The following is a 60,948-nucleotide window of genomic DNA, read 5'->3' as shown; positions in this document are numbered from 1 at the left end:
TCTCTGAACCCGTACAGATTCACTTGACAATGAAGCCCAACCTTGGGAAGTGAGCAGTGCTTAACAAAGGGTGACTGCAGCTGGGTAATGGCTCAGCTCCGCATCGGCCTGTGTTGCCTGAGACCAACATTGCTTTCAGCACTGAAGTTCATATTTCTGACACACAAAAAAATCCAGCAACCAAATCTTAGTTTGTGAAAATATAATTGCCTCAGGTAAAATCAAGTTACATAATTAGAACAACAAAGAAAAATTCTACCACACATGGTACATCTGTTGCCACGTGCATAAATTCTCTATGACTTGCCAAAGTAATTTATCCACCCAGAACACACATCCAAGCTGGCCAATATCTAGTACTGAGCAGAAAGCAAATTTAAAGAAAGGCACATCATTTATCATTACAGACAGCTCAGCAATATTGCGAACAGGGAGCACAATTGCAATGCAGGGAGAAGAGGGAGTGGGAGAAGGAAGATTGGAAATGCTTGCCGAGCTCAGAGCCTGCACTCACAGCAGCCTGACATCAGGATCTCAAGGGCTACTTCCTCTGAGAGAAGAGAGGAATACAGAAAGCCACGTCTTAACCATTCAGCCCTGTCGTAACACATATTGTGATTTAATGAATTGCTATTTTGTGATGGAAAAATTCGCTGTCAAAATTTTTTTAACCGCTGTTGTATAACTTGCAATAGAATTTAATTTGAAGAATGAACCATCTCACCACTCTAGAGTGGCCTTATACTGAGGCTGAAACCTTCCAGAATTAACTTCACAAAAAGCCCATTTTGATATGCTACATGTAAAATTCTCCTCCTCCCTCTCTGCACTTAGAGTTCTTGGCAACTGTTTCAGTGTAAGTTATTCAGTACAAAAGACTGTCTGCTGAATTTTTTAGCAGACTGCTGTGCTCTCTAGGCTATAAGGTGCTAGGGCAAGGCAAGAGTACATTATTAGTGGTACATTTTGCTCTTTGACACCCCCCATTTTTATCCACAGATCAAGTTTAGATAAGAAAACATACTGACATGTGAGTGCCTCATCCAAGAGACTTTCATTTTTAATTACAATTAAGGTGGATTTTAGCTTCTAGCATCCCGAAGCAGCCCTAAATCCATGAGCAGGCTGTAAACAGCATCTTGGTTTCAGGCTCTCCAGAGCTTATACACAACACCGTGTTCTGTTGTTCTTGATGATGCATCAGTGGTGCTGCCCAGTGAGATATTTGCAGGCAAGGAGAACTTTACACAGCTCCAGGTAGAAGAGATGATAGCAGCTGCAGGGAGTAAATTTTACTGGAGGCAGATTTTAAACAAGTAATTTGGGAGATGTCTGTATTTTCAGCAGCTAGTTCAACTGAACTGCCTCCAGCACAGTCTTGGATGAAAGTGCAATTGCAAGCTGCTGAATGTAAGCCCCAATTAGTCTGTTTCTACTGCACATTACAAATCTTACTCAAGTTAGTAAGAGAGCCTAGGCCCTCTGCTTCCCTCTAATTTTGGAGATGCCATGGCTCCCCTTACTTAAGTAGTCAACCTTGTTTCTAAAATGAGACATTTTCATCTTTCCAGGAAGAGGAAAAGAGAAGCAATCATTTCAGCTGTGCTCACAGCCAACGACACAGCAAAGAGTTTCCATTCCACTCCTGCACATACTCAAGTCTGTTCTTAATTTCTGGGAGGTCCCTGATTTTCACGCTTTGTTTTCTGAGTCTGTCATTTCCTTGCCAAAGTGTCAAGTGCAGGTAAGTCAGCTGGCTGTGCAGAAAACCAGTTTATTAAAGCACATCTCCTTTTCACTCATGCTAGGAAACGTAAAAACCTATACAGTAAATAGTTTAGCTGTCATTAGACCTTGGAAGTTTTTCGGACCGCTCTCTGAAATACAGAACAAATGAAAGAACAGTGAAGAACTGTAGTGAAGAAAGAAATAATCAGAATCCACGGATATTCCAGCAAAAGAAGAATAAAGAACAGAGTGCCATTTTTCAATAATGGGTAAACAAAAAAAGCAAAGACTAAGAACAAGCCTTATCATTCATGAACAAGAAGGATATCTATCATCACTGAAGGATGAATGTAAATTGACGTTCACTCCCCACTTCAGTTCCTCTGACACACCAGAAGTTCCAAATGCGCCAACAAATGCATCAACAAAGCAATCACTGGAGGTTAACCTGCCTTCCACCAGCAGTTACATCCGGCAGGGGAATAACCTGCTGTGAGCTGTGAATCCTTCTGATAACACGCACGTTGGTAATGAGTATTATCCATCTAAGTGAGCCATAAAGAGTGAGAGTAAGATGAGGAAAAGGAGTTAATAACGAATTGCAAAATATTTGGTGTATTCATTTAGCAACTCATTTACGAGCTAATTGTGATTTTCCTAGGAGGTGCACACTTCATAAATATTTGCAATCTAAATGAGATGACATAAGTTCAAACTTAAGTTGTTTGTGAATTGTTACCTCTGAAAACAGACTATTTTCCTCTCCAGTACACAGTATGTGACACATGTCATATGGTGACTGATCAGTGATGAGAAAAAGTAATTTGATAGCGGGAAGACCAATCAATGAAAATTAATAAAGGAAAACAAAAGAAGAAAGGTGATTTTTGTAAGCAAAGATCATTTGCTATAAAATTTGGAGGACATGCTGAACAGTATGTATCTCACTAATTGTACTGTTTAAACTAGATGGAATACTAAGCAGCATATTTTTTAATTCACGTTTTCAAACAGACAAAAAAAATGTCTCTTTCTCTCTGACTTCGAAAGTACAGAAGATGAAATTATAGTCTTCTCCTCATTTTTCTGAGTGGCTAGTAAAGATTACATCTGTTCAGCAATAGTGATCACTGAAACATAAGACTCATTGCTATCTCTATAAAACTGGAATCACAGCTACTCATTTTCCGTCATCCTGCATCAAGTGAAACAGAACACTCCTACATAGCACTGATGAAGCAGCCAAATTAACAAGTTTCCTGTCTGTAGCAGGGGAAATTCCACTCTTATAACCAGAAAGATACATTTCTACTGAAAATGTTTTACCCTTACTGAATAAGAAAAGCATTTTATGGGTATTCAATTGAGCGACAAGAACTGAGTCAGATAATCTAATTTTAAAAAAGAAGCAAAAAAAAGCAAAAACAAAAAAAGATGGTCCTTTTTTATTGCACCTTAATTTCTCTTTCAATGGAAAGTTCACAAAGCTCGTTAATCTAGATTGTTCGTGGTATAAACAAAAGTCAGGATAAAAATGAAACTCAGAACGCTACCATTGGCAAAGAACAAAAGGGTCTGAAGTTAAACACGGCAAAGGTAAAAATAGTATATGAAAGAATACAGAACCAAAGAATCACAGAATGGTTAGGGTTGGAGCAGGCCTTAAAGCTCACCCACTGGGCTGGTTACCACCCACCAGCTCAGGCTGCCCATCCAAGCTGGCCTTTCCTTATACGAATGGAGAAAGTCTATTTTGTTTTTCCGTGGCTTTCACATGCCTGGGTTTGCCTGAAATAGGACATAAGTTTTCACACCGCTGTCAGTTTGTTAAAGAACACATTGAAAGGTTCAAAATGAAATAGCGCCTGAAACCAGACAGTTTGACACTGTATCTGGACTGTGTTTTAAATAGTTTGCATAGTTCTACTTAAATTCTTTCAGCCATATTTGCTGTGTGACAAGTCAGTAAATGACATGTTTCTAAAACATGAAGCATTGGCCATTTTCTGTTTCTAGTCCTGTTACATCCTTGAAATCTGCACAGGTTGTGTTTGAAATTCCTATCATTGACTGGTCTGCAGTTACCCAACGTGTAATGTTTATTCATGTCATACTTACATATGATAATGCTTATAGGAGTAAGTTGAAAAACAGTCAGAGAACCATAATTTTAGTGAAACTGGCAAGGAGGGAGCACGTAGCAATCACATTCACTGTGTTTTAATTTCCCTGTCCTGCTCTTCTCCTGACAGGCCTAAGTGATCCAGCTGTGCTACTTAAAACACACACCCACTTATCCTCAGGGAGAAGGATGGTTTCACAGAGCAGGCAAATGTGTGGCCACATGGAACAGCCCTGCAAAGGCTGAATATGCACAGTGAGATCACATCCGCTGTGAGAGGGGATGGGTTGAAACAGTTCAGAGGTAAAGCTCCTGTTCTGAGCCCAATTTACTGCTGAAAGAATCACACGGTGGGAGTGCAGGCTAAACCCACATTAGTGCTTGTTACAGGCAGATCTCTCCCACAAATACCTTCTGCAGGATGCCATTCCCACCATCCGTTATTAAACTTAACTGAATTATTATCTGCAAATCACAGCAGGGCTCACCCTTTTGTTCCTTATCAATAGTACAACTTACATTATGCTATCCAAGAGCCACAAGGAGCAAGCATCCTTTCCATGCTATTAAAAGAGAAGTAGTGCCAATCAGCCTAGGACAGGGCAAAGGCTGAGCCCTATCTCAAGAAATTCTCAGATGCTGACATTCTTACGGCAAAATTAATTACTACCCTATATAGCTCGATTGACAGGAACCTTAGGCCCTTTCAAAGTGACATGTCAAAATACAATGGAACTTGGATGCAGAAAGCATACTGACACTGGCATCGTTCCATAAGTAGTACCAAATATCAACTGCAAAAACTCCTTTCTAGGAGGTGGAGTCACATTTTAATTTTCATTAAAGAAAAGGTTATTGAATTACACCTAAAAAATACTTATATTGGTGGAACAAGGCATCAAACTACCCTAATGTAAAATGCACAGCTTTATTTTAAAGAATATTTGTAATGAAGAAAGAGTGAAGTTCAATTATTTCCACTACCTACAGACGTTGCAGGCAGTCAAAAGCTCAGTTTAGTCATCTTACAAAATGCAAAGCCATACATCAGCTTCCCTGGGAAGTTAATTTTTATTTATTTTTTTTAACTCTAGCATATTTGAGCACATTCTTTTCATTGGATAAACGTAACTGCAGAAGCAGATATTCCTTTGTTCTGTGTAAGATAAAAAGGAATTTAACAAGCTGTTCTGGGGGAGACTCAGACCCCTGACAAGATCAGCTCCTGCAAAATAATCAAGTTTACATGCTAGGAAATGAAGGAAGGACATTAGTTTTAACACATTTTCAGAACGCATTCCTTCTATAATTTAGGATTGCTGCAGTTATCTGATCCAAACTTTTGGCAGATTTTTAGCAGTCCAGATGTCCTTAATAAAATGTTTTTCAATGTATCTGTGAACAGTTACTAATATGCAAATAACTCAGTTTCTGCAAGCATCTGATAGACAAGTGCCAAAACGAGTGGTGTTCATTTTAATATAGTGCAAGCAGTTATAAAGATTCTTTGTTCTGTGATAAAAGCACTATTTAAAATATTTCTTTATTTGTTTTATAACTGCATAAAGAGCATGTTTGATTCTAGTAAATAGTCTGAAAACATAATAAAGTTACAATAAACTTGGGAATAAAAAAAATCAAGAATGCCTTCAGCTTTGCAAAAATATGGAAGAAAAAAAGCAAATTATTCAAAGATGCTTAGCAACTGTTTTCCACATATATTGTATGAAATGACTCCACGTGGCTGCTGCATTTCCATGCACAGTTGTAACTTACATCTCTTGGTTTTAATGCTTTAAAGCTACTTTGTATCATCCCCTGACACCAACAGGTACAATAATATAGGCCAATAGACAGATGCAGACAGCTGGTTTAATGACAAACTTGTCTTAAGATAAAAGAAAACATCGTGATGTATTGCATCCCCTGGACAGAGTACACCTCAATATTAGCACAACGAGGTAGATGTGAAATAATTCCCTCTACAGCCTCCAAAAGCCCAACAAGCACCCTGTCCTCCCCAAAGCACAAAGATGGCTTTGATACTTGAGTAGAGAACAAGGATTTACAGCTCCATCACTCTTCCAGAAATAGATATTTATGCCTTTTGCTCTGAAAAAAGCATCCAACTGATGCTAATGTTTGCCAGTGGCTGGTGCATGAATAATATTCATGCAGTAATATATCCTTACCGAGAGAAACAGTCTCAGCTCCCAAAACACAGTTTAATAGACCAAATATGCTTCATGTTAGATATTGTCTCGTTTTCCTAAATAATCAAAAAATCTCACCCAGCTGATAGGTTTCTTCAGCCTGCTGTAATTTAATTCTTAACCACCTCATTGACATCCCAAATTGTCTGCAGATTATTTTATTAATCTTATAAGAACATTGACTAAACCAGTTAGGTATGGTATTTACTGCTGTAAATCAGTAGTATGTTCTAATTTATAAGAAAGCCCCTTTCTCTCTAACTCCAAAGGAAACATAATTGACCCTGACACAGTTATGTGCTCCAGAGGAGAGACGGTCTGTCACGTTCAATCATTTCTTGATCAAATCCAAAATGGCAAGTTAATTGTTTAATTAAGGGAACGAGGCCCTTAGAAACTTGCATGTTCTACATAATTTTATAATGGGCCTACATAAATAAAATAAATAAGATCTGATTGAATGGGGAGGAATTTCATAAGCAAGAACAGTGCTAAATATACACGATATTAACCAAAAGCAATCAGCAGTTATCCTCTAGTGGCAGAGCCCAACAAAATGAGTTTGAGGTAAGTAGTTCATATGAAAAGCCATAAGCACATCTGAATGCAGTTGCTCCTCTTTTGGGCTGTACCATTGTTAAGAAAAAAAACAATGGACCACAAAAACAAAACTCCTGAGAAACAGGACTCACAAAAAGCAAAGCAATCTGCAGTAAACTGCAAGTGACACTGCAACCTTTAGCAACCTATAGTGTGCCTTTTGCAGCTTAGTGGATTTTTGCCATCAAAATTGCTGCTGCCTACATCTAGAGGTCACTTTTTCCAGTGAATAGAAGTTCATTTTTATAATACAAAACTATCCACCTGGAACCCTGCATGAAATACTTAGCCATGCACTGATTTATTTATCCAAAGATGGGCCTCGTATGATTCCTCCCATTATTTATACAGCAATGTGGAACACACTGATTCTTTTTGATACGTTATTCATTGAGTACAGTGTGCCTGCAATTCCTGTTAGCAGAATTTCTTCCAGCATTACATGTTCTGAATAGTTTCCAAACGTCTCCTCTCTCCCAAAACTGCCACACCATCTTCTTTTCAGTACCTTAAACTGTCATGATTTGATCCAAGCTCCAAACAAAAATAAAGTTCAGCAATAACTCTGGAATCAAAATCATTAAAATTTTAACTTCAACATAACAAAAATGGTTGTATAGCACTTGGGCAGCATTATGCATTTCAGGTTTCTAATGATAATAAGTATTTTGTAGCAAAATCAAGTAGGTTAAAGCTGGCTTTCCAACAGGATTTAAACCTCCCTGTTTTGTCCAGTGCTCGCTCAGGGCTAGGGTTACATATGCATTGTCTCTAAAATTTAGGTCAGTTGATGTGTATTAAGCTGCAGGAGCTCCTTAAGACTCCTAATTGTTCAAAGTTAGCTGAGAAAGTCCATACAGCATATCAGTGAATTAGAAAAGACAAGTCAGACACGGATGTTGTTATGCTGGGGTACTGTTTTTTCACTGTTTTGTTTTAAATAACAGCCAATATTTTGCACCCAATATTCTCACGAAATGTAAAAGATAAGGCTTTTTTTCTTGTTTGTTTCCCCTCCCCCCAACATTTAAACATACCTGGGAAGGAGAACAGGTTGCTTTTTTTCCCCTCATTTTAGTCCCACAGTTATTTCAGAAAAATAACTCACAGACAGCAACTGTGAGCCCCAGAGAGCAAAAGGAAGGCAGCTCTCTGCCAGATATAAAAGAGCACTTCTATTTTGTGGTAAAATCTGGTCTGCAATACCCACTCAAAAGCCTTAAATTGTATATCAGACCCTTCAATGTTCACATTTAAAACTTCTGAAACAATAACAATTAGGTTTTTTTTTGTTTTGTTTTGTTTTTTATTTCAATCCCATTTTTTTCTTCCTTTTGGTTAAAAGTTATGCATACTTTCATGTTCTCCTCATCTTGATTACGTGCAATTTTCCACATTTAGAATAGTAAGTTGGTTCCACAAAGGAGAGAACTTGAAAAACCACATGAAAATGCTGAAAATTCATGACAAAAAAAGAAACTGAGAAACTCCACTGAACCCAGATTCCCCACTTCTTTATCCTTGCCACTCTTTTCAGAAACACACAAATAAAATACCCCAATGTACAGTGGACCGGATTTTCTGAGAAACTGGCAAAAACAGAATTGGTGCTTCTGTACCAATGCCAGCTCATATAGGAGCAGAGGGAAAACAAATAACCCTGCCCAGTTTCATCAGTGTTTAATCAAAATCTGACTTCTTCCCCTCACCAATTAAAAGATTTGCAAAAGGCAGAGGAGAGGGAAAGGTAATAAGGCGAAAAGTGATGAGGGAGAAAGAGGCCACATCAGTAAAGACAGATTTTTCTAACAGTTGTCTTCTCTCCAGAACAAAGAAGTGCTAAGAATCTCCCTTCTCCAACCACACAGAGGAGCCGTGCTAAATCTCTGATTAGACACAGATTTTCTTTAAACTTTTATAGGAATGAGAAGCTCTCCACTAATGAGAGTTTAAGGGAATTTCTTAAATCTAAAGTGAAGGATATCAGGAGTTGAACATAACCTGAGGGTTTTCCTGTACATGTTCACTAATATTACAAAGAGATTTCTGAAAATCCTCTGAAGATCCTGTTTCCTGCAGGAAGAAAAAGAAGCAGGGCAGATAAGACTTCAGGGAACTGAAAAGGAAAAAAATGCAGCTATAAAGTTACCTATACATTCTGTTGTTAGAGGAGTATGAGTGTTCCAAATGTTATAATATAATTTCTGTATCTAGGAGGTAACTTGAAATGAAAAATGCAGAACAAAAATCCTCTCCTCAACTTTTCATACAACTAACCATCCTAGCATACAAACCAGTGCAACCTGAACCAGAATACTGAAACTGGCTAAAGAACTGAGCTCCCTGACTGCACCTGTGGGAATGAAGCACCAAGGCTCCCACCTGGGTTTTTCTAGATTACATCTATAGAAAGACCATGTCAGAGGAAGAGCTGAAGAAGCACAAGAGGATTTTTTTTCCCCTTCCGGGGATGTCAGTCAGAATCTCCTGCCCTGCCTGCAGTGATGAGTAACTCTCCCCATTCACATCCAGATACAAACGAGCCATCTGATGTCGCTCTCCGGGATAATTAAAATGGAGAGCTTCCCACCCCCACTTTTTTGAGGGGGGCACAACTTCAGACACAGGTGACTTGTGCCACATCCTCTCACTCCGCAATGAGCTCCTCCTGTCACCTCCCCATTATGGTGCCAATTGTGGCTTCTCTCCTGGGATTTCTCAGAAGTGAGAAAGGCTTTAAGCTGCATCAACTCAAAGGTCTACTGTCTAGGAAAAACAAAAAAAAAAACTATGCCAGATTCACCTGTCTTAGTGTTCAATAGAATCACTGTTTTCTAAACAGTGCATTGCTATAAAGCACAGATGGAGGGGGAGAGTTAACCTTTGTATAAATGGAGAGCAGTCAAGGGCAATAACAGCTTATGTCAGGTAAGGGAGTATTATCAATGCTGACAGGGGTAGGAATGGAGAAATCAGAGCACTTGCTCCAGAGCATGAAGTGTCAGGCTCATGGAGACCTTTATAAATCTTTTCTTGGTTTCTGTTTGCTATGGAGAGTTCCTTTCATGTTGGAAGACCTGTCAGGGATGAGAGGCACCTTCCAAACTCTGAGAAAAGGCAGCAGCTTGCCCTTCCAAAACAAGGTAACTGGGTGTAACAATCAGAAAGATCAATACGATGGAATGGAATAAAGGGAATAGTGCAGATGGAAAGACTTCACAAAGGAAAAAGCGCTCACCTGTCTCTGAAGATGGAGACTCCTAAGGAAAACTCCACAAGGGAGGGATCTCCAACCAGAGACCTTTCCCCAGGGGCAGTCAGCCCCCTAAACGAGGTCTAAGAGAGGTGCAGCCAGGCTCCACCCCTTCTGGTTACATAGAATTGCCTTCACCTGTGCACCCAGGGCTGACCGGGTCCTTTCCCCAGGTGCTCAATCAGTGGTTCAGGCCAGGACTTGACAGTTACCACACACTGGGGTAAGAAATCCAGCCACGACATCTGCTATAGCTAAGGACACAAAGAGGCACAACTTTGAAGTTTTCCTTGGAAGACAGGGCATATCACAAAGCAGTCCTTCAGCTCCTGGGGACCACGGAGTGCTCAGCACGGCCTGTATAACATCCACAAGGCCACCATGGTGGGTCTAAAAGAGAGGTGGGATCACAGACACAGATGCAAGAAGTCCTCGCAGAGAACATGAACTGGAATGAACAGAAACAAATGGCAGCTGGGTCAAGAGCTACCAAAACTAAGGCTTAAAAAGATGCTGTGACCAATTTGCTCTGATAACACCATAAATTGCCCCAAATAAATATTTTTAAGCTTATTGTGGAAAGTTTAAACTCAGAAAAAAAGATGATCAGAAGGATATAATTGGAATAGAGTAAAACAAACAGATAAGAAATCGTATGGAGTGTGATGAGGGATGAAGTAGGAGAACGAAAAAGGTCGGACGTTGGAGAAAGTAAATGAATACCTGCAGACATTTTTAAACATTACCTGAGAGAAAATTAAGGAGAACGTGCCTTTAGAAATTACAGTGAAGTGGTCGTAAAGAATCTGCTTGAGCATCCTGAATCTATGATGGGAACCTACAGCACACTGCAGCAGAGGAACCACCTGTTTGTGCAATGATGTTATCACTGAAGGCAGCACACCTACTGGCCCTTATCATTCACTCAGCCACACCCAAGCAGCCTGTTGTGCTGAGACTAAACCACACCACCCCTTGGCTTAGACTTCTTTCTATGGCATGAGACTATCTTTCAAACTTATGTTACACATTCATTTCCTCAACAGAAGTTATTTTCACACAGGTTTCAGGTAAAATATTCAAAAGAGATTTTATCATTTCATACAGACAAGAAAAAAAAAGGAATACAAACTCTTAAACATGATACTTTAGCCTGGCATGCAGAACTATTTGCTCCTAATCATCCATCCTGTCTTCCTTCCTTTCCTGGCTGTTATTCAGAACCTCTCCACAAAAGCCCAGAAGCATCAGCTGAGCAAGAGACTGCCCAGAGCTCCTTGCAGGGCCATCACCACAAACCACAGAACCAATCTCCCTGCAGTGATTCTCATGCATATACACACAAAACACCATATAACATTTCCAGTTTGAATCACCAACCCTCACACATTCAGCATCTAGTAAAGTACTATATTACATATTACACACAAAAAAGCAACCTTGTAATTGGAAGGGTTGGGGATTATTGAACTGATGGCCTGTACAAATTAGTTCGAGATTCAATAGATTAGGAAGCTTTCACAGGAAAACATGTCAGTGATCTTCCTGAGGTTAACTTCCGATAATAATCCTGCCTGCAGTGCTTTTCTTTCATACCTGTTTGACACTGCTGTTGTCTCTTCAGTCCAAGTCTTAAACTCATTTCTGAAATGAAAGAGAAACCCTGTTCTCTAGAATCAAAGAAAAACTGAGCACTACACCTCCTTAGCATCTGCTATATTGTTACAGTGATTCTGAATAATATTTCATGATTTCAGTTTCTGCTTAATAGAAGTTCTCTTTTCTTGTCACAAAATGTAGGAATAAAATTTTGTTCAGTATTCTAATAGCAGCACAAGTGTTCTAGATAAAAATACAAAATACTTGGAATAATAGTAGTAGCTAGGGGGATTGCATTTATGGGCTATTTGTTATTATGTTATGTGAATTGCAGGAAGCAACTCAAGTGAATATTTGTATTTGTGCAATGTTATTTGCTTTGTATATAGTGGCTCTGTAATGTCGGCATTTGTTCAGTCTTGGTATTTTACATGGCTTCCCAAGAGGAGAAGCAGTAGTGAAACCAATAAAGCTGGCAATAAAGTTGTATTAATAATGTATGCAGAGCTATAGATGTCTAGTTATATGACACAGTATTAAAGTGCAAATGCATTGCTTCTTTTCTTTTGTTTTTTTTTCAGATGAGCATGGATGACCAAAACAATGTTCTTATTTTTTTTTCAGTGAGAAGACATCTTCATAGCACTACATGCTAAGCTACTCTTGAAACATTTCCTAGTGCGCACACGCACACAAAAGCTGGTATTTGCAAAACTAAATTCAATCTAACAACATCTGTAAATTTGAAAGTGTATTACTTCTATTTATTATTTTTTAAGTTATGATGTTTGCTCTTCAGAGCAAACAGTAAAGACTGACACATTGCCATTTGAAACAGCAACACGGATACAAAACCTTGCAGAGATGGTAGCCAATTTTAGCTTCTTTTTTTGTGGGTGTGCGTGACATTGGTAAATGCTATTTTTTAGGCTCTTGTTCACAATAATCTGATCACCTGTTAGAGTGCTTTTAGGTCACTGCAGTGGATTACTGAAACACATTATATTCAGAGTTTACCTATCAAGGCAGTATGTGACTCGCAAGTAAACAAGAAGGAGGCAGTGTGGCCACTGTCAGGGGAGAAGTGGAATTTCACTTCAGGATTTTAAATTTCATCTTTCCGAGAGCATCTCTGGAATACATATTTGGTTAACTGGTACTTCTGAATTATTACTAACAGAGATAATAAGTATTTTAATTCTAAAGAGTAGTTATCATTCTTACCATTTGTTATTTAAACCATGGAGATCCCAAATCTTTTAGCAACCTTTTGAGTTTCTGGACTCAAAGGCAAAAAAAAGAAACGGAACAAGCAAAGCTTTCTTCTTTTCCTCTAGTGACGAAGGTACAGAGCAGAGGCACACGATAACCACGGACCCAAAGCAGCTGTGTGAAAATCAGATTAATTTTACAACTACAGATACCCCGTGCTTGCACGCTCCACTGAATTCCCAAAGTTGTTCTGACACTCACTACCCTGTGTTCCACCAGCTTGGAGAAACAGGTACCCAACTGAACACGTCCGTGGCATCAGAGAGCAGTGCTGAGACAAAGTAGTATTTTCCCAGCTTTTTCAAATTGAATTTTAATCGTGCATTGGAGGAGATAAAGGAAAAAAATAATGTTCCTGCTGCATTGATTCACGCCCTAGCATGCTTCCATTTTTCCAGAAAAGTTGTAAACAACACTGTCAGTATTCCAAGTCAAAGAGCCCTGTCCCAAATGAAGGGTGTGCTTTTGCTGTACTAAGTCTTAGTGCTTGGGTGGGCTTTGAATCACACCAGAACTGAAAACTCTGTAATTGCGTTGTCTTTGTCATCTTCCAAGAAAAAACAAAGTCATCTTGTCCTCCCTCATCTCTTCCACTTTCTACACCTGTCTCAATTCTCATTCACAAATCTTCACAAATCTTTTCATACTGGAACGTGTACTCCTTCCTACAAGAAAGTCTCATGCCTGTTTTGACTTCTATAAGTAATACCCAAATCTGTGTATTGGCTTAGGCTCAGTGTTACAGAAGTAGTTATTCTGTTGTGCTAGATGGAACAGTTTCTAAGTGAGGATATCAAACGTGATACATAGTCATTTAACTTCGCTGCTGAAATGAATGTGATGAATAGCAGGTTTCCTTTCTTCAGGCATTAGAAGTGTTCGTTGTTTATTCCACCAAGTAAGATTGAAATTACTGTATTCATACTGTCCTCCAAAAATTTAGCATGTATTAGACATCCCCCTCCCACCCTTGTTATGAAGCACAAGGAATGACAACTCCCCCTACACCCTCTGCATGATTGCTGTGCAGTATAATTTTTGAGAGGTTAGAATCTTTACCTGCTGCTGTCAAACAGGAGAACTGGGGAGCATGCAGATAAAAAGAATACAGGAAATCAAAGTGACTGTGATTTAAAATATATTCTTCAAAAAAAAAAAAAAAAAAAAAAAAAAAAGAAAGAATGAAAGAAAGAAAGAAAAAGATCTGACTTCATCTTTGGGAATGACAGAGTGTGATTTTCTTATTTTTGCAGAAAGAACTACATACATCAAGGGAGAGCAATACTCACCTGAGAATTTTGTATAGATATATCTTTGAAGAAGGAGCTTCCAGCACACATTCTACAATTACCAGGGGACACACCAGTAGTCTTTCACAGGAGGAGGTAAAAAGAGTTATAAGCAGAAAAAGTCAAGTAGTTTGGAGAACAGAAACAAATCAAGACAAGAACAACAAAAACAATAAAACAACACCAAAAAAAAAAAAAAAAAGACAAAAGAACCTGTTCAATTTTTTAAAAAGCTTCAATCTATTCAATTCTTGTTGGCAAGATCACTGAAAATGTGTGCCTCCCTGCAGTGAAAGATGGACCCCTGAAGAATTAAATGTTCATGTTGGATGAAGAGACAAGTTTTCAGCCTCTCTAGAGCTCAGCACTCTGACATACAGAGTAAGGCTAGAAAATTGCTCAGTCCCACAAATACCAGAATACTCCAATTTAACAAAAAACTTATGCCTAGAAAAAGGAAAACATACTGGATCTTTGCAATATGATAACATTTGGATGAAAGTGCATGCTGATAGCTAGAACTGAATCTGGTCCACCTGTAAGCACGTAAAATACTTAGCTACCTCTCCCATCCTGATTGAGATAATTTGAAACTTACCACATACGTTAGCATAAAAGAGAATAAGTAACTGAGAAGGTGATGGCAACACGAGGAGATGCATTAAACATGTGAAATGAAGCTCTAAATAAATATAAAAGAAGCTGCAACAACAATAAAATCAAATCTAAGCTGACCTACAGGAAAAACAATGAAGCAAGACCTTGAGGCTTCTCCCAGCTTCTGCTGTCTCTTTTTGAACAGATCAAGTCATTTCTCTTTACTTTTACTTTCCCCCAGCCTTTGTCCATTCTGTCTAGTTGGCCTGTAAACATCTTCAGGTTGGGCCTTTTTTTTTTTTTTTTTTTTTTTTTTTTTTAAAATAAATCAAGCTCAATCTCTACCAGTTCTTCTGGGCAGCCTGACACAAAAACATGAATACCTGCAGTATCATTGAAAACTAACAAATATCTGTATTAGAGGTGTCTTGATTTCTATGAACATAAGAATGCCTGCAGAGGGTCAGACCAAAGCCCAGTGCAGTCTCCAGCTGCCAAAAGCAATTGTCCAAGAAAAGGCATAAGCATAGGGTGCATATGTAGGGATGTTTCTCTGAAGGCTCTCCAGAAGTTTTAAACCCTCGAGAGGATATTATTTTCTACTTTTCTATTAGGAGCTCCATGTCAGCACTGGTGACTTCATGTAACCCAGACTTGTATGTAAACTGCTTTTCTGTCACTTTATATCTTCCCTATAATTCCTTCATTCTGAATAAATAGGATTTTCCTTTATGGAAGATGGTTAACCTTGTGCTGAACTAAAAATCAGAATTGCAGTTAATTACCAGGATCTGCAATCTAGACATTTTATATGGAGAAAATTGAAGTACAAAGAAATTACTTAGGCCAAAACAGAAAATGTAATCAGACTTCGGCGGAGTTCAAAACATTAAATCTCTTATTGTAATTGCAAAACATATTCCAGAACAAACCAATCATCAGACAACAAAAGGAAATAGAAAAGGTATTAAGGATTACATATACAGTACAGCATTTGGCAAGCTATATTTTAAAACTTTATGAAGCCATTAACACTTCTACTAATAGACCACCAATTTATTTTTTAGTAAGTCAAATATATGGCAGATATAGAGAAAATATTTCTTAATCGCTTTGGAAAAGGGGACATAAAAACGCCTGAGAAACACGTGTGTTATTTGAATAATAAAAGTGATGCTATCATAGAGTGTACTGCTAAACAACATACAGAAAGGAATTCTTCATCAGAGAGAGGCACTACTACCCTACTCTTCTCTGTACATCCATCATTTCTTTTTGCAACTGCCTCATCAAGACCAATAAACAATGGCCGGAGTTCACACCAGCTGCTTTTATACGAGCATGTTTTGGCATCAAGCAGACTGTACCCCAAAAGTTTGGGCAGATGCCTGGTCAGTCATTTTCACCATATACAAGAGCAAACTTCTATGTACATATCCAACCTAGGCACCCGTGCCAGCATAAACAGCTGATTAGAACATAGATCACACAGACATCATAGCACTGTTTCTCTACTTGGAAACACTGCTATATTACCTAGAAAACACTGAAATCCTCTCAGACATTGTCACAAATGTAGCGTGACCCGCTTACTTACCACAGTGTCCAGACAGCCTGTTTGCAAGTTGAAAAGCAGACACAAATGGTACTCTAAAGGCCCAAGAACAACGTCAAAATGTACTGGGAAATGATCTTAAAAGATTTAAAATTTTGACAACTAACATCAGCATTACCTGCTTTTAACTGGGCTTTGATCCTGCAAAATATACAGGATGACATATGCACTCTTTTACAAGTGCTTTAGCTCTGTTTGCAAAAAATAAGTCCCAAAAATACATTCAGAATTGTATTGCCAGGTGAACTAATCCTTAACTTACATTGCCGCTGTTCAGATTCCTCCGTTGCTTGAAGCATCCTGCAATGTCTTTCTCCACTCATGGTATTAACTCCGCTGATAATGCTTTAACTTCACACCTGTGGGGAGAAGAGAGATGAGGTCGTTAGCCAAAACTTGCAAGCCTGGAAGAACACACTCCCCTCACTCTGTACCTCTGCAGGTTGCTCACTGCAACCAAGTGAAAACACTCTTTAATTGATTCGGCATCGTGCTTTTTGCAGAGCAGCGAGCTCAGAGCAGCGCCAGATGTTGACAAGCTGTCAGGTCAGCCCACTCCCCCATTCTGCAAAGGTACCCACATGCATCTAACAACCCCATCCAGCACAGAAAGAGAAAACAAGGCCCTTCCAAATCTATGAAAAGAAAGCGAAAATTTCTCTCTCTGAACAACATCCATGTCAGACAGTACTCACTAGAGCTGCCAACAGAAACTATGCTGTACTGGGCTATTTGGGACAGCTCAAAAAAAATCGGTGACTGACTTTAGTAAAGTTGTGGATTTTTTTGGCACTCCTACGACGAATAGTGAAATAGCACTGTGCCTCTGGAAGCAGCTTTTTCCTTGGTGTCTTGTGTTAGTCTGCGGGCTTTTACAGATAAACAAATGCCAACACTAGAGCAAAGCCCTTACACTATTGATTTCCAGAGAAGCTAAGGTGAAGAGGACTGCTGCAGCCAAAGTCACCCAAGACTGCCCTAAAAAACACCTGAAATACCTTTTAAAAGCTTATGATATAATGGAGCAACAGCCTTTATCCTTAATGTTTTCTCTTTTTTCTTTTTAATGAATTTAATGGTTTTAGCAAGCTTTCGGAAACGTGAAGTTAATTCTTTTGAAAAGGAAACATGTATTAAAAAAAAAAGTACACATCTGTTTCTCTACAGATAGTCTGAAGGTTTCAGAGCAAATCCATCCCACGCCACCAGCTCACTGCTTTCTCTTTTCTCCAGCCCAGCAGTGGGAACTCTCAGACTGTGAGGAAGATGCTTTCCTCTATTCGCTACCTCATCCTCCTGGAGATTTCCCTAGGACAGAAGACCTACATTTAACAAGCACCTTTCTGAAGCGGCAGCCAGTGCCAGGTGGTTACTGGAGCCCCTGGAGCAGTACGGGATACCCATATTTAAGCAAAGGAGCCCTTCCTGCAGCCTCCTTCTGCTCACTGCCTTTCTCCCAGGCCTCTCCAGGCTCTGCTGCTCTCTCTGCTCAGTGAAGGAAGAAACTTTTCCCTCCTGCCACCAAGCAGCCCCAAGCAAGCCTCCCCCTCTCCAGCCCACCTGGCTACGTCCTTCAGGCAAATACACCCTATTGCAGAAGTTTTATTTTTTAATATAAAAGAGCACACAAATAAAACCCAAACCCCCAAATCCTACTGCCCTGATCACTTGGACTTTGATTTAATAGACACTAGAGAATTAAATCTCAGTGTAAGCCATGAAAATGACAAAACAGAGAATGTTAAATAGTAAGCACAGGCATTCCTCTGAGGTGCAGCAAGGTGGGACAAAACTACAATGGTTATCGTTGCTGAGAGCCTGATGCAATTCTGAGCTTTCCTGGTGAAACTCAAACCTGCAATAAATATACCTCTTTCCTTACAATGTGTCAGATTTTCCTTGCTGCACTATTGTTAAGACATATGTAGTAAAAACAACAACAAAAGAAAAATGGTATATAAATAGATGTATCTATACACAGCATACCAGAAATCCTCTACAATTTAATGATACTGTTGGCAGATATAAGGCAAGAAATACTGCTTAGCTATTCCTTTCTCAACTTTTTAAATAATTCAGTTCAAATAATATTCTTACACTTCAGACCCATTGTAAACTTACACAAAAAAACAATAAACAAGAATAACTTTAATCAAGCTGGTCACTTCCTTTTGAAAAAGCACAGAGATACACACACATTAAAAAAAAAAAAAGAATTTAGCACTTATAGCTTTCTATTGGAAATCACACATCCAGGTTTCACCAGTGATGAACTGGGCACCTGGTTTTGCAAAAGGCCGGATGCAAACACAGGCAGAACTCGTCTCTGATGTGGCTAAAATGCTCTCCAAAAGTCGTGAGAACAACAGTACTGACCAAATGTCCTCCACTTGGGACCAGCTTCCTACACAGCCACTATCCTAATGATACGATTGCCCATGACACATGCAGGGCATCTGGCCATGATGCTTTGTGGTCTCTGCTCAATGGGAGGCAGTGAGCTCCCATGCCACCCTCCTCTTGGGAGCGGCCTTCTCAGAACTTCCACCTCTAGCCTGTCCTGAGCAAGATTTTCTGGCAAAAAAAAAACAACAAACCCTGCATCATCACATCCTGCTAAGAAGGATGCCTCCACAATACTGTATCACTTCACGTCACAACACCAATAGCTTCCAATGATATGAATGCCTTGTATTTACAAAACACACCCAACACATCGGTGGCCAAGCTGCCACAGAGGGATGCCGCAGATACCGGGGCTGAGTGGAGTGCAAATACATGCCACCTTTTCAATGGCTAAGATAGCATTCCTCTAAAATATTATAATGCAAAATTTGAATCTTGCCATGACTTGAAAAAACACTGTGAAATCTTCACCTTCACGAGCCTTGTGCTACCTCATTCAATTTAGCATATTCTTCCCTCTATTGAACTATCAATGACATCTTATGCAACAATCCTATAAAATAGGATGGCAGAATCTGCGGCTATGAACATAAAGCAGAGGCACGATTTTCTTTGGAGCAACTTAATCATTTTTCTCCCTCTTGTTCCATGGGCTTTCTGCTTTTGCTCCCCTCAGCAAGTTTGCGGTGGAGGGGGCACTGAACTGCATGACCTTATAAAATTAGCTACTGCACTGCTCCAAATGTAAACTCTGTTCTCTCTGCGGAGCGATCAAAGACACTTTCTTTTTCATCAAAACCTAACATGTTAACTAAACCACCATGACAAATTCTGTACTACTGCAGTCAAATCTAAATGGCTGTTCAGTGATGCACAACAACCCCTTGATATCTTCTTTTAAATTCTAGCCTGCTTTGTCTCTCTAACACAACCAGTTACAATTATATTTTTCATTCCTTCCGCATCCCTTCCAACCACCTGCGGTCAAAGCCTGCTTCTCATCCAATCAGTCCTGCTCTGTACCTGCCGGTGCGGAGATGACCTGCAGTAAATGGATAACACCACCACCTGCTACCTGATCCTTGTGCCGAGTACTCTAGCAGGGTTTCTAAGAGCCCAAGTATGTCAGCAATTGGGAACTGCCTTTGGAAACATATAGAAATAAAACATGTGAGGAACCTTTTGTGCTTTAATTTTGGTCATTACAGACCTAGATTTTCTGACTCAGCACTTTAGTTACCTTTAGCCTAGATAGGATGTCGCCACAGTTTGCAATTAGGATCAAATGTACTGATATTACAGAAAGTAGCCCATAATATTTTCCAACAGAGCTCTTCGACAGAAGTCTGATACTGGATTGACCGGACTGATGTGAAGTAAAGAAAAGCAGAAAAGCAGCAAAGGCAACTCTAGCACAGCTCCTGTTCATGCTGTGGATTAAATGAGCCAATCAGTAAATGAGAACTGCTGCCTTTAATGACCTTGAACCCAAACTGAAAGCAATTGTTTGAAGTGCCCTACTGCTATAGCACAGTTGTGGTTTCCAGGGCTACTCAGATCCATTCATTGTTTTCAACTACCCAAGAAAATAATGGCAATACATATCTTACTCAATTTTCAACTTCTTCCTTTCCTTATGGTTATGCATATCTTACCACTATCCACAGATGCTGTTTCTCCAGAAATTTACATCTGTAATTTAGCCTTTCCTAGTTTACAGAGAAAACTGAACAATAAAGAACAACCTGGGTGATGCTGGATGGTACTTCTCACCGTTTTTATTTTATTTTTTTGTTTTTAGCTCCACCTGCACAGCCTTACTTCCAATCAAAAAAAAAAAAAAAAAAAAAAAACCAAAACTTAAACCAGGCCTGCTGAAGTGGATATGGGGACCAACAGATCACTGAATTTTTACATCTTTCACCTCTAAGATGACAGCAGCATTAACTTAGAAAACTCTTGCATCAGACTCATCACAGAACAGGAGAACGACTGATGCATGCAGAACAAAGCATAACTCCACCACAAGCCCAGTTCCTTCAAGAGCAGAAGTTACAGCAAAGGGAAGACGCAGCTCTGTTCTTATCAAGTGATTTGTTCTCCTCCAAGCACAGTGGAAGGAAAACAAAAGGAAAAGGACAAGCAGGTGAGCTCTGGCCTCTCATTGCCTGCCCCGTCTCAGGGCATATCCTTTTGGATATCAACCACTTCAGCACAAATTTGGGTTTCCAATATTTCATTATCTGATTGCCATTTTTTCTTCCCAAAGAATAAGAACCAAAGAAATCCTTTAGAAAAACAAAACCAAGAGCAACCAACCAGCTCCTCAACTACAAGGAAACAAATACAGCTTACACTGTCTTATCTTTTGGATACAGTCCTGAGCAGTACGAGATGAAGTTAAGCAGAAGTATTTGGACATTACTGCATTATATGTCAACTGCAAATGTTAGCAGCATACAGGCTTTTACCTGATTTACAGCTTCCACAGAAGGTTCTGTTTGTACTTCTCTCATAACATTTAAATATATTAAAAACGAAAACAAAAACAAAGTACCCTCTAACACATATTCCCCAATGCACATTTGCAAGCAAAGCTCTATGTTTGTCTCAAATCCAGCATGACTCACATTACAGAGCAAGAAGAGTAAGATGATTAAATAGACTGGCTCGCCCAGCTTGTTTTTACACATCAATAAATAACCTCAACACAACAGAAATAGAGATGTGGTTTTCCGTTTGGAGTTAATTCAAACACTGGCTCCTCTTCAGACCTTCCACACTCTGTAAAATAGAGCTGGGTGAATAATTCATTATGAATTATTCATTCAATTAATTTAATTTCTTCTGCTCACTAATTAACTATCTTGACTTTTTTGAATGTTTTCATTATCTGAAAATTATTTACTCAACAGTTTCTATGAATAACTCCTTTCCTCTAGATTGTTCACAAGCAGATTACTGCAAGAAATCAAAATTGTAAATTCAAGCTGTGCTGAATAGTTTTAATTAGATACACAAGTCACATGGCATTTTTCGGGTTCCTTTTTGGATATATTAAAAAACAACAACAACAACAACAAGACTCCCACATATCTCCTGCAAAAAAAACTATTCCAAGACAGAAATTTATTTGCCATGAAAACTTTTTAGGTCACCCCAGATTTAATGCCTCCTATTTATTTCCATGGAAACTACAATACACACAAAAAGCACTATAACACTAGTAGATAGAGCAAATTCTCAGCTACAAAACACTAATTTTCTCCTCTATTAGCTATGCATTTTTGCCAACAATCAACTAGAGCCTGTGTGCTGCACTTATAAGTATTTGCACCAGTGGAGGTGACTGTCACCGTCACCACTGCTGAAATGCACCACCTACCACCTCACTGTGCTGACAGCCAACGTTTGGTCTCCATCAGTGTCCAGCAAGTGTTGACGCATGTCAATAGGTGCCATTTTTCCTGCATAGATGAATTCAGTGACACACCTTTTCTTCATCTCCATTTCCATGTCAGATGCCATTCTGTCAGAGTGCCCTCTGCTGCCATTTGTTGCACCAAAATGTAATAGAACATTGGTGGGAAGATCCAACCTCTGCAGTCATCCTCCCAGCATCCATCTCTGACGTCACGTGCAAACATCATCACATAGGAGGCACTACTTCTGAAGCAGCCCTCAACATAGATACTTACAGAGATAAACAAGAAGACCAAGTAGAGCAAGTTTTGTTTTCTGATCTGCAAACAATACAGCACTATGCAGCAGTGCCCAGGCAGGTCACCTGCTCCGTGCCCCCATTCTCCCTATGGACACAGGCACAGACATGCTGCCATGCCTCACTCAATTGAAACAATGGCAACAGGCATCGAGGACAAAGGAAGCAGCTGCAAACTCTACCTCACATCTATTTTTCACCATTGAATGTATTTGCTTACAAGAACAAATAGTTAACTCACCTCAACACACATGATAATTATTTGGATTTAGGTCCCCAAGCGCCCATCTGACCTTGCCCTTCAGTACACTACAGAATCCAAAGAAGACAACTGATGGGCTCTGTGTAACAGAAGGCTACAGATGTAAGCTTTGCTGAGCAAAATTCTTCATGTACATTACAAATGAAATTCTCTTCAAAGCATTTTTCAGACAGTGCATGTTACACATAGATAAAACATGATTTTTGTTTAAATCATTCCCACCTCTCGGATCTAACAATTTATTTTACGTAAAGCTAGCATCCTATAGTATTTTCTTTCAGATAAAACAGATTTTTTGTAATACCACATATGTCCATATGTATTAAAATCCTTGGAGACTTACTTAAACATTTACAGATTAATTTTATTTTTCTACTCACAAAAACAATTTTAACTCATTTCTTGACTGCTGGAACTCCACTTGTTAAGTCTCTAGCATATGCATTACAGCAAGCAGATGAAACTTTTGGTGACAACATGCATAATGAAGAGACCCCGTTCTTTACAGAGGAGGCTAATTAATCATTAGGTGAGTGCTAGTAAATTTTCTGAATCACCAAGTTTCTGACAGACACGCTGTTAAGCCAGCAAAATGCCCACAGATGTTACTTGCCCATCAGAGGGGAACATATTCTCTTGAGGGCTCTGAGCATCTTGTCACCAGTTATTTATTTATTTCTGAAAGAAATGAAAAATTAGCAAACCCATGTAATGATTAATGTATATGTGCAAGTAAATAATAATAGCATGAAGCCTATTAATAATTAAAACTAGTGCTAGATTTTAAGATACTAAAGCAGAAATGTGAATTGCTTTCCAGCGGCTCTGAAACGCAAGTTGATAGATCTCCTGCACAGCCTCCCTAATAGATTAAGCATAACTTAATTCAGAGAAAATGAACCTACATTCACAGCAGGGTTCTGACTCGCTTTACTTTCTCCCTATGCCTTTTAGTGCTTTACCAGGGCGGCCTCCACACAAAGCCTCCATCTCCAGGTTCATTGACCTGCGGCAATCCCTGCCCCAGGATGTAAGAGTTGGAGCGGTGGGACAGCCGTGTCCCAAAGCCACCCCTTGCCTACACGTGGGGACTGGAGGAAGTCCTGCAGGGCCTCCCCCAAGCAGGGCTCACTGCTCCCCAGAGAGCCTGACTTAATCATCCTGGATAGGTTGAGGTACCGCACAAACCCAAAGGCAGATCGGACCAAATCAACCAGCCTGCGCGCTACATCAGACACTGGAATCCTGCACTGTGAGAATGCACTATCCAGCAACAACTCAGATCTGCAGATTAATTTAAATTCTCATTCTCCCTCACATATTTTATAAGGATGGTTTCAGAAAAGCAAAGAGTATTTTTTGAAGTATTTCTGTAATTACACAGATGCTTTTCAGGTGCATAATTTCAGGCAAGACCTCTGCAGAAGATTCATGCCTGAAACCTCTCGTCCTTAGCTAAACGTTTTCCTTTCAACTAACTTCAAGCTTTTTTCCCCCCTGCCATTATAAAAAATATTAGGTGCAAGCATAGAAGGAAACTACTGTTTCTTTTATTACTCCTCCTTCCCTCCACAGATATTAATTACATTACAGTTCATTAACTGAGCTCATTAAACCACAGTACAGGTAGGAAATCGGTAATTGGCTAGGTACAATTATTACATTAATTTAATTATCTCTTTTGTGCTTTTATCAAAAAGGTGACCTCTGTGGGTTTTGGAATAGGTTTCATTCTGGTCCTTGCTGAGCTGCAGGCAGCAACGGAGCTGTGATTGTCGGGAGAAGGGAACACCACATGAGAACTGCTGCTGGTGTGGGGCAGCTTGAGGGAAAAGAGCAACCACATCCAGACAGCTGTCACACAGAATTCTGAATTTCAGTACGACTGTGCTCCTCCTCACTTATCTGAATGCCTCTGGTGCCTTAGCTATGTGACTGGCAGAACACAAGCAAGTGGAAGCACACAGCTCCTCTGAGCGGCCTGATGCTCAAGGCAGGCCTAGGCTCTGGGGGAGCCATGTTCAGAACACCAGAGAGAGAAGCTTTACGTTGGGATTCCTTTACCTGAACAATCAGAATGCATGGTTTCTGAGAATAGCACACAGATGAACGTCATCGATGGGAAGCAGCTCTGAGGATACTTCTAATTAAAGCAGCAATCAGTAGGGTGGGAAAGCATAGCCCAGTTCCCAATTATAATGTGTGCCACCTCCTGCTGTCCGAGCTGGGCACAGCAACACAAGAAAGGACTGGGCCAAGTGGTGGGCAAGATCCAAACTGCCTTCCGGGGGTTCACTTGTGAGCTTTGTAGGAAAATGCATTCATGTCATCTACAAGAAAGTTTGTTTCTCAAAGAATCTTTTACCAAAATTAAACGCAGGCAGATACATTTCACTTATGTAAAAATGAGAGATTTTCAGTGGAAAATTTATCTATTCCCATTTAATCCTTGTCTTGATTTTGAAGAGCTTTCTTTTCAAAAATATAATATCTGTGACTGTTCTGAAGCTTAACGTTTTAGTTGGTATTACAGACACACACCTCACATTGATAAAATCCATGTTTATGTACTTGCTTCAGCATTATGTAACTGCCCAGCACAAACAGCACAAACAATACCTGTCTGTGCAATTACACAAGGAACGGAGCTGGGATTATAAATTACCTCCAGACAAATACGAGGCACAAAACATAAGCTTGTCAAGTCAACTGGAGCAAATTGGTATTGTGCTGGAACAAACTGGAGAACTAACAAGCAATACAGATGAAATCATGGACAGCTGAAGCAGATCCACAGTTTATCTTCCAGAGTCAGTTAATGTCAATGTCAGTAAAATTTGCACAAGCAACAAGCCCTCAGCCTCAGCTCTGCGATGGCTGACATTTCTCTTCCTTAAAATTGGCAGTGTGAGCTGCGGAACCTAAATTTAACCTCTGGAGAATATGCCACATGACATCTGTGTTCTTTACATGTTCAGCTTAGGACTTTGAAAGCTAATTTATCCATGCAGCACCTCAATGAGTGACTCACCTAGCAACTACTGAACTTCTGTCACTTGTTGGCTTCTGTCGGCTGAGTTCTCTTGGGAACTCATTCTTTAATAATGACTATCTTAGACCCCTGTGGATGACACTAATGAGCATTTGAAAACGCCAAAAACCTAATGGTGTTCACAGATTTTTGAAGAAAAACACACCTATTAGAAGTGGCTATTGCTCCAGTAGATTTTTGCAGCAAATTATGCCTGGCTATTTTATTAGATTTGTATTCAATTCTCACATATGAAATGCAACCATTTAAGCTAACACTTGAAATACTGAAAACCAAATTAAAGACTTCTTAGAAAGCGTAACTTTTGTTGCACGCTTAAGAGAGAAGTATGCAAGGAAAAGTCCTGAAAAGAAATAGTACTTCAAAGCTCATTCAGTGAAAAACTGCCTGATAAAGGTACACCTGCATTTCTCCTGCATTCTACACGTCCAGGTGGTGCCATCGTCATGTCATTAACATTGCTACAAATATAACTGGGCATTTCAGATGAAGCACAATGAGTTTTTTACTTATCTATTCTCCTTTGACTGATTAATCAGTTAAATGTCTCTCTTCGACATTACTATCAGTCAAACCACACAGAAAATAAGTATAATTGATGTTTATTTTTCCATGCAAGCTTTCTATCTTCCCCAGATACTGGGGGAGAACTGCTGGTACAAGCTGCAGAGGAATCAATGGTACTGCTATGCAATACTGATTTGTAAATTTAAGAATAAATGCTTCCACACAATTTGCCTGTAAGTACTCAAATGAGTTCAAAGGGCCATGTCACTCATCCTGATGCCCAACTAGGAGTAATTATAAGTCGCTTCAAATCTGAGAGCCCATAGCTGAAAACATGATAATCTCCAAATCAAAATAATTTGGAAGTAATAGACAAAAATACAGTGATTGGAAGAGCTGTAAAGTCAAGGGTACCTTCTCCCTTCTGCAAGTTCTCTGAATCCCTGAAGTGGCTTTTCTTCCAGAAATGACCTCAGATGAGCCCTTGCACTGACCAAAACCAACACTGCTCACAACCTGTGAAAGGGGCTCTCCACTTTTTGTTCTGCATGCATGCATCTCTGTGTACAGAGGGATTCTGTACCTGTACAGATAGCAGTGCCTGTGCTGACTGAACATCCTTCTTCAATGAATGCAGTTTTTACCTTTCTACCTATATGTTCCTTGTTCATCACCAAGAATACAAAACAACTCAAACCTACAAAATCAACATCATTAAGAAAATGAAGACATAACACAATTCTCTGTTGTTCAAGGAAGCTGATGTCACAGTGACTTGCCTATGCATTTCCTTCGCTCTAAACAGCCTGTGCTTTTCTCTCCACTTTCCCCATGTCTTTTAGGTTTCAATGCAGTATTTTTATGACAGAGAGACAACAGCATGAAACTGCAAGGTATGAATTTGAAAAGGAAACTAGAAGAAACAAAAAAAATATGGATATTCCACCACTTCCTAGATTTTTAACATCTTCCTCTGAATAAACAAGTATTATGCCCAAGTATGTTAGCAACAACTCACGTGTTATGCAAACATTGCAAGGCCGGGAGAAAATGAGTTTGAGAGATTATCCTGATTCTTTACTTACACGCCCCCATTTGTGAGAACACTCAGCTATATCCTCCCTCTATATTAGAGCAAAATTAATTAAATAGGTTATCATTTAGGATAAAAGAGGAGAAATAACAGCTAATATAAAGCTGCACTTAATGAGGAGATGTTACTTGAGAATAAATGGATAGATACACACAAAAAAGGGAGTAATTTAACAGGTTTAAAACTCTGCACCTTTCTTATATCGACAGTCATTTCACTAAACTGATGTGCTTGTTTGTGGGGAATCCAGCTCCCCTGAAGCCTAGGTAAGAGTTTAAATTACTCCATCTATTTAGTTATTGAATAGCACACTGCTAAGGGAAACTATGCCAGGTAATAGCTAGATAAATGTTGATAGCGAGTTGCAACCAACCGGAGAAGAGCTCTTGCCGTTATTCACACATGCAAGTAACTTCACACTGGAAAGAGAAAGTTTTCACGTGCATTATCAAACTGCTGTATAAACATTCTCTGGATCAGAACCCTATGTTGTTCTCTCAGTAAAATGGGAGCTGTTTCTTTACTATATGTGGACTTAAGAGACACCTTAATTCATCGCTCTAGACTGTAGGTACCACATAGAACATGAAACAATACAGAGCCAAATTAGTTTGATCTGCCTGCATCCACACATTCATGTCTTGTGTGCTATTGCAGTTAGTAAGGGAATGTGGTCTCAGTACTGGAAACCAGCAGAAAAACAATTCAGACCAAATAAAAAACTATCGCTAGAGAGAGAATAACCTTTGTTCCATGTTGTTAGCTCCAGGAAACATTCCACCTAACCCACCAGAAAAGCAGGATGATTTACAGCTTCTAGAGTTTGGTGTGCAATTGCTGGCAGATACTCAATACAGTGCATGCTAAAAAACCAAGGGTTTCAACATAACTATTTTTTCATTGTCTTTTTGCTACTGAGAGATGTGGATTTACTTATTTAACCCCTCTTCCATTTAAATCAACAAAAATAAAGACAAAGTAGAGTCTGAATTGCGCGTGATAAAAATAAATCTCTTAAATTCTACAGACCCCAAATCCTCCCAGCACCTCTTTATTTTTAAGGTATGCCCGATAATGATTTACTGTGAAATGTATAATGTATTTATATCACACACTAGTTGTAGCAAAAATAATCTATAAATGTTTAATAAATACTCTGTAATGCTTTTGGTGCGCATGCTATAAATAAGTAACAATAGATTTGCAATGAAATTTTTATATGCATTTTGGTTATTGTTATGCTCTAAGTGTTCGAGGATCCATTACTAACAAAGTAAATGGTGTTATCAAGGTTATAGATATGTTCTGTAAGCCATTTATAATGAAGTGTGCTACACAAAGTAAATGCATTCGTAGAGGTTGTTGACAAAGTGTAAGTGTCTAACAAACCATTCACAGTGAACTCCACGCAGATACAAATGATACGCAGTCATTTGATAAGTCACTTACAGTGAGACATGGAGCTCTCCTCTGCTAGAAACATATTTTAAGATCTCTGTGTGCCTTTGTCCTAACCATAACACATAAATACATAGTTGGATCTTGAGAAATATCTCACAAGGTACAGTATTAAGGCTGCATCTCAGCTACCAGAGAATCTGGAAGATCAAGAGAATGGGTAAGTGCAAGAAACACACTGGGGTCAAGAAAGCAGCTTGAGGTTTCTTCCCACACAGCATGATGCTGAATATCCCTGCTGCAAGGCAGAGCTGTGGCAAAGCCATAGCTTACTGCTAGGCCTTAGGAGTGCTGGCGTTATATATCTCATCCGTAGGGTCAGCAGGTTATGAAGAAGCCACATAAGTAGTCACAGAAATATCCACACAATAACCATTAAGTATTATTCTTCCATTAACGGAAAACTCCATTATTAAATCTCTTATGTTGAACTATATGCATCTATCCTGGTATTGATAAGAGCCTGGGCACGATGAACCTGTCTCCTGATCTGCAAACTGACTACTCCTGGTACTGTCATATTTAAAGACACCCAGGAAAGACTCAAGAAATACCAAAAATTTGTCTGTATAGCACCTCCATAATACGCCCTCACACTCCAGACTCACAGTGGGAACGTGCCTGCCTGCTGCTTGCTCACACAGCCACGAGCAGTGCTGCTGCTTTCTCCTGCAGCCCTCGGCGCTCTCATAGCCCCTGCAAAGCCCATCTCCCAGCAGCCTTTCTGACATTCCCATCCTCAAACACACTGGACAGCAGCATTGCTTTCATGATAGGAAGCTGTGGTGGTTTCCTTCACTTTCTGAAAAGAGAACTACAAGTAGCTGGAAGGGTTTAAAACTTGTTTTAAATAACTTTAAAAGTGGAGGGGTTTAATTTCCTCTTACAGAGCCACTCACCCAGGGTATAACAATAGGGGATTTGGCTTGAAAAACTGCAGCAATATACAGGAAAAAGTAATGCCTAGTTCTGCATTTCAGCTAATCTTTTAAAACACAGGGCTATCGCAGTCTGCTGGAACATGCACAGAGACAGAACAGAACTCAAAATAAATGAGGACTACCTTTCAGTCCCTCACAAAGATGATAAAGTGGATGCCATGGAAGGCAAGAGGACGTCAACATGAGACAAATGAGACAAATTGTTTTCTCAAAATATGGGATTGTGATAACATTAAACTTCCAAGGAAATACACACAATATTAATCCAGTAACTTTCACTGTTATAGCTGTTCAGAGCTATGGTTCAACAGCTATAATGCAAATTTAATTGCCATACTATTTTGTATAGATCTCCACAGTGTTGATTCCTTCCAAGGTGAATATCAGTTTTTTGCTCACTTCACATGTATAGCAGGACTGTCCAGCACACATGTGAAACACCAGATTTTCCTCTTTATTTAGAATCCTCTTTCATACTGCAAAATAAGTAAGACTTAAAACAAGAACTTTCAGTTTCTCTTTAGCTACTTGCAGAGATAAATTCTTATCCTGGCTTTAGCATATCCTCAGCTTTATAGCAACTCTAAAACATAAGAGGGAAATAATGATACATTAATGAACAATAAATTACAGAGGAAACACTACTGTAGTCCTTAGAACACCCATATTAATACTAAATGAGTTCAACATTATTAATAAAGTCTAATAAATATAAAAAAGAATATCAATAATTAGGCTATGATTTTATATTGTTAAACACTAGAGATGAGATTTTATTTCAAATAAATTTAATAGATGTTGAAAAAAGCCATCCCCTCTCCTGTGCAGAGCTTCACATCAAGCAAAGCCATTGGTTCAGAAGGGTCCTGCCAGCAGCAAGCCCTGTCTGCATGCCCTGCACCTGCACCTGTTGTGCTGGCCAGCTGGGGATATTGGCTCTGAGAAGACCATACAATTACTGAGTGCAAGCATAAGCCGTGGAAAAGAAAAGTAGCCATAACACATACACATATAATAACTTTTCTTTTGTGATAGAAAAATCATTACATAAGCAGCATACTTAAAGGACAACCATCAAAACACAGTACATCCCAGTGTTCCTGTGCAGCACCAGGGCAAGCAGCAGCTTTTTCTTCTGAGTTCATCCTCCTGTTCTTTGAGATTTTAGACTTGCACAGTGCAGCAGAACGATAAGGCCTTCTTCCAACAAAGCTTATTCCAGTGACACCAAATGAGATTTATTTTCCTTTTCTTCCCTCATTTCTTAAGCTGCCATGATGAAAGAACTCAGGTGCATTTTCTAAAATTCAGCTGCTAGTGTTGCTCCTTCACCAGAAAAGCCAGGTGAAAACTTAGGTACGCATGCAACTTACGGTAGAGAGGGCTCTGTTACTTGTCTAGCAGTTGAGGAATATTCATGGAAAGGAATCAAATGCTTCAGTCTTTGAATATTAAAAATGGGCTCACAAGGCATAACCTCACTGGAATATTTCAGGAATTTGCGCTGCTTAAACTTAAAACACAAAAACAAATAAATAAATAGAATTCCTGTGATGGAGCTGGGGAAGAGACCTAGTTTTTAGCTTTCTCTCCTCTCATTATATAAGTAGAGTCCTTTGTACAAAGATGAATTTGTGCAACTCATCATTATAAAGGCTCTAGAAACCTAACACTTCGTAATTTCACACTGTCAAAGATTTAAAACAACAACAAAAACTTGTACTCAGCAACTGACAAAATACACCCTTCTGAGCCACCGCCGCTATGCAAATGCTGTCAATAAGGTTCTAAACAGCACATTCATTGCCAGGAACTCATACTGAAAATTGAAGATCTTACCAAGCTATTGCAAACTGAAGGTTATTTTTCATTTAGATAACACTGTTTAAAATATAGCTATCTTGCTGAACTATCATTTGTCTTTCAGGTTCTCTGAAGCAGCACACAACTCGGAGCTCTGCCTGTCAGCACTACGGAGACAGGCTGCAGTGTGTGGCCATGTCCTTCTGCTCTTCCTGCCCCCGTCTCCACACTTGGGTTCTGCAGGGACACTCAACCACACTGACGTCATTCTGACCACACTCACCCTGCCAGCTCTGAGAAGATACCTGCACGCTTCTTGCTGGACATGGCTGGGTACCCCAAGCAGAAGGATGTCAGTGGACTGGAAGCAGCCTCAGCCAAGCTTCCCAGGGAGGTGGTGAAGTCATCACCCCTTGTGGTGTTCAAGAAGCATGCAGATGTGGTTCTTCAGTACACAGTTTTACAGGCTATATTAGTAATAGGTACACAGCTGAACTATATGATCTTAAAGGTTTTTCTCAACCTATGATCTTCTCTGGGCACATATCAAAGAGACAGACTCAAAGATGCCACTGAGTTCTGTATTCTGCTCCTATATATCCTTCATGAAAAGAATAATCTCAGATGGGGATATAAACAGTAATCTATGATCAGATGGAAAACAGACTGGTACAGTGTCACAGAATATATATATTTAGGAAGAAGAACATGGATACATAAACCTCATAATAAAAGTTTGTATTTTCACATGACTATCGTGACCTTGAAGTTATGCTCCAAAATACAAACTATGAAGAAGGTCTATAACTGATAATTAGAGGAAACCAAGAGCCTCACTCTAAACGGGAAGAGCCTGTCAGATGGAGGTTTCTGTTTCACTAACCCTAGGAATTGCAGTGCAATATACTACAACAGATAGGAGACATGGATACTGCTGTTTTCTTGTGTTACTGCTCATGCTTTCACTGTGAAACAGCTTCCTACTTCCTCTTGTGTGAAATCATGCAGTCAGACACTGTTCTGCTCCGAAGCATTCAGTGCAACTAAAAAGGAGCTCCTAATTTGAGACTATATATTCAATTAAAGGAATACAAGACAATATTTTCAAAAAGCAAGTTGCTTAGAAAAAGAGACATTACTATGAGAGGACGAATTTAAAAATGCACGTAAAAGACATTTTCTTGGGAAAGTATTTGATTCAAATTATTCAAAGACAAAAACCCATAAAGGTCTCTTTATGTCTACCTTCCTAATCTTCAGTCAAGGTTTCAGGACCATAAACTGGCATCAATGGAAGCTGCATCTCAGGAATGAATGGAATATATGGCCTTTAATGGAAAAAAATTTTACACTTATAAGAGAAAGGGAGGGAGGGAGCAGTCCTATACTCTGCAGTCATTCAGCATAAAATTACTTACTTATTATTCATAACTATCCTCAAATGCTTTATTGAAGCATAATGTAAAAAGGTACCTGTCCATACTTAAAAACCAAAATTTCACCTATCCATCCTACATTTGGCTCTACGTTTGTTAAATGAATCCATTAATTCTTCTTTTCCTGACATTGCTAGGTCAGTGCACCAGCTTCCCTTGCCTGCAACATGGACAGTGGTACATGCATGCACGAAAAGAGTCACAGATAATGTCAAAGCAGAGCCAAACACAGGGACGGGGAGCAATAGCAACAGGCGCAGTGGGAGTCATTCTGGGTGTTCAGAATGGAATCCCACCGAACTCGGTCTGCATTTTCTTTCCTCTTAAAGGCTTCCTGGTAGATCTGGGTTTCCCTGAACCCAAAAGCTTTACATTCAGCTTCGATAAACTTTATTTTACACCGAAGACTTTTGTCTTATTTCTCTCTCCTGTGCTCAGAATACAGAGATTTCTCTTTCCGAGGAGGGAAACAGAGACCACTGGCAGTCAGTCTCAGTCCTCACACATGTATAAACCCAGCATACCAGAAGACCTTTGCACTCCCTGAACTGCTCCTGGGGAACAGCCTGCTTGTTTTTTCTGCACAGAACAGAGCTTTTGCGAAGGAAGCAACTCTTCACTTGATTTTGGAGAGTTAATAGCAAACTAAAGGAGATATCTGCCAGGGCCTGAATGCCACCTAGCACGCTTCAGATCAATTCCATCAAAATATTAAGCAGAAAGCTTTCAAGCACTTATTTGCAATCTGAAAATATTTAGTATCTTTTTCCAGAATAAGAAACACATCAGTCAACAAAAAAACAGTAGCTCTAATTAGCAAATTATCTCATTTACTAACGACTGCAGGCTTTCTAGAACTCTCCTTCACTTTACTGAAACTGAGGTACACACAAGTCCTCTCAGACACAAAACCCAAACGAGGCAATTCCTACCCCCTCCTCCAGCTCCAATCTTCAGTTCTAAGGTTCCACTGAGCAGTTCCTCACATCCATTCAATTTCCAATGCTCTCTTAGCATCACACAGCCCCCATAGGGCCTGCTACAGGCCACAAAAGCTGCACATGCTCCCAGCCTAACCTCTGATTCCTCCACATCCCTACCCCCAACAATACAGCTCAAGCTACCTTACCTTGCATGGAGACTACAGGCATAAAGCAATGGCAAGTGCCTTAATACCCCACCTTTATTAGCAGCTGCTACAGATGAGGCTGCTTGGCAAGGATGTTTACCTTTTCCTATTGTTTAACACTATCAGGGGACACACAGCTGAGTAGAGTCACCCTGTTAATGAATGGAGTTTTCATTCTGTTAGCATAGTCTCCCTGTTGGCTGGAAGTTTATTCTTTCAGCAGTTATTCTGGTGGAATGTAATCATTTAACTGTGATTTATGGCAGGGCTATAGGCAGCTAGCTTAGTGCAAGGTGAACGCACAGTAGTGCTTTAATAGTCCTTTTCCATTAGCAGGTGTGTTTTTCAGTGGGCTTCACTGCGATTGGGGAAGTTGATAAATATAACATATAAAACACTATAGGTAAATGTCTTCGGGCCAAGAGTAAGCTTGCTGCTTGCCTCTCAGCAAGTAAGATAACCGCATACCTCTAGAAAATAACCTTCCAGGTGATAGCTGTGACTAAAAATTCAATAGGGAGGAGGAAAGAGTGTTTACAGGGGTGAGCTTAAAAGGACTAGCTCTATTCAGGAGCAGATTTAGGTGAACTAAAATCAAACCCAAACTCTCGTCTTGCGTTGCTGTTCTTGCTTATTAGCTACCTTGCAAAATATCAACACTGATGCTAAATGGCATTAATGATTATGTTAAGTTATATTAAATTGTATATCAGTCAAATTAATAAAGCCTACAACACTTGAGGCACTTAGGTTCTTAAAAATCACTGGCATCTGCTCCTATTAAAAATGACAGATGATTTGCAAATCCAAACTTTTGGTGAAAAATGTTAGCTAACAAGGTGAAATTAAAATTTACATCTTTGTTCTAACATAATGAAGATAATTAAAAAGAGTGATAAAACCTTTTGATTAACCCTCATCCCATTTTGCACAGCACTTTATTATACAAATTAAATATTGAACATTGTAAACTCAGAACCGGCAAAATGTTCCAATATAAATATACTCTAAAAAATTAAGAAAATATAAAAACATGTCATCGAATCTCTGACTGTGCCCTTTGTTACTGCAGAGTTATAGAGCAGAACCGGGGGCATGTGCTGCAGTGAGATAACTCATGTCTGGAGCTGCAGAAGGATTAGAGTTTGCTCGTGCTTCTTTCTTGTACCAGGCATCACATTATTCCCCCAATGATTTTGGTGTAGAGTTTAATTAGTTTCCCTACAATAATCAAGCAGAGCTCTGTCACCAGAAATGTTCAAACCCTGCAAAACATGCATCAAAGACGCTGCACTTTGACTTGCAGCGTTTTGTTTTGGTGCCTTCGGATCTGTCTTGTTATTTTTTCAGTGGTGAAGGTGTCACAGAAACTTTCATTCAAAGTCCTGCCTGGCAGAGCAATGTCTGCAGCAGTGCACAGCTCTCAGCACTTAAAATCTCTGCTTGGAGTCCTTTGGGATCCCCAGAAGCCTTTCCCTTGTCCTCTGCGGCAGTTCTGCAAGGCCTGGGCTGCAGAAGGAACACGGCAGCAGCACTCAGCTTTAGCTCTGCTTCTCTTTCCACACGGGTCTGTGTTTTGGGGAGACCCTTCCCACATTCTGTACTTCGGACACCGGCCAAGGACAGCTAACAAGTACGTAAAAAGAAAGTTCTTTAAATTCACAATACCCACGTCACAGAGCAAAGTATCACTGAGCAGGCACATAGGCGAGGTGGTACAAGGGCTGTAGTCTATCTCTCAAACCCCAGCTGCTTACAAATACTGTATATAATGCTCTCTACCAAGTCTACAGCAAGTCATTGACCAAACTACTTGTCTGCTTCTCCCCCCGCACCCAAATTAGAGTAGCTAACTTAATGAAAAATGATTTTTTTTCTTTTTGTTGCTTAGGAGGGTCTGAACATAAAGCTCTTATCACCAAGCCACAGCTGTAGGAGGAATCCTTTAATCACAGCCTTCCTCCTTGAAGAAGAATATAGATTTATGACCGGACTTTGGTTACTGAGCGAAAAAGAAATATTGCCAGCAGCCACCATACTACTTCCCATAGGCTGTAAACAGCTTTAATCTGCTTTAGCTGTCATTTTGAAGTCGAGAGATATTAGAGTACAATGTAATTATGTAGTTGTGGGCAGAAGCACAGTTTATTTTCTTCAAACTAAAGTGGCAGAGGTAAACTCAGAGAACGTGCCTAAACAAACACGTCCTCCCTTGGTCTTATGGCGGTCTCAGCTGGACCAGCCCCATCCCTTTTGTGCTGCTATGACAGCCCTGCTTTTCCACTGATGCACTCTGCACCACAGCTAAAGTAGCTCACCTTCCTCTATTCCCCCACCTCTCAGCTTCATACTCATACATAGAAAGACAGTGTTTGCTTTGAAAGTACAGAAAGCTACTGGAAATGCTGTAGGTTTTTGTTAAGGATTCAACAGAGAAACATTCATCCCTCAGCTTCCCAGCCTCACCTAGTACAGGTGTTAATGTTTTACTTGCTTAAATACGATTACATAGTGATTATATAGACAGTTTTAAAATAACCTGATGAATTATCATTTTGCTTTGCTTTCATATCTAACAAGGCTTGTCAAGAAAGAAAACTTCTACTCGATATAATATTCATAGAAAAGGAACATTTAGCCTCCCCCGTACCTCTAACGTGATGGAAGTATTTCCTTTTTGCATTTTTGGTGAGTAAAGACCCACAGATTCCTGTTCGGAACATGCAAGCTTCAAGTCCAGCCCATGTTCGATCAATTTCCTGTATTCCAGGTGAGAGTTGAAAGCACTAGATTATAGAGTTACTTTTCATCTGATTTAATGTTATTTTTCATACAAAATTTCTTCAACAGAAAACAAGAGAAAGTCCAAGTCCATACAGTGATATCACAATGGTCAGACGATACTGTACCAGCTGCTCAAACCTTTGCAGCCTTTAGGTCTATCCCATACTTGATAAATCTTCAGCGTTTCTGCTAGTATGCTCAAAAGATGCCTACGCTGGCCCCACTTCTGTAAAACACAGTTGTAAGTGCATAAGTCCATATTAATTTAGGATAGCATCTTAGCCCTTGCTTAGTTTTAGTGGAATCTATGAAGTTATAAAACTTAATAACCTTACTGATATCTCTCCTGACTTTCTATCTCAATACTGATGTCTTTCCTGACTGATACCTCGAAACTACATGGACTGCTATCATTACTGTGATGTTTGCCTCAAGGCAAAAAGTTTTCAAGGAAAAAATTACTAAATCAACCTTTCCTCCTCATATGATGCAACACTGCTGTCTTTGCATGAGTTAAGACAACAAGGTGCAGATAAATGGCAGACTTCCTGGATTTATATTGTTCTATACTGCATATTGCCTTTTAAAATTCATAGATTGAGGGATCTATTTGCCATCAGCTACTTGCTATTGCCTTTTCAAAGAGCTACTGTAACTATTATGCAAGACATTGCAGTCTCTCTGGATTTTCATACCAATAATCTCCTCCTGATTGTCTGAGTTTGTCCATCTCCCAGATTCTATCAGAAAGTGATTAAAAAGTCTGAGCGTCTGTGCTCTGAATGCCAGAAGTTCAGCTGGTTTTAGAAGGCCCAAAGACAAGTTGTCATGAATTAAACCCACCATGACTTAGAGAAAATGCATCTGCTCATTCGTTAGCGAAAAAGAAAAAAGATGCAAAACAGCTTATTGGAAGAATTAAAAGGAGAGTGCTACAGTACTGGGAACAGTAATTATCAATTCTGTCTGAAAAGGGAATAAACTGTCCTACAGGGCTTTTTCAGTATCATTTTGCCTCTGTGTTCCAGCCAGGCATTGATCTCCATGGAATCCAAAGAGTTATCCAAGCAAATTATTCTCGCTAAGAGCAAGACTTCTCCTAGGAAGCACTTATGATCTTGGTGCTGGGGGCCTATCAGTAAGATCTATTGGGCTGAACTTCTAATTTCAAAAGCTGAGGAATGTATATTTGTGCTAAAAATAAAAAGTAAAATTTAGTTGCTTATACTCTACAGGATTTCCAAGTACAGTCCTATAGCTCCCTCAGTTCCTTATTTAAATGAAGACACAAAAGGGATAGGCAATCTTAGCCTCAATTCTGAGCTTTGAAAATGAAGTTGAAGAGCAAAGAAGACTGAGGAAAATTCTAGCAAGGTCTCAAAATGAAACCACAAAGCTTCAAAGATTTAGCAGGTCTTTTGAGTAAAGACAAACATTTTCAATTAATAATTTTTATCATAAATTTTGATAATTAAATGAGAACACAAGTGGGTTTGTATAAATGTTCAGTCAGTGACTGCAAGTGTCTCCATGCTCTTCTCTATCAGCTTTCAGCAGTCATTCCAGGCATTAAAATGAATAGTTAAGTAGAATCCTCTACAAAACAGCACAATGGTCATAAATAAACTACAAAGCAAAAAAGCAATTTTACCATTTCTGTAGAAATAGACTGGGATGTTCATTCAAAGCTGGCATCTTCTAGTGGGAGATATCAAGATAAAGATATCCATCAAGAATATCTTCATAGGATTAATGTCGTAGGTGGGGTCACTCTGACACTTTTTTTTGTAGTGAGCTCTATGATTAATAAAACTGCTTGGAGAGTGTTTCTTTAATGACAGACAGATATATATTGTATGACCCGAGTTCTTCGTAAATGCCATCTTATTGTCAAAATGCTGAGAGAGAAATTTGATATGATTAATGTTCTTTCTTCCTCCCTTTTCCTCATACTGATCAAACAGAAGAAGGCTAATCCAGTTGCCTACAGTGAAGCGATTAACAATAAAAGGAATAAAAGAGATAGGTGATTTCTGCAAAATTCAGTCTTTGTACCTCAAGGAAAACCTTTCACTTTACTCATTTTGCACTACAAATAATTAAGAGAGATGAATCAGAGGGCTGGAAGTGACCTCCAGAGATCAGTTAAATCTGTTTCCCTGCTTGCAGGCAGAAAACCATATATGGGCTTTGCCTTTGAGTCTGTCTGAGGTTGGGACCTACAACCTTTCTAGCCACCCTGCTCCAACACGGCATGATCAAAGGAAAGCTTTTTTTAACACCTCACTTAAATTTTACTTTCTTTAATTAGAATTTCTTCTTACCCCATCTGCCATAAAACCTGGAGAACACGTGCCATTTCACATTGTTTCAAGATTATCCAAGATGATATTTTTGTCAAAAGGTGTGATTGAAGCAACTCAAGCTGCACATCCATGCTGCGATGGCTCCAGTGCTACAGCTTTTGTAGTCTGAGCTGCTGGTCCATCTGGAAATGAGCTGTGGATGGAACCTGAGCACGATGGAAGCAGAACAATGGCTGTAGGGCAGAAGGAGGCTGGTGATGATGCTAGGCACAAACTGCTCCAGATACAGCTGCCAAGATGAACATCCCCCAAACAGCAGCCCAAGTCCCCTTCTCACTGAATTTCACCTAGCCCACAGCTTTGTTCCCTGTGTTTGAGCACTTGGCTATTTCCATGTAACATAATACTTTGTTTTTATCTCTGTTAAATATCACTCTGCATTAACAAAACTATGTATCTATAACAACCATATAAAAAACCACCCGACTTGCCCTGCTGCCATTCTAGCATGCTGATTTCTCCTAGCTTGGCAACATCTGCAAATTGAATAAGCCCATTCTCTATCATATACCACTAATCCTGTTTAAAAAAAAGTAATTAAACAGCATCAGTATTAGACAGACAAGATGGTGGGTTGGGTAATGGTGGGTCTGTAATTGAGGACACCTGATATAAATGTTAATAAAAAATGAACAGAATGTTTCTGATACAAGATGTTAACGAAGCCAAGAGCTACAGCAGGCCTAAGAATGTTGTCTTCAAGTTAGCAGTGAGAAGGCCTTCCATGGTTTCTACGAAGAAGGTGGAAATACCAGAGAAAGCTTTGGAAGGCATTACACAAACTTAGTTCTAACAAAAAGGACTGCCTGAAATTTAACTGTGGCTGTCAAATATTCTTTTAGGAGAAAGCTGAAAATAAAAGGGTTCTCAGATATGTTTGCCTCTTCTCATTGTAAGAAGCTTCCTAATACAGAATCAAGGCGGTCGAAGAGGGAAGGAGGGAGAGGCCCCACTGAAGCCAGATATTAACCTTCGAGTGCATTATCTGAACAGCTGTGTTAGATATGTAGTTTGTCAACTTTCTATCCAAATGTATTAACTGTTAGGATCAGTAGTTATAATATTCATCTCTTCCCCAAACCACCAATAGCTGCTCTTTTTTTTTTTTTCCACCTGCTTCATAAACAAGAATTACTATTCCTTATATAAGCCTTGAGGAACGGGACAGTAAATTAGATAGAATAGTAGCTAATCTGTTCAGGTGATTCTTGTATTCCTCATGGATACCAACTCTTGGAAAGTTGTACTCATGAAGCTAAAATTCATTCCCTGTAGAGAAAGCCAATATAAGCTTTTGTACCACTTGTAAGCCCTACAGTTGTTGTGCTCCACAGATACACATCTAACCCATGTTTTTGTTAGCAGGAGCTTCAGGATTTTGTTCATTTCTTGAATAGAATCTAGAACAAGTTAAAAGAATAAAAATACTCTGCTTATTCCACCCATAAAGATGGTTTTGCAAGTTTTAAAAGCAAAGTTTATGCACATTACTTGTTCAGAGGGTTCACTGCTACCTCTCACCACTTCCTCACGTTTCTACCTCACGCTGCACATCAAACACCTCTGTTTCTTGAATATGGTAAAATTGTAAAGCACAGCAGTTTAATTTAAGAACAAGTAAAAAATATATGGTTAGAGCATGATGTGCTAATATAACACTCAACCACTAAAGTTACTTGCATCCAAATTTCATTGCTAGTTAATAGCATCTAAAATGATATTGATAACAAATGACACAGAATGTCTTCCCAGAAGACTAATTCTGATTCATAAAATTGTTTGAAAGAGTAGCTTGACTAATGATATAATATATGACGAGAATAATACATCTCATTTGTTGATAATTTCCTGCATGTTCTATACGAGATTTTTTCTTCAAAGTTGTGCAGAAACTTGGAAAGTAAGCTTCCTCCTATAAAATAGTAAATCAGTAAACGATATCTAAAATCCACTCCTTTTCTTCCCCCCTTGTAGTTGTAAGAACACAAAAGCAAAAACCAAAGCAGACCCATCCATAATCCATAAGCTTCTCATGTTTACAACAGTTTTCAATAGAATCCAGGCTAAATGAATCCAAAGCTTGCCTCGTTGCAGCGATCACAGTGCGCAAGGAGTCCTTTTAACCCTTATCTGCAAAAGTAAGCAGCAATCAAAAGAAACTCTGGCTCAGTGGCACGCAACGAGAAAAGGAAGCAGTCAACAAGAACTCAGGTAGTTGCTAATTAGCGAAGTTTTCCCATAGCTCTGAGAGCTTTCAGAAGTAAGCATTCAGCTCATTTACATGTGTTAGAAGGTGAACACTTACTGATGACTCTTGAGAGCAGTAGGGAGGTACTGAAACTCAAGCACTGAACTGCACTTTTTATTACTTGTGAAACTTTCCAGTCTCAGAAGTCCATGGAGGCACAGATCCTCCAAATGGTTTTGGTTTTGTTTTGTTTTTGCCGCTCTTGCTTCATTCAAACGCTTTTGAAGAAGCGGGGTAGAAGTTAAAGCTCCTTTCCAGATCTGTCATTAAGATGATGCCACGGAAGGTAAATGAACTCCGGCTGCCCTCTCCGACGGCACCGGTGCTCACTGGGTACCTTATACAGACCACGTGCAGCCACTTTGCCCGAATTTTGCAGGCACTGGGGTCATCAATAAAAGAAGCAATAGTCACAGATAGTCACAGATTCCCTTTCACAACAGGAGGGAATGCTGCAGCTGAAAGAAAGTGCTGTCATTTCAAATGTCACCCAGTATGTCACTAAATGTCACCTTCCTAGATTTTTTCTGTAATGACAGTTTAAAGCTGTATGTGATGTTTGCTGAACCCCCTGCTAGATCATCTATTATGTTCCACTTCAAGATCAGAGGCCAGACCTTGCTGACACCTGGCAAGTGATTGCGCTGTAGTTACAAGACACGATGAAAAGAAACCCCCACACCTCCCTGCACACACGCACACACATGCTCAGCAAATCATTACTTTTCTAAAACAATTTCTGAATGTCTCCTAATCTACCCTTGCCCTTCAAGATCGCATCAGCGCCTTCACCTTTCTGCAATAGATTTGCCTGCTGTCTGTGGTATTGAGGAGTTGCCCATTTGAGAAAGTGGGAATTTCTCTAAAAAAACAAGATTACTCACTACCTTTTCACAAATAAAAATTCCAAGGAGACATACAGGTGTTAGGGAGTCCAAATTCTGCCTTTTCATTCTAAAGAGATGCTCTTACAGAAGCGCACATGGAAGTGAGCCCTGCGTATGAGCTCGCTCCACTTTGCCACCATTTTTCCTCAGTTTGCACTCACAGAAAGTTCTGTAATGTGTTTTTGAAATGCATGTATTGCTCTTCAGTTTACATTGGCTCATTTCAAATATTAGACAGTAGCAGTAACATCTGTAACATAAGACAAAAGGCAACTTTTGCATATTTTCACAGGGTTCTGGCAGTCGCTGAACACATTTCCCAAGCACAAAATAAATTAAAGCCAGCGAATCTTGCCCCAACATCATTCCCTCTTCTATGATTTTACGTCTTGTGCTCCAAGTTGTCTTGTTTCTAGTAATTTCGGCCTCCAACAGTGACCTTCTCTCTTATCCTCCTATGCAATCCTCAAACCATTGAAGGGGTATTTTTAATTACATTCATTTACTTTTCAATTAGCATTGCTTTTAACATACCTGCAAAAGAAGCAGGCAGGTTTATTGATGACACTATCTGGGCTTATTTCCTGACTAACCCATTGTTTATCAGAGCCTGGTATTTTTCTCCCCTCAACGTTCCTCCTCTCTTAATTCTTAGCATTCTTAACACTAGACTCTACTTCAAAGCCGCCTCTGCTACATTTATTGTCCTGCCAAGTCTGAGGCTCCTCTCTCCCGGCTCTGCGTTTGACACTAAACTCAATGATCAGTTGATCAGTCTAGCCTATCTGTCTGGCTGTTGACATTGAGCCCCTTCAAGCTTCTGTTTTTCTGTTCTATTTTCGTATCATTCAGCAACTTGCGTTTTCCTCTGAGGTCACCCTTAAAGGTCCATGTGTCATGTTTTTCATTTCTGCCTTGTCAGGAAAATCTTGCCACTGCATCTATCAAAGTAATCATCAGGCCTTGATGTAAGAGTATGGTTCCTCTCACATTTTTCATTACCAGATAATTTATTAATATCCTCCTGAGCAAGACTAGATTTATCTTGATAAAACTGCTATCAGTGGCAACACAGCATACAGCACTCAGTGCTCAGCTGGCAGCCGCTCAGAGAAGGTGTCCTCTAACCTTTCCCACCCTTAATTCCTCAGCAAGGCTTGGATCCTGCAGCCCTTGCACCGTGCCCCTCAGCGGGCTGACTGGGGCAGCCCTGTAGCACCAGCCCCACAGCCTCACCGGCTTTGCCCTCTTGATGCACTCTGTTAACAGAGAGTGTGGAATGCAGACACATTAAATGAAGTCATGTCACAATACATGCAGAAGTCAAGTGTTTACAGCTGGGAGTGCCTCCCGATATCAAGAACCTACAGACAGTCATTCTGCATTTCAGGTTGAACAGCCCCTGACCCAGTGCTGGATATTTTCTACCCAGAGGGATATCTCTTTCCATCTAGTAACTGAACCCTGCCTATGCACCCAACCCCATCTCAATCCAAGCTTCCTGTAGCAGTTATTTCTCTTTTACATTATCTTTGCTGGGAAGAAAAAAAAACCAACAACAACATTGTAAGGCCACTCAGCTCCCCACTCTATTATGTACTGAAATTAAAGCACAGGAGGCCCTCCACAAAGGCGGCTGGCTAATGACTCTCCTGGTGGACATTAGGTGCGAGATGCATTTGTGACATGAGTGGCAGCTGTGCAGACACCAGTTTATGTGATTCAGCACAGCTATTTCATTAATTGTGTTTCATGGTTCATTTCCTCAGATTACACTCAAAATAAATAAATAAATAGGACCACAAAGCTGCTGTGCTCTCTGAACCATCCACCCAACAAAAAGGAGGAAAAAAAACGGCCTTGCTTTAATTGGCTTCCCACATATTTTTCTGTCTGAGGTGCTTTTTAAACTGCAAAGTCAAAAATAAAATAAATTGCAGTTATATTCTGCTGTCTAATTATCTCTTCACTTTTCCACAGAGACTTGGTGCCTTCCAGAGAGCCCCGCTATGTGGAAGCATGCTTTAAAGAAAATGAAAATTGTGTAGAGGCTTACCTACAAACATCACACATCTCCATCTGCTGATTTACGTGCTTGTATTTGTTGCTTAAATTTAACACAGGGAAAGTACCAGGGCAGACTCAGGAAGTTAACAGTGTACTTGTCTGTATGAAACCGACCCCTCGTGTATCTTTGTAACAATATGCACACAAAAAAAGTATTTACAAGAAGCAACGAAGGACGCAAATGCAGAAAGACAAAAACTGCTTTGATCCTGTCAAGAAGGCAGGTGAGAATTCTAAAAAGATGTCCAACTGATGGCTGAAGAGGCAGTGACAAGAGATTTCTTCAGCGCCATGTAAACCTTAGAGAGCAGCCAACATGGCTGTGAATTTTTAAGATTACATGTTACTGTTTTATCAAAAAAATTGCTTGATAAAACAGTGGTTAAATATCAGAAACTGTAATTTTCAGAATCTCTTTGGTAAGGAGCTTTTACTAACACTGAAATTAGTGTGGAGCCCCAGCCCAGTTCCACTGCTATGCCACTGAAAACTTTTTCACTCACAGCCAAAAATCAGTCTGAATCAGATACAGCAACCTCCTAAAGATCGAAATCTCTATAGATTTTTCAAAAGCCTTTCCTTAGGAAGTTTTTCAGGCCTACCGGGGTAGATGCACCCAGGAATAGCCTTCAGTCTTGCTGTACAGCAATCATGAGGAAATGGAGGTGCGAATCTTCATTTGAAGTTAGAGCACGTTCCAGCTGAGAGCCTTACAAAGCACAGCACATCTCTTCGTGAGAAAACAAACAACATCCCCTCAAAAAGCAACTACTTCTGACAGGGAAAATATTGCATCTTTTTGTTTGTTTTTACAAAAGATGCAAATATTGAAAGCTCAATATTAAAAAAAAAAAAAACAAACTGGAACTGAACATATTTAGAAAATATGGGGCAGGGAGTCCAGGCAATTGCTGAGTTATAATCATCTATCTACTATAAATATCTGCAGTGTGAAAAGAGCTCTTTCTGCCTTTGTGTTTACTGCTGCTGCTAAGCACAAGGCTTTTTTGTGGTTTCATTTTAGTAATCAGGATCTCTCGTACTTCCCGGACAGATGGCCATTCACACTTCAGTGCTCATTTAAACACATACGTCAATGATGACAGAACATTTCTGCTGAGAACAGGCCAATGTAATCTTCCAAATTCAAGGCTATCTGTCATTTTTGTTGGTTATATAAAACCAGAGTCAAAAGTAGGACTGCTCTTATTTGGAAAGCCAGAAAATGGAAAATTCCACCTGGCTTGCTGTCTCCACAAAACTCAGGCAAGGCTATTGAAAATGATTTGAGAAGCTCTGAATGTCTAGCCTCCTCTGATCCATTGGCAGCTCTCTTAGGGCCTGCTAAGAAATGGGGGAAGCTAATATCAGATTAGAGAATGAATGTTGGGCCTTGCAGGCTGCTCAGAACTCCCACAACAGCATTAATTCTATATATCCTCTTCAAATCCATCCCATGTTTATAATGTAATTGTCCTTCATTTGTCTCTTAAGGTATTAGATAAGTACATGCCAGCACCTTGCAGCTGCACTCTGCAATTTACAAAAGCCAAATTGAAAACGGAGGGCAAAGTATCTTCTTGACTCTGACGCTGATCCCCTGTGTTTTCTCTGAGTGGACGCAGTACTTATGTGGATAAATAGACAAAATTATTTTCCACTGCTGTCAAGCCAGCATTGTAGACAAGAAGGAAAGCATTTAAATTTAATAACATTCTCTTCAGCTTCAGGCTGGACTATGTGTAAGAAATGGAAATCTGAAATATGAAAAAATCTATTCATGACATTTCTGGTTCCTGCCAGTTGCAGGAAGAACATGTATTCTGCCAAGAATGTCTGCTTAGCTGGGGTTATCAGCAAATTATTCTTTTTTTTTTTTTTAGTTCAAATAAACTTTGCAGGCAATCTTTAGGGAACTTTGCCAAGCCTGAACCAACCTGTGAGGACTTTAAAGTTCAATTAATTAGTAATTAGCAGGACAGAATTAATACAGGGGAGCATTTAAAAGAATGTATATGTAATCAACTAATAATTATCAACACAGCAACAGAAGTGTGACACGGTATGAGTTTCAAGCATATTCACCTAAGTGTGTAAAGATAATGAGCGTAGGAGTGGCTAAATAGTTCAGCTTACCATCCATGTGAATCTCCAGTATGTCTATGTATTCTGCAATTTTGCACCTAGGCTACTAACCATAAAGCTAAAGAAGCTCAACTGGGAGCAGAAAAATATTTCTAAACTTACAATGCTGCTTAACAGCTGAGATTCAAAACTGTATTTTGCAGGAGAATTGCCAGCAATGGAGACCTTTGCTGTACTGTACTTTTGTCATATGTGCCTGCAAAGGGAGATTTCTCATCAATAAATGGAGTGCAGCAATAGATCAGCAGTCCAGTCAGACTTACTAAACAAATGAATCCTAGAAGTGAAAAACAAAGGTCATGAAAATCAGTTTGACCCTGGATGATCCCATCGTTCTGAAAGTAAAAGCTATAAAAAGTGCAGCATTTAGGGAACATTTTACAAGTCAGTAAACTGAGATTATTCTGCAGTGACTCCTAGGTCAGGGCAACCAGTGGCAGCCTGCTGGGAAGGTCTCACTGGTGGTACTGGAAACCTTACTCACGCATTGCTGGAATGCATATGCCATCCTTAGGAGTATACCACAAAGGATCAAGGAGTTATCAGGGTGCTTGGTATTTTTCAGCTAGTCCTGAGACAAAAAATTCAGATAACAGTGATTAGGCTAAATGAAAAGCTTTGAGATAGTAGAGGAAGTGTAACTAAAACACACCGGTGTCATGTGGTTAGCACTGGAAAAGGCCCCTTAAACACACTTGCCTTGTCAAACACACCGTGAAATAAAAGAAGCTGACCCAGAAGGATTCTTCAAGGCACAACAGAGGAGCAGCTTTACAGATCAACAGTGTTAACAAAGCAGAGGAGCTGACCCAGGACAGGATCAGCTGGAGGAGCAGTTCTGCCGTAAGTACTTAACAGAGCTGGAACAAGACAGAAGATGAGAATAAAATACCTTTTGGCTTTTAACAGAACTCACGGGTAAACTTTACCATGGTAGACACAAAAAATGTGAAGGAAGAATATAATTAATATAATCTTCTTCTGGAAAGTAGTTGGTAATTCATTTTATTTGCAGAAGAAAAAAAAAAGGTTTTCTTGTGAAGGAGGCTGAAGGGATATCAATTGAAAGGACTTCTGTGCCTCACCTTTTTGCTTTCTTTGATTTAAGCTTTTTCTTGAACACGGTGGAAAGATTTGAAGTTGACTGAATGCAGAGAAGAGGGCATGGCAGTCAAGATGCAAGTTCTCCTTACAACTTGTATTTCTGTATTTTGCGATCTGCGGCCCAGGCATTTAATGAGAGCTTTCACATCTGGTTGATATTCCTCTACAGGAGTGTGAGCAAGGCAGAAATTACTTCTGGATGAACAAGTGATTTGCAGTGACTCCTACTGTCAGATGCTGCATTATGCCCATACAAGCTCTGGCAAACTTGGTTAATGGACTCTGTAGACATTAGTACAATATATACCAAATACTATAGATCTCTTTTGAATAGATCAAACTGTGTTAACCACTCAGTATTAGTAAATAACTAGATAAAGGTTTACAAAATGCATAATTTTAATTTCTGGGGTTTTAATTTTTTGTTTGCTTTTTTAGGTACACATTATTTTACTCTCCTGTATGGTTTAAGCTTTATGAGAACTCTGAATGTCAATTTTGGAAGCTGCTGAGTTGCCAACTACAAACATATTTTGAAATCTTGGTGAAATAAAGAACCAAAATTACCTAAAGAGACATTACTGCAGAACTTAGATATGCAAATGAGTTTCTTCCAATACTCCTATATTAACAGATCATTAAAGTTGTAAGGGTATTCCAAAACCTGTTGGCTTCAACTGAATTTTCCAACGGTAAGTTTTGGCCAAAGAGAGATGTCTATTCCTTCAGTAACTTCAGCCTAAACATAACAAGTCATGATGTTTATCTATACACAATCACTCAGTTCACTCCATGTCAACTTGCACATTCCCCATCAGTTACAGGACCTTTTTTAATCTCAGGCTTGTCATATACTTATTGACTGCATAGATACTACTACTGACTCCTAGTTCAGCATATATTCAGACTTCATTCTCTATAACATCAGATCCTCACCAGGACACATAAGTGCTTATAGTTTTTAATATAGTTTGTTTTTTTTTTTCAGGGAGGCCAATCAAAAGAAAGGGGCAGGTTAATGTTCTTCGGTATTCAGAAATACTGAAGTTTGTTACTCACCTGCCCATTGCAGTCACTGCATCACTTCAGCTGTACAGCCAAATTAGGTAGGTTTTTTTTCAAGCCTGAATCACCACTATGCCATTTCAAGCCTTCGCTTCAGCAGGTCTGTTTTGGCCTGGAGTAGTCAGTGGCATTTAACAACTCAGGAGCTGGACGAATTTGCTCATCTATCTAATCATTATTAGTGGAACAGATCTTTTCAGTAATATTAATGACTGTATAAATAACAAAATAACTTCTTACAGTTCTGCAAGATGTAATTCTTATTTAATACCCGACCTTGTTTGAAAAGTGAACTTATTGAAATGCCTTTTTAAATTATTAAATACTGTAGTTATAAAAAGACAGAGAATACTTGGATTATTGCCTCTGGTTTACATTTCATAAACAGAAATTTCACTATTTGTACGTCCGTTATCAAATATTTTGTTGAATATATGTCTATCATTTAAAGATGACAGTAGCTGTACTGCCTGAACTTTAAAAATATCAGTGCAAAGATATCACCAAAGCAGATTATTTTTCTGCCTTCACTTATCTCACAATGGCTCATTCGGGATATCTAGCTGAAATCTAATTCAGGATAGAAAAGAAAGGACAGTTCCATTCATGAAAGCTCTACTGCGTAATGATTACCAATTTCATTTGTACCGTGTTAGTGCCCGGGAGACTTGTTCTTTATAAACATCACTAGCACCAAAAATTGCCACAAAGTCCTGCTGCCAAAGGACTGACAAACTAAAATCTTCACACTGCATGTTCCTCTAAATTGTCTCATAGCTAAGTGTAGAAACTAAATGTTTCGAAGAACGTTTCTGAGCAAATGGACTCTTCCCTTCCATTTCCTTTCAACACACATCACACCCCAGAGTCCTGAATGGCAACTCAGTTACATGAACGTGAAGTTAACAGATGAACACTATAACAGCAGAAGATGTGAAATCACTGGCCGTGACTCACTCAGCAAAGACGTACCTATTTCTCTCTAGAGGAAGACGTTCAGATGATGTGTCAAAAGAATATCTGTAACCACTAGGCGGAACAAGAAAGATTTCAAGGCCTAATGAATCTATTGGAAAGAAAATGTTTATGCAACAGAGTTGACTGTGCACAAGCTAATGTAGTTGTGAGAAATTCATAAGCTCTAGTTTTTCTTAGAATAAGTCACAGGCTGTTGACAAACTAACAACTAATACAAGCCTTCTTTGTAACGGGACCAAGAAAGGTCTAATTTTAATAAGATAGAGATTGCTAGGAAAACATTACCAAATTGGCAGGTATATTTGACTGAATGAACAGAAGAGGAAACTCCAAGTTTTTCTTCCTCCTTGTTTTCTGAAATCGAGTTCCATGTACACAACTGGAATGCTTGAGTAACACCTTTTTCTACTTTGCATTCTAAAAATAGTTTGGAACGGTGTGAAACCCTCTTTTTTTTTAAATGAAGAAAAATCTACTGAAATGCTAGAATCAATCCAATCTGCAGCTGTCTTAGCTCTTTAAAGCAGATCATTATTTTCATTATCAGACACACATGCCAAGTCATAAATTAATATCAAAGGCAGTGATGGGACCTGAACCTTGATCTAGTGGCTTCCCAGGTGAGTGCTCTGCTCTTGAGGTAATAGAGTAATTAGACAGCTTTTCCCTCCAAAGGATAATTGTTAATACATGTTGGCTGTTGGAGATGAAGCCCTCCTGAGAAGCAGATATGGGTTTCCTTTTTCATTAAAAAAGAAACTTAACTTTTTCAGCGTTAACCTTCAGCATATTAAAATGTTTAGAGCCTGAGTCAGATGGAAGTGTTCCTCTGAGTAACAAACAATTAAACACAGCAGACAAGTGGGAAAATAGCACTGTGCTTCTGAGGCAAAACAAACAGTGGCCATTAAATAACAGCTGCCCCATTAACCAGTGTGTGTGGGCATAGCCCACTGGGCTGAAAACCAAGCACACAACAACTAGAGATATTAACAAAAGTAACAAATTCACATTCTGCACAAGCAGCTCATATGCAGTCTATAGCTAACCTATGATCATAATTTTCCAGAGAAAGTACATCCCTGAGACATGTCATTAAGTGTGGATTAATATAGACCATTTGATCTAAATCTAGTATAATCTTAGCAAATCAAGATTACACTGACATAAATGGAAAGATCACAGATCCTGAATCTTAAGCTATAGATATACGTAAGTTCTCATAAACGAAAGAATTTTACAACTGATGACTAACAAGAAGATATCTGAGGCTCAGTCTGGTCTACTGAAACGTACAGAAGTTGTCATACTGGCATGATTCAAATCAGCTTTACAGTCCAAACTGTTTAGGTTTGATCCTTCTTTGCCTTACAACTTTTGCGATCATTAAAGTTCTGAAGATGGAATGCCCTGTACATATGACATGCTACTAGTATATTTAGTCTCAGAATGTAAACACTATCATTTCCATTTCCTCTTAGGTATTTTTATTTTCCAGGAAGATATTTTTACGTTCAAAAGTGCATCATAACACACATTTCAGAATACTACAACTGAGAACATTATATTGCAGAACAAATTCCATGGGCTTCATCAGTCTTAACGTTGATGAGAACAGCAAGAATTCCTTTAACTGGATTTCAGAGCTAACGTGAGATGGATTTGACCAGCAAGGGGTCCTTTGCTTAATTTCATACTTTCACCCTCTCACAAAAGTTTTCCCTAGCATCTGTTTCCCTCTATATCTTTCAGCGCTGAACCAGCCTTCCTGGAATTCAGCAGCTCCTAACTGTCATCAAAAGTTAAGGCCACTTCCAGAAAATCTGAATGATCAGCGTGGCAACGTTAGTGCTGCAGGAACAAGTGACATGTCAGCAGTGGTAGATGGAGCCATTTACAAATTATATTAAGAAAAGAGGGTATGATTACTGACCCCTGGAAACAGAATGAAAACCTATTTATAGCCTTTTTGGTTATCATCCCAGACTACACTATAATTTTCATAGTATAGAATAATAAATCGACCTTCTGTTTTCAATCCTCACCTCCCCCTTGCACTACTTTGCAGTCAGCATCAACGGTATACTGGTTGCTCTTTTGGAATAGACAAAAAACGAAAGTTCTGACCACAACTACTCACTGAAGATCCCTTTATGTTGTTGGCACATTTAGAAACATTAACTTGCATCTTCTATCTAACTACTTGGTTTAAGTATTCAGCCTATAATTACTCTTTGAAAGAGTCTGGACCTTATCTTCATTATTTTACATAAGTAAATACCTGCACATTATGAACCTCGCATTTCATTCCCGTAAGAGAAGACTTAATTCTCTTCCTCTCTTTATGCGCTTCCTGCATGGACATTCTACCACATTTCCTCATAGATAATCCTCTGACATTCCCATACCTGCTCAGAGTCAGCATCCCACAGCACTGCTGTGAGGTAACACCACACCCCTGAACTCTATCATCAGTGGGAATCTGAGAGATGGAACCTCTACAGCCCACAGCTTCAATATTGATGCATCTGCCTTCATCATCTTAAATACGTTCACAGATTTCGAAACAGTGCATCCGTAAGGAAACAAAACACCGACGGTTTCTGGAATCACAAACTATTTCCTGCTCCCAAACGTAGCAGGACTGTATTTGCCAAATTTGAAAATCTTGTGTGGGACCTCAAGTCCAACAGCCCCGGTGTTTGTAGAGGAAGACAGCACACACACAGACACATAGACTGCAGCAGGGAGAGGGGATTTGGAGTTCTATGGATTAAAAGGTGTGGAGAGGAAAAGTTCTGCTGCAACAAAAACAAGAGCAGCAGTGAGAACTCTCACTCACTACAGCACCTTATTGGGAATATATCTCAAGAAACACAATTAATGGAGGCCTCGTGTCATGAGTCCTTTTGCTGCCACCACTGATGCCTGTAGTAGTGACCCTAAGAGAGCTGACCAGGAGAACTGCGGCCTCCAAAACTTCATTTTACGCATGGGAGATTTATGTCCAGTTAAGTGCCCTCAGAACTGGCTTGGTTTAAAACAAAATTCAGCTTTGGGGCTGGATCGGTTGCCATTGCTAAAACCACAGCAGGAAAGGCTCTCTATCTGGAATGGGAGATGACCTGGTAAGAGTCTGTTCATTAAAAATGGTGTGTGAATGTTTTGGAGTGGGAAACTATTTAAGAAATTAAAACCACCTTTGTCTGCTGACAGGTTACAATCCTGTAATTTATTCATCCCTGCAATATCTGCCAAAATCTTTCCAATTTATACTCTATTAATTGGACACCAACTGTGTATATTATGAGCATCTGATATTCATTCTGTTGTTTCTGATTCTCTTCTGAGCGAGAATAGTTCTTGGCATCTGACTTCCACTGTGACCACTCAGGCTTCCAAGCTTGAGCTGAAATGCCTTTACACCAATGCACGCAGCACGGGAAATAAGCAGAAGGAGTTGAAAACTGTGGTGCAATTAGAAAACTGTGATCTAATTGCTATCATAGAAACATGGTGGAACTTAGAAACAAGTGGGAGACTGACTTTTTACATGGGCAGATAGTGACAGGGGGAATTACTTTAAACTTAGAAGACTAAGATTTAAATTAGGTATTACGCAGAAATTCTTTTCTCATAGGTTGGTGAAGCACTGGAGTAGGTTGCACAGAGAAGCTGCGGATGCCCCATCCCTGGAGGTGCTTAAGGCCAGGTTGGATGCGGCCCTGGGCAGCCTGGGCTGGTGGGGGGCAGCCAGCCCATGGCAGGGAGTGGTGATCTTTAAGGTCCTTTCCAACTTAAACCATTCTGTGACTCCACGATTCTGCATAAAAACTTCCTGATGTCACTTAAAATTTACTGTTTAGGCAGCATTACTTGTTTGAATATTCACAGAAGCCAGCCAATATAAATCCAATATGTCACTGAATATAAATGAGGTTAAAACCCATGTACATTAATCTTTTTGTTGTTGTTATTTGTATACGATGAAAAGTTTTTCAGTACGCCATATTACTGATGTTGAAGTTCGATAATATTCTGGTTAAGCAAGCACTGTTTTCAAGGATTTGCAGTCACTACCTTCTAAGTTACAGTGGCATGCACGCTTTCACAGAATCACAGAATCACAGAATCACAGAATTGTAGGGGTTGGAAGGGACCTCCAGAGATCATCGAGTCCAACCCCCCTGCCAAAGCAGGTTCCCTACAGCAGGTCGCACAGGTAGGCATCCAGGCAGGTCTTGAACATCTCCAGAGAAGGAGACTCCACCACCTCCCTGGGCAGCCTGTTCCAGTGCTCCGTCACCCTCACTGTAAAGAAGTTCTTGCGCATGTTTGTGCGGAACTTCCTATGCTGCAGTTTCCAGCCGTTTCCCCTTGTCCTGTCTCCACTCACCACTGAAAAGAGTCCAGCCTTGCCATTCTGCCCCCCACACCTTAGATATTTATAGACCTGGATCAGGTCCCCTCTCAGTCTCCTTTTCTCAAGGCTGAACAGACCCAGTTCACTCAGCCTTTCTCCATAGCAGAGATGCTCCAGGCCCTTCACCATCTTCGTGGCCCTCCGCTGGACTCTTTCCAAGAGATCCCTGTCTTTTTTGTACTGGGGAGCCCAGAACTGGACGCAGTGCTCCAGATGAGGTCTTACCAGGGCAGAGTAGAGGGGGAGGATCACCTCCTTTGACCTGCTGGCCACGCTCTTTTTAATGCACCCCAGTAAGCCACTGGCCTTTTTGGCCACAAGGGCACACTGCCGGCTCATGGCCAACCTGTCGTCCACCAGGACACCCAGGTCCCTCTCTGCAGAGCTCCCCTCCAGCAGGTCATCCCCCAACCTGTTTTAGTTTTATTACAGTTCACTTATGAATCTAGATGTGAAGAAACTATTAGTTAACATTAAAACTGACAATAACCATGCTGGAATATTTGTTCTTAAACCTGAATTTTCATTTTATAGATTTACAAAAATTCAATTTTCCCAGTGCCTGGCATCCTAGAGGGAAGTTTAAATAGCATAATTTAGGTGGGTTTGCCATGATTTGCTTCAGCCTTCTGCATTTTCTGATTGCATTATTAAGCACCACGTTTGGCAAGGACATTTTAATCTACCTGGCACAGAAAAAAAAGAGAGTTTCTTCCTGCCTTTATGTCAGAATTGTTGAAAGTAGTATCTTAATCTATTTCTTCATATCTATTTAGATTAACTTCATAGTTATTAAAGGATGAAGCTATGTTACGATGCTAGAACAACATCTTCCTTTTAATTTACCTGTATTTTAAAATCTCAAAGATATGTTGATAGAGAAAATAGCGTCCATGTGACATAATGACCATTCTGAATTAAAAGAGGCAATTACTAAGTTGATGCTAGCAAGCAGTTTGGGATATCAGAATGATAAGATGAAACAGAATAGGTTCAGCGTGAAGCCAGGAGCTCTGTATGTGCTTTGTGCCGAGTCCATTAATCTGAAATCAGACTCAACAGATCTAGACATCTCTTAGCTTTAGTTGGTGTTGTTATTGAATAGTGAGCACTTATATGTGGATGTGGAGACTGTGGCGAGGTCTGTTGTTCCTGTTTTATTTCAAATTCTTATCTGAGAGAGAGTGTAGTGGAAATGAGCCTTTGGGGGACCCAGTTCCCATCCAGTTTTGTTGGCTTTGAAATGGAAAAAAACAAACAAACAAAGGAAAAAACCCAACTCCAACTGTTGTTTTCTACTCACTGTGACTTGCTGAATGTCATTATGCCTAAAGGGTTGTTCTGGTTTTACATGATTTTGCATTTGCCTACATTTTCTTAAAAGCCTTTAAACATTATTGTAAATCCCTTCACCCATTTCCAGCCTGGCAAATCAGTTTTCTCTTTGTTTAACCCTAACAGATCTATTTTAAAGGCACTCTTTGCCCCTCATTTTACTTTCTAAGTCATCAGACAAGACCCGGGGGATCACTGAGGATACAAGGAAATTTTTCACAGGAGGAGCCTAATGCCCTGATCACATCAGGGTTGAGTAATTGCATTTCATGCATAGTGCATGAACACGTGCAAGAGTCTCCTCTTTGCACTGTCAGCTAGACTCTGCACTATGGATCAGACTGCTGTTTTTCAGATAGCTAAAAATGCTTTATGGAGAGAAATATATATCTGCCAGCAAAGCACTTTCCAAATGAAGACAGAGCATAAAACCACCCTGCAAGTAACACAAACTGGTAATGGTGACATTTTGCAGTATAACTGCATTCACTAGCAAGTAATAAGAGGTAAAGAGCAAAGTTTTTGTGTGCACGCAGTGTCAAGGAAGTTGACAGCACAGCACTTTGCTTGTACCGAAAAAATACAGGAGAGGCCTCAGCAGCATGAGGAAGGATTTCTTCCTGACAAACAGAACATCTCCTGGCTTCATCGTTCTGCAGCCCTCCCATTGGTCACACAGGGGCAGGTGAGAGTGCCTTTTGCTTGTCAGTACCACAAGCACAGCTGCAAGCAAACATCCAGTTCACAAACAGGAGACGTATTTACAGTCCAGGCTGCTCTCTTTTCCTCCTTTGCAAGCATTTGTCTCACCTCTTCAAGAGAAGAACAGCAAGTTCTTCCAGAAGCAGTGTATCTGAGCTCCTGTCAACGCATTGTTTCCTTCTCCCCAGAAAAGAGCAAATAATACCATCAGTGATTCATAAAAAAAAAAAAAATAAAAATGTGTGGTTTTTTTGTTAAATAATAAATGCTGCTGAATGGGAAAGGGAATAGGGGACTGATTACAATGAATGCTTTAATTTATACTTCAAATGCTTTTAACCACTTATCTTTTTTTCCCACACAACTTTAAAGAAAGGTTACAAATATTTTTAGAGGTGATAGTTTGCCATACAAGTAAACAGGTAGAAGTCTCTTTATTTCAAATTCTGCATCTCTTGGCATAATTTGATTCTGTGCAGTGGCAAACCACCTCTTTCTAGACATGCTTATTTCACAAAAAATAATGTAACAGTTTCCATATTGCACTGAGAAATATTTTTTTCCATAGTTAGGAAATAATTTTAAAATGTTGCAACACTTGGTAAAAAAACAAAAACAACATGAAATGCAAAAGCACACCAACACTGAAAGAAAACACGGATTATGTAAATCTGACTCGCAGAGGATAACAGATCTACTTTCATAGGCTGAGGACTGAAATGCTGGCTGTCAGAGAGCTAGGCCCTCTTCAGAAACCAAGTAGTCTTTAGCTATTTATACAAAATCCAACATCAGCTGCTAGCAGGATAGGGGCAATGTTTTCCTGTTTCTTGTCTTACCTTCCCATGTTAGCTTGTCCATCTTTTTCACTTAAAGGGAAAAATGCAAGACTACAATCTGATTACACCATTTTCTAGATCTGAACACTGATGAAATTCAAAACAGACTTTTTTTTTCCCCAGTTAACTTCCCAGAGTTGTATAGCTGTCCTTGTTTTTAGTGTTTCCTCATATGGGTATGTTCTACTGAGTTCCCTGTTGATTTCTTATGAACTCCTAATATTCTACTTCTGTTGTTTCTACTGTTTCTGCTGTCTACTGTTTCAGCAGCAAATTGGAGCTGACCTGATGTCTTGAGAGAACAATTTATATTGACTTCAAGCTATTTTTAATGCATGGAAATATTTAATTTGGAGCCCTTAATTACATGAAGTTAGAAATACTTTCTTCTCCATAAACACTACTTTGAACTAATTGTCAAATAACTCAGTATTAACTAGTCCTCCTTTGACTTTTCCACGTCTGCTATAGATTGCTGCCCTGCATAAATTTACATCAACCAGACTTTGTCAGAGAAACTTTCTCTAAATACACAGCACAAACTTTAGTACATAGCCCTGTGAGACCTCATTAATAACATCCTTCCAGCATGAAAATTTAGCATTTATGTCTATCCTTTGTTTCTATTTTTTAACCAGTTATTAGTTTGCAGAGGAAAGTCAACACTCTTTCAGCGCCTCAGCTGACAAAATTTTTGGAAACTCAGATTTGTTACATTGCTCAAATGAGCCTTATCCCCATACCGCATCTGCTGCTGACATCTGAGGACCTGCTTAGCTGGTGTATGTGTAACAGCTCTGGTGTGGAAACCGTGAGGTGCATGACCTACACCAGCAGTTCACACAGCACCTCACATATTTGCCTGAAAGGGGAAAATAATTACTGAGCTCTGGAGAAATCGTATGTGTTTAGTCATAATCCTTTCATCAGATCAGTTCATCTACAGTCATGAAACAGTCTAATTCAGGGAAAGCTGAGGATACGTACTTTCGTACTCTTACTGGAGAGGGCTTCAACATCAAGTGATGCTTTGAAAGTATCACAGTTTGTAAGTTTTTCCACTATCAGGTAGTTCCAATGAGACCTGGGCTGAAACGGGGGCTGTCAGAACACAGGAAAGGCCTGTGAGAGATGAGCACAGAACAGGAGCTGGATCCCAGAACAGTGGGACAACCAGGGGGCGTGCTGGAGGAAACTAGAAAAGGAGGTTATAATACAAAAAGAATGCACATGTGAAGTCTGTTTAAAGTAGAAGCACGTGGGGTATTTAAGAGGCAAAAAAAGTATAAGAAACCAGACTTCATTTTCTGCTGTTTCTCAGAAAAACTCATTTCTCTTCTATTTAATGCCTCCTTATTAACAGTCTTCTTAGATACCAAACAGTTTTACAGAGTTCATGGTTTCTTCATCTACAGTAGATGGTTCTTTCTTACACAGCTAATTGTTAATTCGTAGAGCTCTGGTGAACTCCCAGATTCAGAATTAACCTCTGTCACGCAAAACGATTCACTTTCAGTGTGTAACAATCTCACATACCTTGAAGTCACTCATTAAGTTCATTTTACCTTATTCAAGAAGGATTCCGGGATCCTGGCTGAAACTTTTGCCGCTTCTTTGTTGAGGTACTTTAATGTACTTGATTTGGTTTGGCTTCCTAAATTATTTGCGAGCTGTTTCACAGAGGTCTAGAATTGAGCATACTCTTTTCTCTGGACTTGCTGCTTCTGTATCTTCCCCAATTCTGTCTTATTTCAGACTGTACGTAAAAAGCTAATGCTAGCCTCAGTGGAAAAAGTCCACGATGTCACTGAGAATATTTCCCACTCCCACTCACAGCCACCTTCCAAGCCACTGTTAAATCTGGCACCCCACCAAAGGCTGGAAAGCAGAGAAAACTGGTCAAAATCAAAACATTCCTTTTTTTTTTTTTTTTCCTCATCATCATGAACTCCAAAGGGAAAGTCTCCTAAATCCCTTTGCATTGCACTGTAGGTGACTTCTTTAGTAGAAAATATAAATGTAATAACCATAACACAATGAGCTCCATGCTTAAAATTCTTTATATCATTTGTTATGTGTATAATTACAAATGATGGTCAACATTAAAAAAGACATAAGCAAAAAATATACACATTATTTCCCTAAAAATAAGATCTACTCATCTATCCATATTATTACATGGATGAAGAATGCATTTCAAACCTCATACTTTGTTTTTTGAATCTAAATGTGAAACAGTCTCAACAGAAGGCAGTTTGATAGCCTTGCATTTGTACAGGTGGCTTATAAAACACGCGTCTCTCCTCCAGCTAGTGACTATTAAGGAGAGCAGGTAATACACAAACCATGATCAATCCTACTGCCTGAAAATGAGGAACAATTAAGATATTTTATTGCACATCCTTCTTCGCAACTTTGTAACTAAACTGGAATTAAACAATCTGCAGTGTCCTGAAACCCAGGAAAACGCTGGCATACCATTCACCCGAAGAAAAGCGTGCTCTTCAATGATTCTCTGAAGCGGTCTCAAAAATGAACTAAAGTTTTCTTCAACCAGCAATAGCAATTCCAATATTTCAATTTTCACTGAAAGGGTAATGCAGAAGATTGCAATCTTCACGTAACTAAACATTAAAAATTTACTTATTTATAGGAAGAGGCAGTAAAATGACTTGGATTTCATTCTCTCTGATTAGTCAAAATACCTCTTCTATTGTAGCCTGCTGAGCAAAGGTACTTTCCATGAAAGGTCAAAGCAGTGAGGATGACAATGGGAAGGGGTATAGGCAATTTGATCAGTAACTTGCTTATTGATTTCAGCTGCTGTGTTTTGGATTTTTCTCATCTCCAACAAAATCGCTTCACTTACTAATTATAGTTATTAGTTGCTGCTTTCATTTACTAGTTGACAAAAAATTAATCTTTACTGTAAAGTACTACAGAAAACAATGTCGAAACAACTTTGCCAACCTTTAGACAACTACATGACATTTATGCCTTTTTCCACTCTTGCTATGCAATATCTATTTCTCTCTAATATGATATATGAATATATTTAGTGTAAACAGCTCCTTCATTTTGATGAAGACTTGAAGACAGGGACAGAAAAGTGATGGCAAAATCTATACTGTAATAGATGACCAAACAACAAGTGTTCGCTCCGTCAGAACTGCTGTCTCAGTAGATTCTACTCTTGCAAACAGTCAGGTTTTATATACCTAGTCATGTTTTTTTGAGATCAGGTTCCCCTGTAGCATCTCAGAACATGCATGGCAAACGGGGCCTGTCCACCCTGAAGACCAAAACCAGACTGACCTAGAGCCTCACGCCTCTAAAAAAAATCTGACCAACGCAGCATGACAAAACCCAAATTTACTTGAATATTTCTTGGCAATCCACATGATTTCACTCCTGGCAATGAACTAGACTATGAAGCATTCTTGTCTTGCATGCTGTATGTGAAAACAGTACAATAACACTAAATAAACCCAATCAGATCAACTTCTTTGCCATCACCCTCTGTAGAACAAAAACTCAGACAGGGCAGAGTCTGTACCAGCCTTTAAATCAATGTAATAAATCTTGCAGAAGTAGTTTTCAAAGAGAGGCAAATCACAAAGAATGCCAAGAGGGCCATGAACCCATCCAATGCCATGCTGAACACCCCAGAAGAAACTTGTTAACTGGGAGGACAAAAATAAAAAAGAGATTTTAAAACAATTAATGGCCACTATAGCATACTAAAATATTCTGATTCCTCGCGTGGGAAGATGTTTAGGCACTGTTGTGAAGGAATTTTTAATGGAAGTAAGCAGAAAGTCTGTGCTCTCTGGGCTGAAATAGCATAGCCTGAGGAACACAGCTGTTCTCAGCTTAGTAAGTAAAGTTCTTCTTTTTAGCTTTCTAAAT

General features: G+C 39.5%; 2 long non-coding RNA genes across 2 annotated transcripts; both read right to left on the bottom strand.

Annotated features, from left to right (window-relative positions):
- Positions 1 to 216: 216 nt before the first annotated feature.
- On the bottom strand, positions 217 to 34,171 carry LOC125700882 (uncharacterized). The gene is made up of 3 exons (XR_007380076.1): positions 34,097 to 34,171; positions 16,551 to 16,647; positions 217 to 1,877 (listed from the first exon to the last, which is right to left on the bottom strand). It is a non-coding gene; the product is annotated as an uncharacterized LOC125700882 (long non-coding RNA).
- Positions 34,172 to 35,084: 913 nt separating this feature from the next.
- Positions 35,085 to 37,108, bottom strand: LOC125700883 (uncharacterized). Its single transcript, XR_007380077.1, has 3 exons — positions 37,019 to 37,108; positions 36,747 to 36,855; positions 35,085 to 35,722 (listed from the first exon to the last, which is right to left on the bottom strand). It is a non-coding gene; the product is annotated as an uncharacterized LOC125700883 (long non-coding RNA).
- Positions 37,109 to 60,948: the final 23,840 nt, after the last annotated feature.

This window comes from Lagopus muta, chromosome 15 (genome assembly GCF_023343835.1).
Source record: "Lagopus muta isolate bLagMut1 chromosome 15, bLagMut1 primary, whole genome shotgun sequence".
In the NCBI taxonomy this organism is placed as follows: Eukaryota; Metazoa; Chordata; class Aves; order Galliformes; family Phasianidae; genus Lagopus; species Lagopus muta.
This window is presented reverse-complemented; position numbering and strand designations above follow the sequence as displayed.